Below are 72089 nucleotides of genomic sequence, written 5' to 3' on the forward strand. Positions count from 1 at the left end.
GGATGTTATCTCTTCACCTTGAAGGGGTTTTACCACGTAAATTTGGTGTCTCTTTCATTAGATTTATTTTTGCTTACTTTGCCTATTTTATTGTTAGTATAGCTGCTGCCCGAATTCCATTTGTGCTAGTATTTATTGTCTTCTCTTGGTTCAATAGTGTGGGAAGTTTCGACTTGGGTATTTCTTCCGCTATTACCTTATCGTGCAATTTGGTTATTGCTTGTTTCTTCCCAACAAAGTGGTATCAGATCATTGTGGTTATATTTGGTTATGTTGATTGATAAGTCTATTTGAATGATGGAGGCAAATATGAGCAAGATTGTTTGTTTAAATGGTAGTAATTACCATATTTGGAAAAGCAAGATGAAAGATCTTCTATTTGTCAAGAAATTGCATTTACCTGTGTTTGCTTCTAAGAAACTCGAGTCTATTGAAGATGAGGATTGAGAATTTGAGCACTTACAGGTTTGTGGCTATATTAGGCAATGGTTTGAAGATAATGTTCGAAATCATTATTGTGAATGAGACAAATGCTAAAAGCTTGTGGGAAAAGCTCGAGACACTTTATGTTTCAAAGACTGGCAATAATAAGTTGTTCCTACTGAAACAATTGACGAATATTAGATACAACTAGGGTAGCTCTATTTATGATCATATCAATGATTTTCAGGGTGTCCTTGATCAGTTGTCTAGATATGGGTGTCAAGTTTGATGAAGAAATACAGGGACTTTGGCTTCTTAATACTCTGCCAGACTCTTGAGAAACTCTTCTAGATATTAAATAAAGACGAGTGTTCTAATTGCACTTTAGCATTTACGCAAAATATGGACATATTAGTAGGAAGTACATAAAATATGGACACATCAGTAGGAAGTATAACCTGAATGTTATTTACATCTATGACTTCTTGTATTTATCTTGGTTATGGAAGTGGTAAGTGTTGGCCAGCACTCGTCTCCGTATCATTTAGGGACGGTCACGATGCTGCATGAGTACTGCTGTTTTGTACTCACTGCTACACTTGCTGCATCTTTTACGGATGCAAGTATTGATCAGCCTCCTTGTGAACAGTCGGGGCCCTATCATTCTCATCGGTCATGAAATAGTAGCTCTCATCATCATAGCAATCCGCAACCGGAATCTCCTTCGACGGGTTAGCCCATTTGAAGATAGCCTTGATCCCTTGCCACATCTTACCAAGAACTTGTGAGTTTTCTTGTTTTTGACCTGCTCTGCCTCAACTTTAAGCCGAAGATCATTATGGGCCTTGGCCATATCAGTGTAGGCCTTCTCCAAAGTCTTCACAGAAGTAGCCATTTTCTTGCTCGATTCAACCTGAGTCTTCTAGTCTTCCAAGAACTTCTGCCACTTCTCACCTGCAAGATCACTAGGCCCAGCATTGGTGGACCCCTCGGCACACTGAGTCATCGCATCATAAACAACCTTGAGCTGGGAATTGATCTCTCCAAAAGGTCCCTCCGATTGAGGAGGTAGAACCATCACTTGTGCTCACTTGAACCTTCCTCTTCTTGCCAGAAATCGCACCACCTTCGCCCTTAATTCTGCACGGGTCAAATAAAATCAGGGTCTACCATGTTATCATCAGGATCCCCTTCAACGCCAACTAGCTTGCATAACTCTGTGATCAAGGATGGAAACATCAAATTCGAACTTTTTCGAGGTGCATAAGTGTACTCCCTTCAAATCTCAGATAATGTGGTGATCGATATTCACCTCAATCCCATCCTATGTACAAGCAATGATCAAAGCACGGGGATACGTACAAGTAGAAGTGTTTGAAGACAAGAGAGACCCTCCTCACAAGTATATGTTGCCACACTCTAGCCTCTGCATTGAATTCATAATTAGTGATTCCTGACCTCTTGTTTAACCACGACACATTTACACCCTCTCCACACAAAGTATCTACCAACCAACGACCATTTCCACAATCCTCTTTGGCCTTCAACGGCTCAATAGGGTGATTGGGCAAGTTATATATGGCATTGATTTCTTGGGCTCCAAACCTTACCATTTTCCCTCCTATCATGACTACCGGATCATTGAAGTTCACCTTCTTCAAATTTACGTAGAACTTGCGAACTAAATTCTCATTTGCTTGGTATGGTGGATCGATAAAGAAATTCCATTGAATGGCCCTCAAACGATTATAAAATGCTGGGAAGGCGTTCCACAACCCCGTCTGTAAGCATCCCTCCCTCGGGAAAGAGTTTCTTGTTAAATTGAAGTAGTAAACCTTTATCTTTCAATTATTTTCTTATATTATTTCAATATAAAAAAATTAATGTTTGTTTTTTAAGATAACCACTCTATCAACGTGAGGGGTCACATCCCCCATTTTGTGGAAGTGAGCATGCACTAAGCCCGTCAACCTGTTCGGGTTAATCGGTTAACACTGATAACTGGAAATCGGTAACTGGAATCGGAACCGAAACCGATAGGGACCGGTTAACCGGTTCCGATCAACCGTTTAATAAATACCAGTCCGGTTTCGATTTTTTTGGAACCGGAACCGGTTAAATCAGTAAAACCGGAACCGGACTAGTTAAACCGGTAGAATTAATTATTTTTTTAAATGTAGCCATTGGCTGTGGGTTGGACCGTTGGCCAACGGTCCATTTGCAAAAATGACCATTGCCAAACGGTTCCAAACCCCCATTTTGGCCCCCCCAACCCCCTAATTTTTTTTAACACTTTAACTCATCCTCCACCTCTATATAAACACCTCTTCATTTCCATTTTAATCCACACCAATTCACTCTTCTCTTTCTCTCAATCTCTCAATTATAGTTACTTTGCAACAATTAGCCACTTTAAATTTCTCTCAATTAAATATTATAAAGTCTTATTATAGTTTCAATTATTAATTTTGCAATTATAATATTATTGGTGGAATTGGTGATTTTGCAATAATCCGAAGTAGCTATGGTGGATTTGCAATTCTAGCCGCCTTCACTTTGTTGGAAATTAGTCCGGCAATTTGGTACCTTCGTTCCAACTCTATCTTTATTTTTCGTAATTTAATTTACGCAATTTAATTCTAGGCAATTGATTTTCATTATGATTTATTTGAGTGTAATTTAAATTAATTATATTTAATAATGGCGAAGAGATTTAGACGTGGTGTCGGTAGTAGTGGTACTGTTAGGGGTGAGTTTAATGAGGAAACATTTGTGGAAGAAACACCTAATTTAGGTATTGATGTTAGTGGAAATAATTCACTTTTAGATCATGAGGCAATGCAATAACATTATACCGACACTTTTAATGAAATTGTTGTTGTTGATGATGATGATGATGATGATGATGAAACACAAGCCCCCGAAAATTCCATAAGAGATACAGGTCCTGCACAATCACATACACAAGATAAACCGCCTAGAACTCGTAAGACAACCGCTAAAATTTGAAATTTTATGACTAAGGGATAAAGAAAGCCAAACAGCTAAATGTAACATATGTAAACAAGTATTTGCTTTTAGGCAAGGAACTAGTAAGGATGGTGGAACGGGTACACTAAATAGTCATATGAGAAAGAAACATATGGATGTTTGGGGAAAGCAAATGGGTTCAAATGTGGTGGGTACTCAAATGACGATAGACCTACGAACCAGGTAAAATTTTTAAGTGTGATAAGAAAAAAGAGCGTGTAGAAATAGCTAAAACGGTAACTTATGATTGTTTACCATTTTTCTTTCCTTCGGGTTTGGGGTTTGTTACTTACATTCAACGTTGTTATAATCCGTTATTTGAGGGTATTCCTAGAAGTACTTGTAGAACGGATGTTATAGATTAGTATAAAAAATATAGATTTAATTTGCGCCATGTATTTAATTCTTTAAATTGTAATGTTTCTCTTACCGCTGATTTGGGTTTTAGTCTTAACAAATTAGATATTTTTGCTATTACATGTCATTAGATTGATAATAATTGGGTTATGCAAAAATGAATTATAGCTTTTTTATATGATGAAGAGAAAGGTCGTCACGATGGAAAAATTTTAGCAGATTCAATGTCTACTATTATGAGACTTTTTAACATTTATAGAAAAACACTTTGTATTACTTTAGGTAATGCTTCTAATAATACAAAGACCGTTGATCTTTTAAAAAGGGAATTAAACTCTCCGCTAAAAAATATTTTTCATGTGAGATGTAGTTGTCACATTTTAAACTTAATTGTTAAAGATGGTCTTGTGTGTTTTGAAGATTCTATTCAAAAAGTTAGAGATGCGGTTGCGTTTCTTTTTTGTAATGCTAATAGAGGAAGACTTAGAGATTTTAAGAATTCTTGTGTGGAAAATAACCTTAGACCTAGGAAAATTCAAGTAGAAATTGAGATTGGGTGGACCTACACTTACATTATGCTACAACAAGCATATGAGTATAGAATTCCCATACAACAAATTCGCAACAAATATAATATTAATAATGATGATTGCTTAAATTTTACGGATTGGGAAGATGTTAAGGAATGTGTTGAACTCTTAGAAATTTTTTATAATGAAACTCTTGCTTTTTCTAAACAATTCTATCCCACGGTAACCGAAATTTTAGCCTACTTAGCGGAAATAGCTAGAGTTTTACAAGAATATAAAAATAAATCCGGTTATAAAAAGGCTATTTTTAATATGACAACAAAATTTAAGAAGTGTTTTTTCCCATCCCAACTTTATTTATATTGGGTTCTCTTTTAAATCCTTGTTTAAAAATGTCTTATACTAGAGCATTGATTGGTCAAATTTATACATTTTTAGAAATTGAAGAGGGAGTTGAACCATCTTTAGCTGACGCCGAGCTCGCGATTGATGACGAGTTTGGAAAAAATTTTAGTCATTACTCAAATTTGGAAGAAAATGCTACACCCGTTGCTCCACGCCCTACTACTTCTCAAAGTAGCAAAAAGGGCTTGTCGGGTTTGTCGCATTTAAAAGTTTTACATTCACATCCAACTCCTTCTCATAATGCAAACTTTGATGAATATCGCCTTTATTTGATGCAGCAAAATGTGGATATCAAGGAAATGGATTATTTGGATGTCTTAGCATGGTGAAAGAAATACAAGGCAAGCTTATACAATACTTTCAAGAATGGCTCGAGATATCCTTATGGTTCAAATATCAACCGTGGCTTCGGAGAGTGCATTTAGCTAAGGAAGACAACAAATTAGAGACCATAGACACTGATTATCCGGATTTAGCTTGCAAGTACTAGAGTGCATTCGCGATTGGATTAGATTGGAGCGACGCAACCAAAACTTAGAAGCGGTGGAAGGCGAAGAGGAAGAGATTGAAGATTTGATAGCAAGTGGAGCGGACCAAATAGAAGACTTTGAAGATATCTCCACGGCCGAATATGATATGGGGGAAATTAACCAAATGATTAAAAATTGGTGATTTTATTATTCTACTATTTCTTTACAACTCACGTATTATTTGCAAGTTAAAAAAACTACAACTTGCAAATAAATGTTATCCAAGAATGAATAAAATATATGGCTCATTTAGCTTTCTTCTATTTACTTGTGTTCATATTTTTACTTATATTAAGTTAGGGATATACCTAAAATATACTACAGATATACTTATAATATACATCTACTTAAATTAAAAACTAAAAAGTTATATACTTGAAAAATAACTAAAATATACTAAGAATATACTTATAATATAAATGTTGACACCCAATTTTGACCCTCCTTTCTTCCAATTCACTTTATTGAGCTTCTTAATTAAGAATGGATCAAATTATCTCATTTTCATTATTATTATTATTAACGTTGTTGTTGTTCTTATTATTACTACTACTATTGTTGCTGGTACTACTACTGCTATTATTATTATTATCATCATCATCTAATTAGTATTATTATATAATATATATTAGAAGCAATATTAGAAAGGATGGATTTCCTAAACAAAAGTTGGCTAGTTAATTAACAATTCGGCAAAGTTGATGCTGCTGACCCCATTTTTTCCATATTCATGTTCATCCTAGGTAATTATCAGCCCATTTACCCTTTGAATCAGCTCAAACAATCGGCCCAACAACTATTAGCCCAAAATCGAGCCCAATCAAAATGACCTAACCCATTACCCCAAGCCTAACATATCTCACTCCCAGGACCCTTTTTTATCTCTCTCTATCGTGACTTTCACTCTCTCTGCAATGCTAAAAAGGGGTTTTGGCTTATTCTTCCCTTTTAAAAAAGATTTGACTTTTCATATCATCTTTTCCGAAACTCTTGTATTTTCTCTTTACTGTTATTGCGGACTCATTTGGTTTGAGGTCCGAATCTATTCATAACGAGAGAGTAGATTCGACGCTATGCCCCGTCGCTGCATCGAAAAAGGGTAAAGTTCTTTTCTCCTGTTTTAAAAAATTCAGTATTTTTTTTTGTGTTTATGTATATATTAGTTTAGATTTTATTTAGTCCAGGTTATATGCTAAGTATGCCAATCAAAGTATGTAGGATTTGTTTCGTTCATGGTATGTGTTTTGGTTCAGCCTAGCCTATCTTCAGTTTTTAACATATGTTTAGCTTAGTTTAGTTGCTAATATGATTATGTGGTTTGTCCGTACGATAGTCGACTTAACGAGCGTTATGTGTTGCCCTGTGTTGATCTCAATCCCTTGACAAATGATTTAGCTTAAACATGATGCTTAATTTAAATTTTGAATCTGGTTCATGTGGAAAGATGAAAGGCTATGCAAATAGATTTCATGAACTTGTAGTCAAAATATTGTGTGTAATTAGCATTGTTCATCTTGTTGTTAGAATGCACTAAAACAGTTTAGTAGTGGGTTAAAACTGGTATTACATGTTAAGTTGAGAAACTGTTAGTTCCCCTTACATGACTTTATCGTTTGACATTTTTGACAAGTTCTCGGTTCCTATGAAAAGAGTTTAGGTTGTCATGTGTGGACCTTGGTCAACATCTGTAGTTGGGAGAATTCACCTCTTTCAAACAAAGGAAGCTAATTTGGGATCTATTTTTTAACAACTAAGGGTGAAACTAAGATATGAGCGAATTTGGAAACTTGTTAAATTGTGTGATAGTATCAGTCCACCTCTCTCATCTTGTTCAAACTAGACCTTGAATAGGTTTTATAAAATCAAAAGGATAAATAAATAGACAATCTTTTTTTTTTTTTTTTTTTTTTTTTTTGTGAATGGGTTGTTGAAGTTTGTAGCTAAAGGGAGGTTTATGTAGCTTGAGATATCCGTATGTATGACTTAGTTCTCAGTTGAATGAATCTCATGCCAAGTCTTGTGTATATGTTTGCTTTCACCCTGTGTGTAATCCTGTGTATGGAATAAGATCTTGAGAGTAAATGTTTTGAGAGGTTTAAATGAAATCACTGCCAAGATGTTATGTAAGGACCTGTCATCACCAAAGTATAGATATAGATCTTAGATGTTTAAATGGCTGAGATCCTATCTTTTTTTTTTTATCTCAATATGACTGAAAGTCATTTCAACTCAAGATAGAGGTCTAATTTGGGGTCTGATTGCTTCACACATGCCCTTTTAGCATTGTATGGTGGTTGCCTGAAATAAATAGGCATAAGGTTATATTTTAGCTCAAAGTTGTTGTATGTTTAAATATGGACATTACTAATGCTTTAACCCGACATGCTAGAAACGTTGGAAATGAATCTATAACTTTAGAACCTTTTTTTTCTGTTCATATAGAAAACCATTTTTTGATAGCTATTCAGAATGTTTGGTGAAAAAAAAACCACTTTAAGTCATACCAAAATAGCTTTAGTGAGAGTAATTTAACGTTACGTGATGTAGTTTGTTTTGCTACGGGTAGTTGTCCAATTAGTATAGAATTTCTGTAAGAATCTCCTTCTATGTTGATGATATGTTTTAGCATCATTGTCGTTGTCATGCTTTGCATTCTCGTTTTACCTTCAACTAGTTATGTATTCCAACAGAACCGTTAGATTATATCGCTAATTTTTATTTCTTCCTTTTTTTACATGTACACTTTGCGAGCAAAATGGAGTCTTTGTAAAAGACTCTCACTGTCCAAGCAGGTCTCGCCGTGAGACTTTGACGACATCGACTACTACTGCATTCCATCTCGTGTTTAAACCCATGTCTATATCAAAACTTAACAGCCACAATTCTTGATTTCAGGAGGCCTATACAAATGGCTTCTTACCTCTCTGTTTTAGCCTTTTAATTATTTATTGGCCTTATCTAAACTTGTTGTGTTAAATAGTTTAGTTGATCCACAGTCTGCTCACATAGTATCATATTTAAGGTTTAAAATATAGTTTATATCACCTATTCAATGTAATACATACTCGTTTTAGCTTCTTGTTTTTTTTTCCAAACAAGTTCGAAGGATTTTATTTAAGGTGTTTGGTCCATTTCTTATATTCATTTCTTGAACTCCAAACGTTTTTGAAAACCTTTGGTCCAGGAGATATGAAGCCGTTTTTCAAAGTGCATGCTTTGTTTTTTGCCTAACTTGGCATGCTGGATAACTTTAATGAAATTTAAATGAAGAATTCAACACGGAAGTTGGTTTTCTATACAAAACAAGATTTTAAAGTATTCATCACTTTGCTGTGCACTCTTGATTCCTGAATCCAAGGATAAAATTATTTAAACTCCACATCACATTTTTAATAACGTCAAATGGACTTAAATGTAAAGCTAGTCACTGCTTTTTACTTTTAACTACTAATTCCCTCTTGTTTTATAATTAACCAATTATTTTATACATTATTACACCACTTAGCCCTTTTAATTGATTCTAAGTCCAGCCGGTTAACCGTCTTTTAACGGATCTTAAAGGATGCGTAATACCTTCCCTTTTAGATTAATTGAACTCTTGCCTAGAATCTTTAAGTTTAGTAGACCATAAACGGAGTTAACTTTAGATAATAACTTTAGAAATCTTTAGGTGTCCTAATTCACCATAATAATTAGGTGGCGACTCCTTAACTTTAGTTAACTCCGAAATTATCGAAATGTTATAAACCATTTTGACCCTGGTTAAAATGGGGTATAACAATAAATATACTTAATTTATAAAATATGAATTTATAAACTTAGAAAAAAATTAAGTTATAAGTATACACTAAACATATATATATAAATACTAGTTGCATGAGGCCCGTGCTAAACCCGGGCCCAAACTCATGATATAAAAGAAGAGTAACTTACATAATTGTTTGTAGGCGCCTAACATCATGTAGATATAGTTTAGGTATTTACATTTTGTAGCTACTAATTACCAGCTATAATGTGTTATATTCAATTATGTAACTCGGCTGTATCCAAATATATAGTGAGCGAAAATAGGTTGTATTCAATTCGACTATATTCAATTCACTGTATTCAATTCGGCTATATTTCATTCGGTTGTACTCATTCATAGCTAAAATTTGTGGTATATAAGATAAATACTTTAAAAACACATAAACTAAAAATCTCGCTTGATAATCAAATTTTCAAATAATTGCATTTGTAATATAAAAAAACAAAACTTCATTTTATTCCTTTAACATTTCAGCTTTTATTGTGCTGGAATTATTTACTTCAAACCCTGTTATGTCTATCTTGAATTCATTTATTTTAATAATATATTTTATTTTCAACTGTATTAGAAAAGACCTATATTTTCATCTTCTAAATTCATCTAACGCAACAAAATTTTCAATGATTTCAAGTTTATACTATAATATTTATAAATAATTTTAGAGCCTTTACACAAATTAATCTAATATCATAAGGGTATTTAGAAATAATAATTCAACTGCATTAACAGAGTAAAAGAAAATTAATACTATATCTGCAAATAGTTCTAGCACAAATCAGTATAAACGCATATGAGCTCACTAAAGAAGTAAAATTTTGGATGTTTAAAACAAATAAGGAAAATAAATACGGAGTACTAATTAGTAAGACTTAATAAATGTTCCGCTAGATAATGAAACTGTAGCTCCAGAGTTGCAAAATTTTTACTAAAATATATATTGACAAATAATGTAAAAATATATTCCTTCCGTTCTTTTTTATTGTCTTTTGCTGACTTGACACTTCCCTTAAAAAACTATTTATTCGGGGTTTGTCTTACTAAATTACTCTTATTAATTATGCTTTGAAAATCTAAGTTTTACTGCTAATATTTTATGCTTTTTACTTAATTATAAGAGTAATATAGAAAAATAATAAATTTACCATGATTTGTTAAAATAAACAAGCGACAAAAATTAATAATAAAAAACAATTAAAAAGAAACGGAAGAGTAATCTAGTTAGGGATAAGAAGAAATCCACAATAAGGCTACTACAGTGTAAACAATACATAAATAACAAAAGCCCAAAAGGACGAAGTAGAAAGTGCCTTAACAGAATAAATGAGGGCAACAACCACGTGTAGGAGCTCCATTGGATCAAATTTGATGTGATGACGACAAAATCTTTTAGTTGCCGTTTATATAGAGCAGTAATACTAAGAATATACTTATATATATCAATATACTTAGGTTATATAACTTATATATATGTAAATATACCTATAATGTACTAATAAATACTATAATATATATACACTATAAAAAAAACAAAAACAAAAAAGAGGTTTTGGACATGTTAGAACCGGACCGGTCCGGTTTCGATTTTTTAACCTGTAAACCGAAACCGATGACCGGTTCCGGCTTGTTAACCGGTTACCGGTCCGGTCCGGTTCGAACCGATTAACAGGCTCAGCATGCACTACTATAAAGATAAAATATAACTTCCCTTTTATGAAGGAAAAATTACCTCCTTTTCGGAGATATCCTTCTTTCATGAAAAATATTTCCTTAAAAAGATATAAATTTTCAATTATTTTTTAAATTCAAATTTAAAAATAATAACTGATAACTAATTAACTATTTCTTGTCCTAAAACTACCACGTGTCATTATTCTACGCTGACACTTGTCAAAATCCTAGTGCAAACTATCCTCTTTTTAATAATATACTAGTATTCGTACCCGCGAAATGCGCGGTCATATTAAAGAAAATTAATCGTAAAATTATGAACTTATTTGTTTGATATAAGAATTTTTTTGTCATATCGCATTGACATATTTAAAATCAATAAATTTGTAAAATGATAAATATGACTATTAATATACTAAATTTAACGTCATCAATGATGTATTTATAAATAGGAATTTTATATCAAATAAATAGGGAGACCATATTTACCGAATTCCAAAAAGTCAAATAGTAATAGGATTCTTTTAACTTCAGTTAATATCATCAAAACTGAACATCCAAATAAACTGAAGCATATCACCTAATAAGTGACTGATCGAATTATGAAACTTACTCAAGTTATAAGTTTATATGTTTAAACTGTTTCTGCACAAAGGCAGATCCAGAATTTGAAGCTTATGGGTTCCCAGCTAGCAATGTTTGTTGTTACCAGGTTTTTAGCTCAAATTTCTTATATATTTGAAGGGTTTAACATTATAAATACAAGATTCTGATAAAAGTTATGGGTTCCCCCGAACCCACACTCAATGGTGCAGATCCGCCCCTGTTTCTGCACCAAACGAAAAATTATAAAATTGTTGAAGCCTTTCAAAGGCTTTCGATAAGTATAATCCAAAGATAATCCAAAGGAATCTTAATGCAAAACACAAAAGGAAGAAGAATGATTAAAAAAACACTACTAAAATAGCTTGGTGAAATAAGAGCTCTATTTTTGAATGAAAGGAATAAGAGCTCTATCCAGGACCTCTAATCACCTGCTTCAAGAAATGATTTTGGATTCCCCTTGGTCTCCAACACAGACTAACCACCACTTTCCGTGTATTAGGACACCCGATTCGAGTAGGACTCCAAGTAATAGCGGATAGAATTCTTGTGCAAATAGGACTCTGCAACCTAAGAGTATATTTATATATGTGTATAGCCTGTACATTATTTTAATGAGGAAATAAGAAGCAGTCCCTTCTTCAACATATTACCTGTGTTAATATGGTATCAGACGCCGTCACCATGACCATTTCGTCTTCTTCTACTTCTTCTTCTACTTCTACAGCCATTCAATCTGCTCCTTCCGCCAATTATCCACAACCTGCTTCTCATTCTCTCAATCATGTCCATCACTATATTTCTATAAAATTGACCTCTACAAATTACTTGTTCTGGCGCACACAGCTTCTCCCCTTCCTCCGCGGCCAAAATCTGCAAGGTTTCGTGGATGGGAGCACACCTTCTCCTCCTACTCATGTCGCAACAGAAGGATCTGCATCAGTAAAGCCTTCAAGTACAGCCTTCAAGTACAGCAGGATATTTTGTATAAAACAAGCCATAGGTTTTTGTACCAACTAAATATTTCATAACTCTCGTTTGGCATGCCAATGTTCACTACCTGGCTTGCTTGTAAACCTGCTAAGTACTCCAACTGCATACGCAATATCAGGCCCAGTGCAATCAGTCACATATCTCAAACTTCCAATTAAGCTAGCATATTCCTTTTGATTTTTCACATCATTGTCACTTTGAACAGGAAACAAGTAAACACTTGAATCAAAAGGAGTTATAACATGCTTGCAATCAAGAAAGTTATATTTTTTCAATATTTTCTCAACATAATGTGACTGGTCAAGGAATATTCCATCACATGTTTTAGTATTTTTTATTCCAAGAATTAAATTTGCCTCACCAAGATCTTTCATGTCAAAATGGCTTCTAAGAATATTTTTAGTTTCATCAATAACATTCATGTTAGAGCCAAAGATCAATAAATCATCAACATAGAGGCAAACAATAACATGTGAATTATTCCAAGACTTATGATAGATGCACTTATCACATTCGTTTGTTTTAAAACCATTTTCAATCATGCAGGAATCAAATTTCTCATGTCATTGCTTTGGTGCCTGTTTCAAGCCATATAGGGATTTAGTAAGTTTACACACTTTGCTCTTTTGGCCTGCTTCAATAAAACCTTTGGGTTGTTCCATATAAATTTCCTCATTTAGGTCCCCATTTAAAAAAGCAGTTTTTGCATCCATTTGGTAAATGTGCAAATCAAAAATTGCAGCAATAGCAATTAAAAGCCTTATGGATGTAATTCTAGTTACCGGAGAAAAAGTATCAAAAAATTTTAGGCCTTCTAGTTGTTTAAAACCTTTAGCAACTAGTCTAGCCTTATATTTATCAACAGAGCCATCCGGTTTTAACTTTTTTCTATGGACCCATTTACACCCAATTGTTTTACAACCCGGTGGTAGATCAACTAACTTCCAAGTTTTATTGGAAATAAGTGACTCCATTTCATCATTTACAGCCTCTTTCTAAATAATAGCATCATGTGAAGATAAAGTTTCTTGTAAATTGAGAGGGTCATCTCCAACATTAAAAACATAAAAATCAGGACCAAAATCTTTTTCTACTCTAGCTCTTTTGCTTCTTCTTAACTCAAAATCATCACTTTCTTTATTTTTCAAAACAGAAGTAGAAGAGCTAGGTAGTGACAAAATATTTTCATTAGTCCTATGACCCCCACTATTTTTAGAATCAAATGGAAATTTATTTTTATGAAAAATAGCATCTCCTGATTCTATTATTATATTATCTTCAAGACTAAAAAATCTATAGGCTGTACTATTTGAAGCATAACCAAGAAAAGCACAAGTAGTAACTTTTTTACCTAATTTACTTATTTTGGGATCCATTAGCCTTACATAAGCTAGACAACCCCAAACTCTTAGATATCCCAAATTTGGCTTGTGACCTCTCCACAACTCAAATAGTGTTAATTTAGTCTTTTTATGAGGCACACGATTCAACACATAACAAGCAGTTAAAATAGCTTCACCCCAAAAATTTAAAGGTGCACTAGACTCAATAAGCATGGCATTTGTCAACTCAACTAAAGTTCTATTTTTTCTCTCCGCTACACCATTAGATGCAGGAGAGTAAGGTGGAGTAGTTTCATGAATTATTCCCAATGATCTAACAAAAGAATTAAACTCATTAGACTCATATTCACGGCCTCTATCACTTCTAATTCTTTTTATTTTTCTACCAAACTGATTTTCAACTTCATGGAGATAAATTTTAAAATTTTCAAAAGCATCACTTTTATTTTTCATCAAGAAAACATTTGTATACTTAGAAAAGTCATCTATAAAAGTAATAAAATATCTATTTCCTCCACGAGTTAAAATTCCTCCAAGTTCACAAATATCAGTATGAATTAACTCTAATAATTCAGTTTTTCTTTTAACTTGGAAATGAGGCCTTTTTGTGATTTTGGCTTTACTACAAGCTTCACATTTTTCAAAATCCTTTTTAATCATTGGTATTAATCCTAAACTACTCATGATTCCCACATAACGATTATTAATATGACACAAACGAGCATGCTAAAAATTAGTGGAAGAAAGCATGTAAACAGAATTAGTAACTTTATTCATCTCAACAGTCAACTTGAACATCCCATCACAAGCATACCCCTTTCCCACAAAAATACCTTTTTTCACTATTACATATTGATCAGACTCAATAATTTGTTTGAAGCCTGCTTTGTTAAGAAGAAAACTAGACATCAATTTTTTTCTCATGGAAGGAGTAAAAAGTACATCTTTTAGAGTTAACACCCTTCCTGAGGTAAAGCTCAACTCGACATCTCCCTTTCCAAGCACTTGAGTAGTGTGAGAATCACCAAGCATGATGGTTTTGGGCTCCTCAAATGGAGTATACACTTTGAACCAATCTTTGTCATAGCAGACATGACGGTTTGCACCAGAATCAGCCCACCATCCATCAACATTTTCAACCATATTTATGTCTGTTATCATCGCCACAAGTGGCTCTTCGGTAACGTTCGCCTGAGGTGTAGGACCACGTTTCCGAAACTTGCAAAATCGAGCAATATGCCCACTCTTGCCACAGACAAAGCATGGTCCTCTATTTTGTGCTTGTTGATGTTGTGCTTGGTTGTTACCACAATTATTTTTCTTGGGAGGTCTACCATTATTTTTCTTGAATATTTTCTTCTTAGGCTTCATAGAGGTATTTTTGTTAGCATTAGGAGCAGCATTATTTGAAGTAATTAAATTTACCTTATTTGTGACGGGTTGTAAGTTACTCTCTTCCATTTGCAAAAGTGCATCTTGGCCCCTTGTTTCTTCCTCCATTCGGATTCGCATAATCAACGTCTCAAGAGAGGTTTCCTTTTGTTTGTGGCGCATAGTTTTTTGAAATTCCTTCCATGAAGGTGGAAGTTTATCTATTATGCCATAAACAATAAGGTTATCTCCAATTTTTATATCCTCGGACCTGAGCTCTCCAACGATCATTATAAAATCTTGGGCTTGGTCTACCACTAATTTGTTGTCCACCATTTGGAAACGAAAAAATCTACTAGCAGCATATTTTTTCGCTCCAGCCTCCTCGGTATCATATTTACTCTACAACGCTTTCCAAATTTTCTTTGCAGTAGAGTAAGTTCTATCATAATAAACATAAAAATTATCTGATAGACAATTAAGTAAATAATATCGACACTTGTATGAATCTTCATTGTACTTTTCAGTTTTTTCTTGAAGAGAATAAGTTCTTCATCATTCATGGAAGTGTTGTCTATTTTATTTGGATTCTTCTCAGTTAACACATAAGAAACATTGAGAAGACTTAAGTAGAAGAGTACTTTACCCTTCCATCTCTTAAAGTGAGTACCGTTGAACCGAAATGGCTTGTTTAGATCTCCTACTTTGACATCCGCCGATTTTTCAATTGTAGCCATCTGAATTCTCCTTAAAAATTGTTGGTGATCTTGCAGTGAAATTACAATTACAATTGAAAAATAACAATGAAGCAATAAAGAAATTTTATGGCTGAGGCGCGGATATCTCGCTCTCTTTAAGGAGATTCAAGCCCACTGCAGCAAATTTACCGACCCAGCAGTAATCTTTCTGACTTGTCCCCTCCAGGATACAACAGCCCGAACACGTCGTATAACTCCACGAACTCTGGACAAGATGTTGAGTCCAAAGCTCCACCAAAAGAACACCTTCCTTCAATTAATAAACTCTTTTATTTTTCACTTTCCTCACTTTTCCTCTCTACACCCACAAGTTAAGGATTGAACTTATTTTTTCTTGAATATATTAATTGGTGAATCATAATTCATCCTTTTATAATGGATGAAAATGGAAAAAACATGTTCAACAAAAAATGTGAAAATCATGGTCAACACAAATGTGAAAATCATGATCAACAAAAAATGTGAAAAACATTGTCACATTTTATACTACAAAACAATGTGAAACTAAGACCAAATATGTTCATATGGTGGCTACCATGGTCTTCACATTTTTTTTCACAAAAAATGTGAAAGATATGGTCAACTTTTGTGGCTACCCAAATGAAAATAAAATTGCATGGCAAGGCACAAAACATGTGAGGAATTTGGACAAAATGTGAAAGATATTTGCAATATTAAAATGCTCAAAAACCTAACACAATACTTTTTACTTACTTATCAAATGTAAAAAATATACAAGAAATTATTTAATTTCTTTGAAAATATCTTCCTTCAAAATATTTTCCTTCCTACCAAACACATCCTAATTATGAATTTCGGGGTTGATTATGAAAGAACAGTGTTACACAAGATTTTTCAAAAAATAAAAATAAAACTTACACATGAATCATGCATGTCCGTTGATTGAGCATTTATTGATTGAGCATTTATTTCGAGATAATCAAATCAGAGTAAGCAAGTCCATACTTGGATAGGATAGTACAAGTTCTTGCAGGATTTTGTCGCAAATTAAATTGATGATATTTTTAATACGTGTCTCACACAACGAACATTAATTGTGTGAGGCATTTTTTATGAGGTAAAAAAGTTGATCTAAAAACTATGGACACCAAAGTATAAGATGTAGGTCCATTTTGTCGTACAAAAAGAAATCTCATATAATAAATGCAAATTGTATGAGACACATAGTAAAACTTTTCTAAATTGATCGAGTAATACGGCAAACCTTTATTTATTGATGTTGTCTTCAGTTGCCGACTTCTCAGCCAAAAGCTATACCTACAATTACGAATGTAAAAAAAAAAATAGAATCAAAAGAAAAAGTTGATATTCCCTTTTATTTGGTTTGATTTTAAATTTTAAGAATCAATTGATTTGGTTTTAATTTAAATAAAATACTATAAAAAAAATCCAACAAACCAATTATAAAAATACCTATTTTACAATTATAACTATACACATATACGTATGTCTTTATATTAAATTTATAATCTTGTGGATAATAATCTTTTGTCACCCATGTTTCCGAGTAATTCGTTGCTTTTACATTAATTTAGTTTTTTGCATTTACATTCTAGTTGGATTTATATTTCATCTTGATAAGTCAACGAATTTAATTTATGTTAGACTTAACTCGTCTTTAATTGAATACTTAATTATTTATCACTAGCTAATTCAATTATCATCAAAAATAATTTGGTAAATGATGACTTTTCTTAAAGAGCAGTATTGGCTGATTAGCGTTATTTTGAAATATAATAGTTGAAATATGTGTTTGTCTGGTCACATCGATGAGTCAGTGAAACCCTACGTCGGTAGAACATTATTTTAGTCTAATTGTATTAGTTTTGGTTATTTATGGTGACATTGTAATTACGGTAATATCGAATGTATAGTTCTATCAGAATAGGATTACCTTATTAGACTAGGAGAAGGAGGAGGATCTTACTTGTATATAAGGAGGTCATTATGATGAATACAAAGTAAAAATAACTCTCCCATTATTCTTGTCTCTCTAAATTCTCGTCCCTAACAATGACAGGTGACGGTACAAAAAACCTAAAACAATGACAGGTGACGGTAACGAAACCAACGATAATGGCAAGGGAACCGCCGGTGAAGAAACCAGCGATATTTAATTATTGGCAAGGATGGTGTTCATAGTTGGGGGCAGCTGAGTTCAACTCGATCTTGTTTCAGGGACTCAGCCCTTTCTATATACCCCATATCGTATGCCTCCTTTAGGGTTAAGGGAGTTGAAGAAGTAGATTCAAGAGTTTCTCGATAAAGGCTTCGTTCGTCCTGGTGTTTCATTTGTGAGCGCCGGTGTTGTTTGTGAAGAAAAAAGACGGGCGGAGCGCGAGCATGTGCATTGACTACAGACACTTGAACGAAGTGACAATCAAGAACAAGTATCCTCGATCTCGCATTGATTATGACATATATATAAATTGAAAAAGGAGTAGAACTTTAAGGCTGTCGAAGAGGTGAATCTTGCTTAGTTTGGTTTTATCTAAAAAATTATAAACGTCCGGAAAGTATTAATTTCTTTTTAAAAATAATTCTTTTATTGTAACCACAGAAAAAAATGATTTCTCGAGTTTTATTGGGGTTAGAGAATAGAGGAGAATGATGCTAGAGAATAGAGGAGAATGATGCTATGTATTTTTAGTATTGAATTTATGTTTAAAATTAACAATTGCTGAACGACTAAATGTAAGAAACGCTGCACACATGACATATTTTATTTGAATGATGGTGTCGTCTTAATGACTATTATTTCAACAATCATTTCAATATTTTTGTATATCATTGCTATAAATAGCGGGCATTGCATGAACTAGAACTTGTAACTTAGACAGAAGCAAACCAACAATGGCTCTCTCAAGCTTCTGTTTCTTCTTCTTCTTCTTCTTCTTTGTAGCCCTTGCGAATTTGTTTGCTCTAACGAGCGCTGCAATCCCTGCAAAGCGCTTTTATGCTCCATTTAATCGAACCACCTTTCCTTCTGACTTTGTTTTTGGCGCTTCATCAGCTGCTTACCAGGTACACCTACCGGTACATGGTCTATAAATCGTTGCAATGTGTAAATATTTCATCTTAAAACTTAAACTATTAGAGAGATCACACTTTTTTTTATCTAATTGTATTTTTAACATGTCCCTTATCAGAGGTGAATCAGAATTTGAAGTTTATGAGTTTCTACAACGAGCTCAACTTCAAATACATACATATATATACACACACACATATACATACTAGTTTCTATGAACATGCGAGATGTTCAGGCGATCGACATTAACTATGTTATTCTCCTGCTTCTCCCACAAGTGCATATTTGTTTGTGAGTAAAGTGCCAGCAATATTTCATAATAAATCAATCACTTATACTGTAAAGAATGAATATCATATGTTGCTTCTTTGTTAGTGAAGGTTCCTTGATGTGAGCAGAACTATGTATTTGAATTATGTTGAAAGCGACCCTCCATTTCTACTTTGAGGAGTGGATTGAAGGACTTTCGCTTCTCCTACTGCTCCTAGCCCCGTCCCATAGTCGACCGATCTGCTGCCAACACATTGGCAAGATCGTTTTTGTTCAATATTTTTTTTTGTTTAAGCTATAATTCAATTTTAAAATGGTATAACTACATGTCAACATTATGTTCATACGTCAATATACATATATAGATCATGAACGTAGTTTAGGGTCTTTTTCTTTTTTATTTATTTTATTTTCTTGATTGAAGGTATAAAAAGTTTTATTTTATTTTTAATATATTCTCTACCGCCTCTTATTATTTTAGTTTATCTAAATAAATTATAAATTATTTTTATTCAAATAATTCTTTCAATCGAACTCAAGATGACAAACGACCTTTGCTTGCTCTGATATAATATTAAAGTCTCAAACCATCTCACCTAAAATTTAAGGTATTAAAACAGAGTACACTACTACACTTAGTCTATTTAATACTGAATCTTTATTACCTTAACATGTATTGCTCTCCGTGAAGTATAAGATTAACTTTTTTCTTTTTCTTTGCTTAATGAGTTTTCAGATTGAAGGAGCAGCTCTTACAGGAGGAAGAGGACCTAGTATATGGGATACTTTTACTCGTCGGCACCCAGGTCTCCATCCTGCATTAAGATGAATTACTACTACTATAAAAAATAAAAAGGAACAAAAAGGTTTTCTAAGATTTGATGTTTACATCTGACTTCATTTAAACTTTACTACTGTTATCTTATAAAATTAAAATCATAAAAGCATAAAAGCATAAAGGTCCGATTCCTAAATAAAGCATTACTCGGCGCGTGGTTCAAATCCAATCTCAAGATAATTATAATGAAATGGATCTTGGGTCTAATTCAACTCCAAAAGCTAGCTCATGATAGAGGATTGTCCAAGTTCATTTAAGGAAATCAGACATCTCATTAACCACCGATATGAGACTTCTTTCATTGTTCAACAAAAATACTATTGCCTTACCCTGCACTTATATTCTGCAGGTGGAGAGGGAGAGCTGCATGATTGTTTGATGTTATATAAATTTGTGATAGTAACTAAAAAAACTTTGAAGTGGTAAATTGAACATGAATTAGCAATCACTGCATCTTCAAAGCTTGAAGAAAACGTAATCCACAAAATGAGCTGCCTTCACTGTTTTGAAGATGGGGACAAAGCTAGCTAGAGGTAGTTCTAATATTTTAGAAATCAACGACAACAAGTGATTTTCAACTTTTATTTAATGATTGCCCTATAGAAAGCTAGCTAGAGAAGCTATTTCCGATAATTAGCTTCATAAATAGCTATGCACTCCTGTTTAAAAAGGAGTGATTCATTTCTAAATTGGGAAACAACTTATTTCAATATTCTTATTTTAATTTTTTTTTTTTTAAATGGCCACACAATGTTATGCTTAAAATCTCATGTTTTAAAATTCTTATGAGCAAATAAATATTATGAAATTTAACATATAGGTTTCAAGCGTATTGATTTCTTTCTTAATCATGCACAATCAAATAGATTCACGTAAATTAATATAAAAAAGAGTGTCTTATACTAGTGCATAGTTTGTTAATGTTTGAAATGTATAATTCTTTCTACACTAACTTTGATAATTGTGGCAGTAAAGAATTCCAGGGTCAAATGTCTAAGGACTATTTTAAATATTTTATATTTTTCTTAAATTTTGTGCCTGGTTAAATAATCTCACTTAAATTAAAACGGACTGATTACTATTTCTTTAAAGTATTTTCTAGTTACTTTTATTTAAAACAAAAGATGTGATTGTGTTGCCTTTTATGCTGTTTTTTTGCATGAAAAATTAAGTCTATGAACTTTGTCTGACTTCACTCGGAAGTTAGATGCAACTAGTCATTTACTCTGATATTTTGAATCTCGATTGTCATTCTTTTCAGGATGAAGGAAGTATTAATGTTTTTTACAACAAACTAAAGGGTTAATTGGTCTTGTAACCTTTAATAATTTTTTTACAAAATATCTTTACTTTAATACTTAAAACTTCTAAAAGACACATATAACGACCTTTAATTTGTAGGAATTTTTTTTTATTCCCAAAAATAATTGAAAATTTTCTCTAATTTACTCAAAATGTAAAGGGACAACCGGACAATATTCACTCCTTTCCTCGAAAACCAAATCGGATAGTTAAATTGAAAAAAGCTTCATCGTCGGTTTTATTCACCAACTACCTTGTATATAAATATGCAATTGGAGTTCTTTATGAAGAGAGGGTGTCGGTTATGAATCGGTCGGACTACTTCTAGTTCCTTCGTCAGAATGACATGTTTAGAAATAAAACATTTTCTTTTTTCGTATAAACCAAGTATGCGATTATATATATTTTTATGATCTTAAGCAAAACTTTAAAGGAATTAGTTGCCTAATTTGAAAGAAACTTGCTGCTTCATCCAAATGTAAATCAAAATCGTTTGTCAAGACTTATTTTGGACCATATTAATATTGTTAGTATTTCTTCTAAACATGAAATTTGAGTTTAGATTTCAAAAGTCGGGCACTCGCTAGTTGTACTGTATAGAATGGGCTTCCAAAAATTCAAACTCACTCAATCTCAAGCATTTAAATATTAATTCAGCGGTCCAATTTTTATCAATCAAATCATGACATATAAAAAATATATTTTCTAGCGGTGGGACGATTTATAACGAAGCGTGCGGTACTTGTTTAATTTAATAATGGTGAAATACCCAAAGATCTTCTAAATTTGGAGCATTTTATTTAAATTCCCCAAAAGTATGTCTGATCCTAATTACCCCTATACTTAGTTTTATAATCATTTCTTCGTCAATCATGCATGGTCATAATTATACACATGTACTTAGTTTTATATAATCGAAGTGATTTCAAATGATGTTTGGAGCGTGAGAATATCAAATGACAACCACTTCATATTAATTTGATGTGTAAAAAAATCTAACATACCATTTCCTATTCTATTTAGTCATTCGAACGATTATTTTCTTATTTTCTTCCATATATCTTCTCTATTCCTCCATTAAAATATAGCTACCGGTTTTTTCTTCTTTTATCATTTTTCTTTTAACGGGGTAATGATTATAGAAAAACTAAGTATGAGTTTTGGTTTTTTTTTTTTTTTTTTTGGGGGGGGGGAGCTAATTAGGAACATTTATTATTTGAGAAAGTAACTATTAATATAAAAAAAAAATGTCACATGGGGAAATTAGGAGCAAGTATTATTTAAGAAAAATCTGAATAAAGCTGCCAAATTTAATTTAGAGGGTCTTAAGTATTCTGTCTTTAATAATCTTATCTTGTCATTCTAGTTTCAAAATTGATCTCCTTAAGACCTACTTGTAGAAAACATGCATGCACTTCTCTTTGCATTAAAGCTAGGGAATCTCATTTCAACAAACAAGATGTGTCATAACTCATGAGTGATGGATCTAACCATATGAATATTTTAAGCTAGTAACTTTTTTTTTTTTTACTGTTTCTTTCTTCACATCATACTAACTCATTCAGAGAAAATATTCTCCCAATATACAGAAAAGATCTTTGACCGTTCTACTGGAGATGTCGCTGTTGATTTCTATCATCGGTATAAGGTATATGTCACACAGTATTTTACTTTTTTTTTTCTTTTTTTTTTTAACTGCATATATATGTTTGTTTCACTCATCATCATACCCAGTGCAATCCCACATTGTGGAGTCTGGAAAAGATAGAGTGTACGTAGATCTTACTCCTATCTTTGGAGGTAGGGAGGCTGTTTCCGGATATATGTTTGTTTCACTGACTATTGAAAAATATTGAGCACTATAATAGGAAGACATTCAAATGCTTAAGGAACTGGGATTGAAAGCTTTCAGGTTGTCTATCTCTTGGTCTCGGATTTTACCATGTAAGAATACTTTCCTATGTGAGATACTACTGAAATATATACAGTAAAAATAGTAATTAAGGAATATATTCTCTCCGTCCCAATTTAAATGTTTTACTTTTCTTTTTTATATGACCAAAAAGAATGTCTATTTCTATACTGTATTTAGTAAGTTGACAATTCAATTATCTTACGTGTCAAGTTTAAAACCACAAATTCAAAAGGCATTTTAATACATTATAAACATATTTAATTTAAGACCACAAGTTTCAAAAGTCTCTTTTTATTCTTTAAACTTTGTTTGCAATCAAACTAAGACACTTAAATTGGAATGGAGGGAGTAATTACGTAAGAAGAAAAAAATAAGCAAGCTAATAGTTGATCTGCGATCACATTGTGTGCTGAAAGTTTTCTTTGTTCATTTTAAGATGGGAAGGTAAGCAAAGGAGTGAATCCAGAAGGCATCAAATTCTACAATAATGTCTTCAACGAGCTAATTGCTAATGGTAAATACAGCTCTCTCTCTCTCTCTAATTGTTCTCATCTGATTTATTCCTTTAAAAACACAGTCTTATTTTCTTCATGTTAGGTATAACTCCTTTTGTGACTCTATTCCACTGGGACACACCACAAGCCCTTGAAGACGAATATGGAGGGTTTCTAAGTTCCAAAATAGCGTAAGTAGGATAGTAGACAAAATTAATTACTCCGAAGATATCCCAATCAACATTCAATGATGTATTATATTAATTCAGGAAAGACTATGGTAACTTTGTGGACATTTGCTTCAAAGAATTTGGGGATCGAGTGAAGTACTGGATAACTATGAATGAGCCACTTTCATACAGCATGAATGGATATACAAAAGGAACCTTTGCACCAGGAAGATGTTCTAAATTTGTAGGCAACTGCACTGAGGGTAATTCTGGAACTGAGCCATACATTGTAGCTCACAACTTGCTTCTTGCACATGCAACTGGTGTTAAGGTGTACAGAGAGAAATATCAGGTTAGCTTTCTGATTCTGATTACTACTAGCAGAGGCTTTTATAAGAGAAGTTGTTTTTGAACTTTACCTGATCTAATTTTGATATACACATCATTCAAGAATCACTTCAAATTCACTGATATATTTTAAAATAATTGCAGAAAACTCAGAAAGGCCAGATAGGAATTACTCTAGTCACTCATTGGTTTGTGCCTAAAATCAACACACCTCAAGGACTCAAGGCCCCACTAAGAGCTCTTGACTTTATGCTGGGTTGGTAAGTGCTCTAACTAGATTAAGGAGCCGTTTGGACATGATTTGAAATTATGGGATGAAATTATGATATAAAATCATGTTTAGACATGTAATTTAGATTTTTTAAGTTGTATTTTTTTTATAGATATAAAAACCCCACAAGTTGTGAAAATCATCAAAACTTTCTCAATTCTTATACAATCTTATCAAATGAGCAAGTCATAATTCATAACAAAATTAATACGATCTAAAAGGAATTTTTTAAAATATATAACATCAATTGATCAAACTTAAAAAATGGAAAATTGAACATGAGTTGTAGAAATTACTCTTTAATATATAATCTTCCCGCATGGTTGGTAACAGTAAAATTTGTTATAAATATACTACCAACTTGTAGACCTTTTAATCTTTGATATAAATGATTAGTAAATATATCTGCCAACTTATGGGTCTATTTTTACAAAATATAAACTTATGGGTCATGAACTTTTACATTTAAAAAGTTTGAAATCATGATTTGGAATTCCAAGTCATGCTTTTTTGGGTGATTTGGGATCATGAAGTAAAATCATGAGATAAAATCGCATGTCTAAACGTTGATTTCATCTCCCATGAGATGAAATCACATATTCAAACGCCTACACTCCAAGCAACCAGATATTGACTAACTTGTTATTGATACATTTAATGGTGGGGAGAGAGAATCGCTGTCGAGTGTCGAGAACGATTAAATTGCATTATCATTGAGAATTAATTTCTACACACCGTATCTGTCGTGTTCCATGTTTAGATTCGAGAATCGATTCACATTTTAAATGATTATATGCGTCATATTACAAATACTTTATGGGCCTATGCTAACAACAAGAATGGATATTTCTTTAAATTAGTTTTATAAATGATACTCCACCGTTCACTTTTACTTGTTCACTTTAGCATATCAAGAAAAAATAATTTTTTTTAATTTTACCCTTAACACTAACTACTCATTCCTTAAATTATTTCCTAAGTTCATTGAGTCTATACATCATTAATATGGGTATTATGGTCAAATATGCACTTCATTTGTTTTTTCTCAAGGAGCGTGCAACGTCTATTGTGGACAAGTAAAAGTGAACGGAGAGAGTAGAAGGTATATATAAAATACTCCAGGATAATTTTATAGATTATTGGTATGGCTTCCGTTTGTGATTAAAATGGTGTCAACTATGTATATGGTCGAGGGCGGAGATACCCTTGTTTGGAGAGTCAATTGACATCCCTTCACCGGAAAAATAACACTGTGTAAATAGGTTAACTTTACAAATTTTTAGTATATGTTGTATTCTCTTGACTTCTTTATATGTTTGTAAAGAATGATCTTAGCTTAACTCAACCCCAAAAGTTAGCTAGCGAGGAAAGAATTGTCCAAGACCATATAAGGAGACCAAACGCTCACCCCAAAACTAATATGAAAGAATCAGCAATGTTTACTTACTTATATTTTGAATTCATGATTTAGTGAAAATTCAAGCTTCCCAGCTGCATATGACTAACTTTAAACAAAATATTGAAGTTCATAAACTATGCGATAATTATTGTAATTATCAATGTCATTGCAAATTCTTAGTCTCTCGTTGTTCCTAAGAGAGCTATTAATATCCATTGATATAGGTTTTTGGATCCAATAACATATGGTGACTACCCAGCAAGCATGCGAGCTATAGTAGGACATCGGCTCCCAAAATTCACACCTGAGGAATCAAAGTTAGTGAAAGGGTCAATGGATTTCTTAGGGATGAATTACTATACCACATATTATGCTTCTCCGTTGCTCTCTGTTAATAGAGTTAATCTCAGCTACTCTACGGACAATCATGCTGATCTAACACGTAAGTCAACAAATCCTCCCCTCGCAAAATTTTCAAAATATTCATGTTCGGGAGCATCTTGTTTGTCATGATATTAGCCTTATTCATGTAATTTCTTGCTTGTGATGTATCTTAGCTTATTTCGTTGTTACTGTTCTTTTTTCTGAATGCCTTGTACTGCTTTCCTCATTAGTTGTCATGGTTTCCTTACTACCATGATTCCTTTTCATAACTATTTTGATTTGATGCACTTGAACCGAGGTCTTTTGGAAATAGTCTTTCTACCTCGAGAGTGTTGGGAAGAAATAAGCAATAACCAAATTGCACGACAAGGTAACAATGGAAGAAATACCCAAGTCGAAACTTTTCATACTATTTGAACCAAGAGAAGACAATAAACACTAGCACAAATGGAATCCGGGCAGCAGCTATACCAATAATAAAATCGCAAAGCAAGCAAAAATAAATCGAATGAAAGAGACACCAAATTTACGTAATAAAACCCCTTCAAGGTGAAGAGGAAACATCTATGGGACCTACGGCCCACAAAAGCTCCACTATAAACAACAAGAGTTACATCAATGTTCTCCAAATGGATAAAATAACGAAGCCAAGCATGGAGCAACAATACATAAAAGATAGCATCAAAACTAGCGAAGAAAGGAAAGAAGTCACTCCAAAAAATGAGCTACTGTTCGTACTCGAAACCTGGAGCTACAGACTACAAAATCCGATCTCCACCATTGAAATTGAAAAACCAGATGTTGAGAACCCCTAGTTCAAATTTCAGCATGATCCAACGGTTAACAAATTGGAAAATACAATTTAAAGCGGACTGTTGTAGCAGAAAATTTCTGGACGAAAATCTGTTTTCTCTCTCATTGTTTTCTCTCTCTTAAAATAAGACCTAAATTGATCCTATATATAGAGGAAATTTTGGGCAAAATTGACCTGGTTCAAATTGAATTGGGTTTTATTAATCTAATTCCACATAGGAAGGGAAAATCCAAAAACCTAACAAAGAGTAGGGATAAGGTCTGCATACACTTTATCCTCCTCAGGCCCTACTCGTGAGATTATACTGTATATGTTGTTGTCGTTTTAGTATTCATGTTCAGTTTATAATAGTTATTATTTACTTTTTTTTTGCTTTGTATTCAGCACAAAAGGACGGAAAACCTATTGGCACACCGGTATACTTTCTAATTTCTTCTTTCTTTCCTCGTAATTAAGCATTTTCTTCAAACTCAACTAATATGCTTTTGTCAATACTTGTAGACTGCCTTGGATTGGCTTTTCATTTATCCAAAAGGGATATATGGTCTCATGCTTCACATCAAGGAAAAATATAACAATCCTCCCGTCTACATCACCGAAAATGGTACTTAAATTAGCTCAATTTGAACTTAAATTTTTTGTTCTTGAAAGATTAGCCTAGCCAAGGTTACCAATGTTTGCCATCACTCATAGAAGAGCAATTATTTGAAACTCTTTCAAACAAAATATAAGAAGAAAATCCTTTTATAAATACTTATTTACAGTTATTTTTTAAGAAATTCCTGAATATATTTAGGAGTCAAACTTATGCAGACATTAAATTTTTTGACATAAATTTTCAGGGATGGCAGATGCCAATAATAGCACAATGCCACTTAAAGAATCTCTTAATGACGACATGAGGATAAAGTATTATGAAGGCCATCTATGGTTTCTGTCAAAAGCTATAAAGTAAGCTTTCTCTTTTCTTCTATCACTCCTATTATTTCTTGTAGATTTTGTTTTATTTTCCAGATTTTGTTTTTGGTATTTTAGAATTTAATCTAAATAAGTTGCTTAATAATTTGCAGGGATGGAGCAAACGTAAAAGGACATTTTGTGTGGTCATTCTTAGATGACTATGAATGGGATGCTGGTTTCACAGTCCGATTTGGCCTCACGTTTGTTGACTACAAGAACGGACTAAAACGATACCATAAGAAATCTGCTTACTGGTACAAGAAGTTTCTTTTGTATACCGGCCAATAAATAATCTAACTCTTTCTAGAGGGGCTTAGCTTCTTTGTGGATGTGTGTGTCATTGAATTTCTAGCAGAATTTAGCTATGTAAGCGCTGTTGTACTGTGTTGACAGAAAATCAATGTCCTTTACTTTTGTGTTCTCAGAAATAAGACGGAAGCACCTCCATATTAGTTATGTACTTGCTTGGTAATAGATAAAAGTCTGGATTCTGCTAGCAAACAGGTATAAGACTTCAATTTTCAGTTGAAACAAGCTTATGATCTAAGTTGTCATGTCTCCCTGTCACACAAGAAGTCTATTTATGCACGAAATAATGAGTCAAATGCAGATGATAAATTCATAGACATTTTTGTATATATACATTATCCATTTCAATTTATGTGGAAAGTTGATATTAAGTACAAAAGTTAAGAAACAAATGAAGACTTTTAAGACTTGTGATATTAAATTATCATACTATTTATATAACTATGTCATGAACCAAAATTCCAAGAGTCTATGACCCACAACCCCTTGCCGAGCGAACTATTCTTAGCGACAAATCAAATCATCTAATCCAATGATTTAAACCAAATAAAGAAAATAATCTAACAAAATTTAATATAATAGTTAAATATGTTGCAAATTCCATAGCGAACACATCATTTTGGATTAAATAGATCTAAGCCCACATATGGAGTCCAAAGCATCTTAAAGTCAAAAAGTTACAACTTGACACCTACAATAAAAGAAATCAACAAAAGAATATCCAACCACCATATAACTAAAAGCGGTTGGCTCACTACTAGACGAACCGCAATTCCGGATCACGATTATCCATGTGATCCACTAGTAGTAGGATCTGTGTGCATAACTATGTCATGACTCAAATTTCTTATATATTTGAAGGGTTTCACATTATAAATACAAGATTAGGATAAAAGTTATGGATTCCCCCGAACCCACACCCAATGGTGCGGATCCGCCCCTGTTTCTGCACCAAACCAAAAATTATAAAATTGTTGAAGCCTTTCAAAGGCTTTCGATAAGTATAATCCAAAGGAATCTTAATGCAAAACACAAAAAGAAGAAGAATGATTAAAAAAACACTACTAAAATAGCTTGGTGAAATAAGACCTCTATTTTTGAATGAAAGGAATAAGAGCTCTATCTAGGACCTCTAATCACCTGCTTCAAGAAATGATTTTGGATTCCCCTTGGTCTCCAACACAGACTAACCACCACTTTCCGTGCAATTAGCCAAACGAACCAAAATGGGAAAAGGGCCTGATTTACCCTCTACTTTGGTAAAAGGTTCATATTTACCCCTCGTTATACTATCAGGCCATTTATACCCCTACCGTTACAATAGTTGAAATATTTGCCCCTATTTTTAACGGAGGGGTAAATATGAACCTTTTTCAAAGTAGAGAGGTAAATCAGGCCCTAAAAAATAAAACACCCTAAAGTTTCCAAATAAAACTTACTTCGGGTACCTTTTCAACCCCTAAAATGACTATCCGAACGTCTACATATCCTTGATGTATTGAGCCTACATTATTGTACGCAGAAAAAATATCAGGTTCTATATAAAATATTGACGTTTCGGAGTCTTGACACACCACTAATCATTGGTCAAAGTATGAAAAAAAAACTAAATTTTTTCAACCAAAACTTACTTCGGGTACCTTTTCAACCCCTAAAATGACGATCCGAACGTCTACGAATCCTTGATGTATTGAGCCTACATTATTGTACGCAGAAAAAAATATCAGGTTCTATATAAAATATTGACGTTTCGGAGTCTTGACACACCACTAATCATTGGTCAAAGTATGAATAAAAAACAAAAATTGGCCAACTTTATTTTTTGCAACACTTAGTGTTATTTTCCATACTTTGACTAATAATTAGTCGTGTGTCAAGGCTCCGAAACGTTAATATTTTATATAGTACCTGATATTTTTTTCTGCGTACAATAATGTAGGCTCAATACAGCTAGGATTCGTAGACGTTCGGATCGTCATTTTAGGGGTTGAAAAGGTACCCGAAGTAAGTTTTGGTTGAAAAAATTTAGTTTTTTTTTTCATACTTTGACCAATGATTAGTGGTGTGTCAAGACTCCGAAACGTCAATATTTTATATAGAACCTGATATTTTTTTCTGCGTACAATAATGTAGGCTCAATACATCAAGGATATGTAGACGTTCGGATAGTCATTTTAGGAGTTGAAAAGGTACCCGAAGTAAGTTTTGTTTGGAAACTTTAGGGTGTTTTATTTTTTAGGGCCTGATTTACCCCTCTACTTTGGAAAAGGTTCATATTTACCCCTCCGTTAAAAATAGGGGCAAATATTTCAACTATTGTAACGGTAGGGGTATAAATGGCCTGATAGTATAACGAGGGGTAAATATGAACCTTTTACCAAAGTAGAGGGGTAAATCAGGCCCTTTTCCCAACCAAAATATAAGAAAACATAACCATTCTTCCATATGCACTACCACCGAATATTATAATTAAATTTAAAAACTGCTTTCATGAACTCTATAGTTCTTGAAGTTTATAGCAAAGAAGATCCCACGAGGAATCTTACCCTTAGAAATTTAATAATTGAAATCCAAGTTGCAGAAAATCTTCTAGCAGCTTGTCATGATAAGTTAGAAATTGTTAATTACAGTATCAAGTGGTGTCAGACCCAACTTGATAATACTTCTGCATCTTATTATTCATGAGTCTAGCTTCTGATAAACAAGAAGTAATAAATAGTAACAATTTATCAGCTGTAGCTACCAAGATAGCTAAAGTAGAAAATGATTTACAAAATTGGAATATTCCAAAGGAACCATTCCGATCGATTTATAACACAGGAAAGTTTGATTTTGTAAGAAGTTACAATATTAAAACTTGTGAATCAACCATAGCCATCGATAGTTCTTTAGAAACTATTAAACTATTACAAGTTCAAGATATTAAAAGATATCAAAGAAATTACAATTTCTTGCATATAGGACTTGTCCAAGTTGCTGTCAAACCTTTATACAGGTTAGGTTTAGACACGCCTTTATGCCTCTTATTAAGAGACGATAGATTATTAAACTTTCAAGATTCATTATTAGGAGTATTACAAAGTAACCTTGCTAATGGCCCGGTATACTTTAATTGCTACCCAATTATTCAGTAGATATTAATGATCAGAACGTACTAGATACGTTAACCCTTAATATCAAAACTAGGAATATGAATAGCAAAGTTAATACAAAAGAAATAGCTGTAATATACAGAATATATTACAGACTTATGAAAACAACCTTAGCCCCAAAAGCTAAAGTAGTAAGCCCTAAAGGAGTTACTATGCTCATGGAATCAAGCCAAGAACATAGTAGTACCTTTGTCCCTAAGTTAATAAAATGGGATGACATTTTATCAAAGGATGAATGGCGTTTTAATGCCATAACTCAGCCAAGATCAGAACCCGAGAGTTCTAATATTGAGCAAGTTATTCAATACCCAGATGGATCTATCGATTTAAAATTCCTTAGATCTAACTCGGTTAATGAATCATCTTCAGGTAGCCGAATGTCTTATTCAGGACCTTCAACAAACCAACGAATGTCTTTTTCAAGACCTTCTTCTTCTAAACCCCCGGAGGAAGTAAGGACAAATCATGATAATCTTGTGGATGAAATTAATAGAAAACTTAAAGGAGTAGATTTTACACAAACTATCCCCAAAGTTTATTACCATACACAAGAATCAGAAAATAATACAGATAGTCCAACTGCTAGTGATATGGACTTTCAACAACAAAAAGGAGATGCCTTAGCCATGCTCAAGGAAGATAATTTTATACCAGACTATAAAACTTTAGATCACGAGATGAAAAGTAATAAAAAGAAGTTTGAATGGTATAAAGAAACCCATGATTTCGAATCAAGACTTAACCATAAGATAGAATGATTAGATGATATAAGAAGAATATAAAATTCTTTAAATGGTTTCCAAAAACGGGAAAAGTTCCTAGCAAAAGGGAATCTTTATCCATGATAGTTAATAAATGGTATACTAGGAATAGAGGAACCATAGAATCTTCAATTCCACCATTAGAAGAAATAATTATACCAGTAGGCAAAGAAACCATAACTGCCTCCCCTTTCAAAAGAGAAGGATTGGATTCAAATGCTGATATCAAAGCAAAAGATATCAACAAACTAATCCAACAGAATAATTATACGAATCAACTATTACACACCGTTTCTAACCAAATGGTAAAAACCAATAAACAAACAATTCCAGTAAAAAATACAGATTCTAAATAGGAAAAACATCCAATTATTAAATTACCAGAATTTTCTAAATTCCCAAAATTAAATAAAGAATTTAATCTAGATGATGATATTTTAGACAAGATAAATAAACAATTAAAAATATCTGAGACTAAACTGACCGAAAAACCAAGTTCTAGTAATTCAGATCATTCTAAAGAATTAGAAGAAAGAATTAAAAGACAGTTAGAAGCCTTAGATGAAATAAATAAAAAACCCACATCTGGAAAGATAACTACTTTATCCCAAAATCTTAACGAAGTTCAAAAACTAACAAATACTAGGCATTCTATAAAAAAGAATTATTACAAAAGGCCGTCTTTTCCAGACGTCCAATTTGAAGAAGATATCTATCTAACTGGAGTATCTCACAGTGGATCAAATATAAGCGAATGGAATATAGATGGCTTAGCAGAAAGCCAAATCTATAAAAAATTACATGAAATGGGTATTGCTATTACAACATACAAAGCTAGAAGCGCTGGCGATAGACACGCAGCAACTATGATCGTTTCTGGTTTTACCGAAACATTAAAAAATTGGTGGGATAATTATCTTACTGAAACCAATAGAGCCCAAATACTAGGTGCTGTATCAATAGAAACTGTCTTAAAAACGGAAGGCAACATGCAAACAGCTGTTGACGAAGCAAGAGAAGATGCTTCAGCAACACTAATTTATAGTATTGCTAAACACTTTATTGGAGAACCAAAACTTTTTCAAGATAGGAGTTTATAATTATTAAACAATCTTAAGTGCCCCAAATTAGGTGATTTTAGGTGGTACAAAGATATGTTTTTAGAAAAAGTCATGATAAGAGAAGACTGCAATAATGATTTCTGGAAAGAAAGATTTATTAGTGGTCTACCATCTTTGTTCGCTGAAAAAGTAAGAACAAAAATAAAAGATAGATTTAATGGAAGAATTCCTTATGAGAATTTAACATACGGAGATATAATTAGTTTTATTAATGTGACAGGATTAGATCTTTGCACGGACTTAAAACTGAAGCAATCTCTCAAAAAAGATCAGTATCAATCTCAAAAGGATTTAGGAAGCTTTTGCCAAGACTTTGATTTTGAAAAAGTCTCCGCTCCTTCCAAAAAATCTGGTAAAACAATAAAGAGATCTAGTTCCTTGAAACATAGGAAAAAGAAAGATCCAGAAAAATCCTATAAAAAGAAAAGATTTAAAAAGACACCAAAAAAGAATTTAGGTGACACATGCTGGACATGTGGTAAGAAAGGTCATAGGTCTAATGAATGCAGGGTCAACATTAAAAAGAAAAAGAAGATAAATCTTTTAGATGTTGATGATAAGATAAAACATGAGCTATACTCAATCCTTGAAGAAAATGATAAAGCTTCATCTTCTTCAGATGAGAATAGTGATATTGAACTTGCTACAGACGATAGTTCTACAGAAAGTTCTCAGAAAAAGAATGTGATTGTACAGGAACTATATGTACTTGTGGACAAAGTTCAATAAATGTAATCACCAAGGAATCAAAAGAATTTCTTTTCAATTTAATTAATCATATTAATGATGAAGATGTTAAGAAAGAATATTTAATTAAATTAAAAGATATAGTTCTTAACCAGCCCAGGGAAAAACCCTCAATTGAACCCTTTAACATGAAGAATGTTATGAACAGATTTTCTTCAAAAGAAAGTCAACCTACAGTTCAAGATTTACAAGTTGAATTAATTTCTGTAAAAAACGAGATTAAAAATATTAAGACAATGCTTAATAAAGTCGAAATGGATTACATTACTGATCAAATCATATCTCAAACAAGAAAAGAATCCCTTACAGAAGATATTGAAAGAAATATTTCAGAAGACGATGAAGTCGAAGATCATAATGATACCCTTGAAACAGATAATAATGAAACATCCGGCAAAGTACAGATGATTAAAGCTCAAAGTTGGCATATCTTTGTCACTTTAAGGGTAGGAAACATCGTACTGGAAAGATTAGCCTTAGTAGATTCCGGAGCAGATAAAAACTGCATCATGGAAGGATTAATACCTACTAAGTACTTAGACAAAAGTACTGCTAAGTTATACTCTGCTACAGGAGAAAAGCTAAAAATTAATTATAAGCTTTCAAAAGGCCACATCTGTAATGATGGAATTTGTTTTATAAATGAATTTGTAGTTACTAGAGATATTAATGAATCAATTATCCTAGGAACTCCTTTTATAACTCAAATTAAACCTTATTATGCAGGTCTAGATGCAATCTATACCACTATTTTAGGAAAAGAAATTAAATTTCCTTACCTAACAACCATTTCCCAAGAGGAAAGTGATTCTTTAAAAAACCAAATGATTTTTAAAATTAATTGTTTATCTAATCAAGTTTCATCCTTAAAAGATGAAATCAAGATTACAAAGATAGAACAAACTTTAAAAACCCCGGGAATAATGGGAAAAATTAATAGCTTTCAAAAACAACTTGAAAAAGAAGTTTGTTCTGAATTACCAAATGTTTTTTGGGAAAGAAAGCGGCATATTGTCGAGTTACCATATATTGATGGATTTCATGAACAGGCTATTCCTACAAAGGCAAGGCCTATCCAGATGAATCACGAATTAATGGAAACTTGTAAAAATGAAATCAATGATCTTCTACAAAAGAAGATAATAAGACTTTCTAGATCCCCTTGGAGTTGTTCAGCATTTTATGTAAACAAAAATGCAGAAAAAGAAAGAGAATCTCCCAAGTTAGTTATTAATTATAAACCCTTAAACAAGGTATTACAATGGATTAGGTACCCGATACCTAATAAAAGAGATTTATTAAAAAGAACTTACAAGGCTAATATCTATAGTAAGTTTGATATGAAATCAGGATTTTGGCGTATACAGATTGCTGAAAAGGATAAATATAAAACAACATTCAATGTCCCTTTTGGACAATATGAATGGAACGTAATGCCTTTTGGATTGAAAAATGCCCCATCTGAATTTCAGAATATTATGAATAATATTTTCAATCCTTATAGCAATATGTCTATTGTCTATATAGACGACGTATTAATATTCTCTGAGGACATAGATTCTCATTTTAAACATTTAAACATTTTCTTTAAAATTGTTAAACATAATGGTCTAGTAGTCAGTGCCAAAAAGATTAAGTTGTTTCAAACAACAATTAGATTTTTAGGACATGACCTATACCAAGGTACTTATAAACCTATTTGTAGAGCCATAGAGTTCTCTTCAAAATTTCCAGATGAAATTCCTGACAAAACCCAGTTACAAAGGTTTTTAGGAAGTCTTAATTACGTTGCAGACTTTATTCCTAACATTAGGAAAATCTGTGAACCCCTTTACAAGCGTCTTAGAAAGAACCCAGTTCCATAGAGTCTAGAGCAAACCAAGACAGTCCAAAAAATAAAGATTGTTGTCCAAAAACTCCCGTGTCTAGGTATTCCAAATCCAGATGCTTTTATGATTGTCAAACCGATGCTTCTGATGAAGGATACGGTGGAATTCTTAAACAAAGACTCTCCTCAGTTTCTTCCGAACAATTAGTTCGCTTCACATCAGGGATCTGGAACCCTTCACAAAAGAACTATAGTACTGTTAAAAAAGAAATCTCATCTATAGTACTATGTATTACAAAGTTCCAAGATGATTTGGTAAATAAAGAATTTTTGTTAAGAGTTGATTGTAAATCAGCAAAAGACATTTTACAGAAAGATGTTAAAAATCTTGTTCCAAACAGATTTTTGCCAGATGGCAAGCACTATTATCCAGCTTTGATTTTGAAATTGAATTTATAAAAGGTGATTTAAATTCTTTACCAGATTTTCTTACAAGGGAATTTCTACAGGGAAACCATGAGGCCAGGAGGCCCAAACTCACCCTTCCAGAAAAAACCCAACCAGATAAGGCCCAACCAGCCAAATAGGTATTCGGCCCTAGCTGAATATCCTAACCCATCACTAAGGCCCATGAGGCCTACACTACCTACCACCAGACCAAATTTAACCATACTCGGTTCTATCCCTAAAACAGAACCATCATCCCCTTTTAAAAAGGAACAAAGCTCATCATCCAGCACACCAGAAGTCCAAACAAGTAAGAGTTATAAAATGAAGACCCCAGAGTCCTTCGCCCAAGCAGTTAATCCCAATATTCCTTCAGCAAAAGAAGAAGCACAACAGAAACCTCAAGAAGAGTTTGACATCATCAGAAAGACCGAGATACCAGTCATGGCACTCGACAAACAATATGAAAATTGGAAGGTAGCAGATTTACTAAAACCATGCTACACTAATTTTCAGTATGTTGATACAGATGATCCTATCAAGACCAGGAGATATTTTGAATTCATCCTAACAGATACAGGATCCCTAACTATTGAACATAAATTAAAAGATAAAAATGACCCAGACAGCATTGAATATTCAAAATTCACCATTAATAAGGTTATTAGTCCTTTCCAATGGAACGTGGACCATCTCCACGCTCCCATAATTTTGTCAGAAGAACATAGACCCCAAGTCTATAATTACTACAATTATGAACAGGCATAGTACAACTTTATGTATGTACGACCTAATACCCACACTTGGTTCGTAAAGTATAGCGAACAATTTGCCAGATCCATCATCCCCAGATGGTTTTATGATTGGTGGAAAAATTTTGGAGGCAATGAGCTTACCATGCCCAGAAGCTTCAAAAAACATTATGAAGCCTTTCAAATTGAACAAGGAATCTCTACTCTACCAGAGCATATTAAATTATGTAAATATTATGTTAATAAAATAATATCCTATATTATCAGTTGGTCCTTCGACATCACTGAAGTACAGAGGATTAAACATCTTAGCAAGACTATAAAAATCAAGGGATGGATCCCTAAGGATAAAAAGCAAAAAGCTAAACAACCATCAACCAGCAGCAGAGCAAGATCAACCAAATCCAAGGCAGAATTAAAGAAAAAGCTACTACAAGCTCTGAACAGATTAGACGAAGCAGATCCTTTAGAGATACAAGAACTATTGGACACAACTTCATCATCAACCAGTGACAATGGCGATATGATGGACCCAGAAGGAGTAGCCCAAGCATATCTTGACTATGACTTAAGATAAGTTTGCCTCTACAGAAAAGCAGAAGGCAAAAAGACAGGTGGATGACAAACTTTACAAAAGCAGCTGTCCAACTTTTTAAAAGATATTTACCCCTTCATAAAAGCAAGGGGTAAAAGGTAAGTGGTCGGCAACTTTACAAAAGTAGTCGTCCAACTTTTCAAAAGCAAAAGCAGAAGGCATCTTCAAGATCAGCCATCCACATGTAATCATCTTGAAAATGATATTTACTTTTCGAGGTCTATATAAGACTCTCAAGATGTATCAGTTAAGAAATCAGAAATCACTCCCCGATTCTGAAATAGCCTTTCCCTCTCCCTCTGTAAATTTCCCAATGTTCTCTTTCAATGTTTGAATAAAAGCTTCAAGTTCTTGTAAGTATTTTCCTTTATATTTCCGCATTATTTTACTTAATTATTTTAGCCGTAAAAAGATCCTTGAAATCTACTTTCTCTGTTATCCTTCCTTGTTCTACTATTGTAATCGATACAGAGTTACTATTTATCTTTCTTAGTTCTTAGTAACTTGTTTCTCTAATGTCACAACTGTTTAAACCTTTTCTATCTATGTGGTCTTGGAGACGGGAACACCAATGCCTAGGCCTCTGCGACACTCAAGAAATGATTTTGGATTCCCCTTGGTCTCCAACACAGACTAACCACCACTTTCCGTGCAATTAGCCAAACGAACCAAAATATAAGAAAACATAACCATTCTTCCATATGCACTACCACCGAATATTATAATTAACAGCAAATTAATTCAACTTCCAGAAGAAATGGCTCCCTATGTTTGGTCAACTAAGCAATTAAGGTAGATAATCTTTCCCTTCAATCCAAGAACCGACGATTCTGACTTTCCGGACCAAGCAACCAGGATCTGCCTTAGCAAGTATGTTTGCATTTTAGAAGCAGAGCATGCAGCAAAATCGAGCAACGAATGTTAGAAGAATTTCACATTTTCAACGTATTCAAATGCTAAGAACAAAGATCCTTCAGCATAATATCCTATCAAATGTACCTGCAACGGTTTCAACATGTGAAATATTACCTCATATTCTCTATTATTATATATGAGGAAATAACTCATCATCTGCTAAATCTCAAGTATGGCAGAACTAAATTACCATTCCTGACTTTCAGATGGAAAAGTATCAAATTAGCTTAACCTAAATGGCCCAGCCCCAGACCACTGAATGGATTGGCATATTGAGTAACGCAAACTCTGAATTTTTTGATTATCAATTGAAAAATGGGAATGTTCACCAAATTTTTAAAATTGCATAACAAATAAGTTAAAACATTGCTGACGTCAGTAAGTTTTACCAACCATGATGGATATTTCTTATCATAGACTCATAGCAAGTGCCAAAAGTGGTTAAAATCAAGGAAGAACATATAGTATATCACTATGAGTAATGAATTTACCAAGTTAAAGATGAACATGTATCAAAACCTTCAATAAACTGATGAATAGAGTAAGGTGGAGAAAATGACACTCATAATAGTACTAAAAATTTAGAGAGAGAGAAAAATAGAAGATAGTCAAATGAAGCAATTAACACGTGACTCATGTAAATATCTTGTCCTATTAGAAAGTTTAACATAGTTTAACATTGCAATATAAGATATTATAACAGTATAAGTCATAAATGATTTCCTAGGACAAACATCCTAGTGAAGCCAAACCATTAGTGACTACGATAAGCTCTCACAACCATCAGAAAAAGAAAGTACAATAAGCAGAAACTAAAAAAAAGTGCAAAAAGAAGAAACTAACTACTGTCGATTTTTAAAAAACTCTTATAAGAAACTATTTTAACCCCATTTCTTCGGACAAAAAGCTCAACTTTCAACACATCACGTAAAGGGCACAAAAAAAGAAAAACAAAAAGCAAAAGGTTGATTAGCATCCACATCAGAATTCTACCCCAAATTTTCGTACGTTAGAAATGTTACTACTGAAAATTAAATCATGTAAATTAGCATACCTCAACTAATCATTCCTTCAGTTCTTTGGCGGACTTCCCTATATCTGCATAGCATCAAGATTCCATATCCATAATGATATAAAAGCGGTTCCATCCAAACCACGATCTTGAAGCCTATACCTGCAATTTTGTCTGATTAAGCTGATGCAGTCCTTAGTGTGTATATATATATATTAAATTAATATAATATAGTAATTACATGTGAGCAACAGAGCATTAACCATTGTTGCATTTTGGACAGAAATATTTATTTTCAATTTCTTCAACGTTTTTAGTACACTCCTTGCATGCCAAGCATGATCATCCTCGTTCAAGTTCCAAATTCACCAATTTGCAGCAATCTAGTAGCTACTATCCTGTAAAAGAGAAAAAATGTTGTTCAAAATGAAAAAAAGAAAAAAGAAATTACGTAAATCGGGAATTGAACAGTAACTTTAACTCACTTCCGTGCACTAAACTAAATCCGTAATTTTTTTAAAACAGTACAATTCCTTTGTTTAACTCATCTGTAATAGAGTAAGATTGCTGAGAAGTTGTCTGAGCTATCCGCTCATAGTTAGATTTACGTCCGACAACTAATCTGCGTAAGTCGAAGTCTGTAAGTTGTTAATCATACTATTATTTTTTTAGTAAACACTTTAAGAAACTAAACTGTTGACAAACCTTGATTTAAGGTCAATACATTGCGGGAGAGTAGGATTTATCCATAGTTTTGTTTAATACCAACATTTACGCAATAAGTAGCTACCGATGAACAAAATATTTTATAAATTTTAATTTATAAAAAAGAATGAAATATATTAATACAACATAATTAAAAAAGATTCTTTTAAGCATTACCATATTTTTATTTTTCACCAACGAAGCTGAACTCTTCATGAAAGAGAGGTGTGAAATCATGATATCCATATTCCCTCTTGCCTATCGAAGAAAACATTTACCGAACAGCACAAAAAGACATTACATTTGCCAAAAGAAAAGTAAAAGATAAAATCCATTAAGGAGTTTTGAATTCTCACCAAGATAGTTGAACACTTGCATGAAAGAGAGATGTTAAATCCTGATATCCGTCGTCATTATTCTTCCCTGTTATTTTGAAGAAAACATTTAACTAACAACAGAAAAGACATTACATTTGTTAAAAATAAAAAAATAATGGTATAATCCACAAAGGAGTTAGATACTTAAAGAATTTAACTTGGTTTCTTTATAGAACAGTTCATCATCTGTGAAGTTCCTATAGAGAAATTACAGCAGAAAAGAAGGATTGTTGAAAAAGTAAGTGCATAGAACAAAGAAGAGGTGTGTACCCCGAAGGGCTCGAGGCTTTGAAATTCTGTGTTGTAGCGAAACACAGAATTTCTTGCATACGGCAAATTTAATAAAAAAAAAAAAATTACTTGCATATATTCTTTCTCATCCCCTATGACAAATTTGACTTCAAACTTATAAAACTTCTTCAATTGTACCTTATTTCTTCAACAATAAAATAATAACCAATCAACAAAACAGAAAAAGATAGACCTTTATGACGGAGAAGATCCAGCAAAAAAAGTTGTTTAAAGCTAACACAAATCTTTGTGGTTCTGAAAATACATATCTTTACTGAGTCTGTAAAGTTGAGCATCTTGTGAAATATTGCAAAAGTGGAATAGCAAAAAGGCAAAGTCTTGATTAAATAAGTGATGTTCACTGAGAAAAAAAAAAGGACAAGAGAAGGAATCAAAAAGGGGAATATATAATTTATCACATACCTTCATCCTGCAGTCAGGATAAAAACCCAGAATGGAATAGGAGAAAATCTGAAACTGAATGTGTGCTTTTCTATCTAGTTCAAAAGAAATAATGGCAGAAGTTCTTGCGGTTGAAACTGACAATATATGGGGTTTGCCCCTTGCATTTTTTTTAATTGTTGCGGTTTTTTAACTTTTATTTTGCTGACTAATATGCTTCTTGTAGTTTTTCTTTAACTATTGTGCATTTTCTTTATTCTTTTATTTTTTATTCTTTTGTTTTATATTTTTAATTTTTTATTTTTGTGGCATGACAATTGTCATCATATTCTTGTTTTGCCTCTCCTATTATATATAGATAGAATATAGATACTCTTTCTATTTCAATTTATGTAAATCTACTTCCTTTTTAATTCGTGCTAAAATAAATGATCTCTTTCCTAATTTGAAAACAAATTCACTTTATGAAATAATTTACAGTCACATAAATATTCAAAACTTATTTTGAACCATAAATTTCAAAAGTATTTATTCTTTTTTAAATGTCGTGTTCAGTCAAATGAATTTACAAACGGAGGGAGTAGAAGATATAGATATATAGAAAAAAAAAAAACACAATTTGAATAAATTTAAATGTAAGCTGCCAAGTGGCAAGCAGCTGAACCGTGTCACATCTAAAGTACAACAAGGCCTTGCCCCCACAAAATGCAAATCATTTCTTTCACTTTCCTTTCAAACGCTCAAAAAAAGATTTCAATTTTATTTCCTTACAATTACCCAAACCCCAATTCCTAATTTTCATATTTGTTTGTGTAATTGTGATCAAAACTCGATTTTTATTGTTGGGTTGGAGGAACTTTTTGAAAAGTTTAAAAAGTGTGATCAAAATTCAATTTTGTTTCTTCCTGTATATATAAATACAGATTTTAATTGTTGGGTCGTGGGTATTTTTTGAAAAAATTTGAAGAAATAAGATAAAAGAAAAAAGACGAGTTTTCAAGATTCCCCAAAACCCCAATTTCTAATTGTGGTCAAAATTTGATTTTGTTTCTCTATGTGTATATAACTCTAAATTTTGATTGTTGGGTCAGAGGAATTTTTCAATTAAAAAAAAAAGAAAAAAAAAAGATGAGTTTTCAAGATTCACCAAACCCCAATTTCTAATTGTGATCAAAATTCAATTTTATTTCTGTCTGTGTATATTACTGTATATTTTGAGTGTTGGGTCAGTGTTATTTTTCGAAAAATTTGAAGAAATATCAAGATTCCCACAATTTCCTTTCAAATTCCCAATCTTTAATTGTGATCAAAGTTTGATTTTGTTTCTCTCTTTGTATATAACTGTAGATTTTGATTGTTGGGTCAGGGTTATTTTTTGAAAAATTTGAAGAAAAATGAGTTTTCAAGATCTTGAATCGGGTCGGTCATTGGGTTCTAGAAGGTTCCATACAAATGGGAAGCAGGACCCAACCCAAGCAGTAGTTTCTGGAATCTTCCAGATTAATACTGCTGTTTCTACATTTCAAAGGCTAGTGAATACACTTGGTACCCCTAAAGATACACCTGAACTACGTGAAAAGTTGTAAGTGATCTTAACATTTTATTCAATTTTGATCAAAATTAGGTTGAATCACATAACTAGTGCTTGTTGCTTCATTTGCTTTGTATCTTGCTATTTTACTGTCATATCGGAAATAGCCTCTCTATCCCACAAAGGTAAAGGTCTGCATACACACTACCCTCCCCAGACCTCTCTTTGTGGGATTTCACTGGGTATGTTGTTGTTGTTGTTGTACATAACTAGTGCATGTGAGAGTTTTTGCTCGTAAAAAACTCGATTAAAGGGGGGGTTGCTATAGGTTGACTAACTGAATTTAGTATAGTTATGATGATTTCTCTGATTATTGGAGCTGAAAATGGACATAAAATAGTATAATTAGGTTGACTTGGGACGCGTGTAGGATATTGGGTGCAAATTGTTACTAAATTATAGAAAGTGACATTCTTGGGTTGGGAGTTTTTTTTTGAAAATTTTAAGAATAAGAAAAAAAAAAGAGTTTTCAAGATCTTGAATCGGGTCGGACATTGGGTTCTAGAAGGTTCCATACAAATGGGAAGCAGGACCCGACCCAAGCAGTAGCTTCTGGAATCTTCCAGATTAATACTGCTGTTTCTACATTTCAAAGGCTAGTGAATACGCTTGGTACCCCTAAAGATACACCTGAGCTACGTGAAAAGTTGTAAGTGATCTTGACATTTTATTCAATTTTGATCAAATTATATAGTAGTGTATGTTGTATGTGAGAGTTTTGCAAAGCATATATGATCAATAACTCGGTTAAACGGGGGAGTCGCTATAGGTTGACTTGAAACTGAAAATAGTATCAAAATGCCCTTTGAATCGTGTGTTCTTTAATATGTCAAATAGGATATTGCGGGTAAAGAGTTACGCTTACTAAATATAGAAAGTGACATCTTTTTGGAACAAACTAAAAAGGAAAGTAAGACAAATAAATTGAAACAAAGGGAGTAAAGTAGTGTTTCACTAGGTTGGATTGAGGTTGGATTATAGTGTTTTGGTGTGGAACTGTAAAGGATACCCCTGAGCTACGTGAAAAGTTGTGAGTGATCTTAACATTTTATTCAATTTTGATCAAATTAGGTTGAATCACATACTCCCTCTGTACCATATTAGTTGTTTACATTACTATAAATATTTGTCCCAAAATACTTGTCCATTTACAAAATCAAGATAGAATTAATTAAGTTTTTCATACTTTGCCCTTAGCATTAATTGGTTTTTTTAAGTAACCAATATTGATTAGAGTGCAATTAATTGGAGAGAGATAAGGTTAATGTAGTAAAAATACACTTTTATTTATGAGTTTTTTAAAGGGCGTGTAATGGAGAAAGTGGATAGGTAATATGGGACGGAGGGAGTAACTAGTGTATCTGTGTATGTGAGAGTTTTGCAAAGCATAGCTTGTCGTAAATTCGAGTAAAGGGGGAGTTGCTATAGGTTGACTAACTGAATATAGTGTAATTATGATGATTCCTCTGAATACTGGAGCTGAAAATTGACACAAAATAGTATAATTAAGTTGACTCGCGACTGATTTTAGAAAATAAAGAAGACTTTTGAATCTTGTGATCTTAAACTAAAGATGTGTAATTTACCAAAATGTCCTTTGAATATTGTGGTTTTAAATAAAACATGTAGGATATTGGGTTTAAAGAGTTACTAGATATAGAAAGTGACATTCTTGGGTCGTTTTCTTTTGTCGAAAAAATTGAAGTATAAGATAAAAAAGATGAGTTTTCAAGATCTTGAGTTGGGTTGGTCTTTGGGTTCTAGAAGGTTCCATACAAATGGGAAGCAAGACCCGACCCAAGCAGTAGCTTCTGGAATCTTCCAGATCAATACTGCTGTTTCGACATTTCAAAGGCTAGTGAATACACTTGGTACCCCTAAAGATACACCTGAGCTACGTGAAAAGTTGTAAGTGATCTTAACATTTTATTCAAATTAGGTTGAATTGTCACAACTAGTGCATGTGAGAGTGTTTCAAAGTGTAGCTCATTAAGGGTAAAATGGGAAGTTTAAAGTTAAATTGTTGCCAAACCGTAGACAGTTGTCAATTCTTTTTGGGACTGACTGAAAAGGAAATATATCACATGAACTGGGATTGGGATAGAGGGAGTATAATATGGTGATTTATGTGAATATTGGAGGTCAAAATGGATATAGAAGATTCATAAGTGTTTGACTCCGTGCCCAGTGAAACACCACCACATGAATTGGGATGGAGGGAATAGTAGTTCTCATTTGATCGAACAATTGTTTGGTAGTAATTGTGCTGATTTTGCTCAACTGCAGGCACAAGACAAGGGTACATATTGGCCAGTTAGTCAAAGATACATCTGCAAAACTTAAGCAAATAAGTGAAACAGATCATCATGCCGATGTCAGTGTAAGTTTGAAAAAGCTCGATGTTTCTGGTCATCCACTTTTCTTAATCTTGACGGGTATGCACTTTTAGGTCACATATATTTAAACACGTACTGTTCATTTTATTTCTTTGAGAGTTTCTTATATACTAATAGCATGTTTGGCCAAGCTTTCAAAATCAGCTTATTTTGAAAAGTGCTTTTTTGTCATAAGTGCTTTCTGAAAAAATACTTTGGGAAAGTAGCAATTTGTGTTTGGATAATCAATTTGATAAGCACTTTTGCTAGTATTGGAGCAGTACTTTGTGCTTGGCGAATGTTCCAAAAGTACTTCAGGGAAAAGGCTACTTTTTTTTTTCTTTTGAAAAACAACTTCTGCTACTACTCAAAAGCACTATTTTCCCTAAAAGCTTGACCCAACACCTCAACTTTCTAAAACAAGAACTTTTGGCTCCCCGGAAGCTTGGCCAAACAGGCTAAAAGTTCTCATCCTTTTCTTTTTGTTGAGAGGGACTGTCTGATGTGTTTTCCTCTTCTTATTTCCAACTTTTCTCTCACATTTATGAATTTAAGTTCATACTGTTTTTTCTCAGGCTAGCAAGAAAATAACAGATGCTAAACTTGCTAAAGATTTTCAAGGTGTCTTGAAAGAGTTTCAAAAGGCTCAAAGACTTGCAGCAGAGAGGGAGACGGCATACACACCTTTTATTCCCCAAGCCGTTCTTCCTTCTAGGTAATGCTAGTGGCAGCAGTCATTTTTATGGGAATTATCATTTTGTAAACGAAGTTATCGGCATGTGAACAACAACTACTATGCCTTAGTTCCAAACAAGTTGGGGTCAGTCATATGAGGATAAGCTCAACTCATGTCATCATCATACCAAATAAAAATAAAAATGAAAAATAGGTTAAATATATAAATAATAATAATAATAATAATAATAATAATAATAATAATAAGAAGAAGAAGAATTTCTATTGTTTTACTGCCACACACACACACACACACATATATATATATATATGATAAGGTCAAAATACTCCTAGAAGCATTGGGTCCAAAATCAACGTACTAACAAGACGAAAATCTATTCACAGCTAGTATATATCCACCTATATGGGATTTTCTTCTTCCATTGTGCCTTATCTCTAGCTAAGTCTTCAGTAATTTCAAGAAATTGTAGGTCTTTCGAGACAACTTCTTCCCATGTGATTTTAGGTATACCTCGTCCCCTATTAACACCTCCTAAGTTTTATACCTACAGATGGTGCATTTGTAGGTCGACACAGGGCATTTATGAAGAACTACATAAAAGAAACTTGTAGTGCTATGATGTTTAGTCTAGAGTCCCATTTTTATACAATTACTGAATCATACCCTTCATCTAAATTTGTTTGCCCTGCATTTTTAATATAGATCCTTCATTTATATTATCTCGTGGTAAACAGTTACACAGCCAGTGAGATAGATGTTGCTTCAGATCAGAGTCAGGAACAGCAAGCTCTCCTTGTGGAATCAAGAAGGTGAGTTTATGGTTTATTACTATTTTTTGCAATTGTCTTTAGATTAGGCTCGTTATTATCAAATTCAGATCTGCATTTAGTTAAAGAAACATTGATAGTTGAATTGGTTGCTAAAACTCTCCAGCAAGATAGCCATGAGTTACAGGCATACAGGGAAATGAAATTTACCTTTGAGTTTGGTCTCAAGACAACTGTTGGGTTAGTGCGAATTAGATAGACGATTGTTTGCTGTAGTACAGAGAAATCAGATTACAAATGAAGCTCGGGGCTTAAGAGTGTTGGGAAATGAGCTACCAATGGGTGTAAAGATGTCAAATTTATGTGGTGTTAGTGTTGTCAACACCAATACTAGTACATTTCAATGTCTCAATTTGTTCTGAAAAATTGGGCTTATTTTGACTCTGAATAAGTGAGCTAGTGTAGCTCCTATACTTTTGTGGAAAGACAAGGTAGATGTACATTCATAAAATACCAGCGACTGAATCGTCCGCATCAAATCTGGGAAACGAAATCAGAGCCAACGAATTGTTGAACTGTAATTCACCCTAAATATGAGCACGGGCATGAAAACTTATTTGGTTCCATGAAACAATAAATTGAAAACTTGCATTTCTTGGCCATTGCTGAAGTTGCATTTACATGAGACATCTCTGATGGGATAATAACACTTTTGGTCCCTCACTTATTGTTATGGTCATTGTGATATCTGACGAAGCACATTTAACCTTCAATTAATTGAATTGTGTGTTTTTAGTCCCTTTATGTAAGAAGTCACATTTAACCTTCAATTAATTGAATTGTGTGTTTTTGGTCCCTTTATGTAAGAAGTATGTTGTATTTGAACTACTTTCAGAACTATATTACCACCAAATATGGAGTATTAGTACAAGTTTAACTTAACACTTGGGTAATTAAGTGGTGGAACGACTAATAATTAGGGTAAATTTGTGATATTCACAAGCAAAGGGATCAAAAGTGCACATTTCAATTAGTTGAAGGTAAAATATGCTTAGTTAGATATCACAATGACCAAAATTAGAATTTACTAATAATAAGTATTAAAACTATTTTTGTGATGGCAATATGATCAATGATAAATGGTTTTGCATCCTTAAGACACATATATTCACGTCTGATCTGGTTGTTTCGTGTTCCACGTGCTCCTTGCTGCAGACAGGATGTTTTACATTTAGACAACGAGATTGCGTTCAATGAAGCTATTATCGAGGAAAGAGGTCAAGGAATACAAGACGTACAACAACAGATTGGTGAAGTGAATGAGATTTTCAAGGATCTTGCCGTGCTTGTTCACGAGCAAGGAACTACGATTGGTAACTCACTTGTCCTTGTTTAAACATTCAAATCTCTAGGGGACATTATTTGATGTTTATATGATTCTCTTTTTTCTCAGATGATATTGGCTCCAACATTGAGAATTCTCATGCTGCTACTGCACAGGGGAGATCGCAACTTGCTAAAGCAGCAAAGACGCAAAGATCTAATTCGTCTCTGGTACTTCCAGTACTCTCCTGAACATAAATCTGGCTCAGTTTTATTCTGTTTATGTTGCATGAGAAATCTTATGTTTGTTTCTTGGATATTCGAGAATTTAAATGTGAAGTTGTGGATAATGGGAGCTGTATTTTTGCGTACATTAAAAAATTAAAAGAAAAACTAGTATTTGAAGTTAAGTTGAAAAAGCGTATTTGAAAATTGAAATTGTGTTTGGACGTGCGTTTAACTTGAACAAAAGTAGAAATTTTGTGGTGAGAGAGATTGTTCACTTGAAAAAGTGGTTCATTCAAAAAATCAGTCCAATGTATAACCTAACAAAAATTGAAATTATTTTTTGAAAAAAGAAAAAAAGAAAAAAAAAAATCTATGGACAAACGGCTCCTAGGTGCTCTAGTTACAGCATGGCTTAAAAGAAATGGAAGAGTTAGAATAGTGACACCATTTTCAGGTGTCTGCTGTGTACTTTGTTTCCAAATATGAAGTGCAATTATGAGGCATTTGTAGGTAGAAGTTTTTAAGTTTTTTTACAGAATCTATAATGAAAAGTCAAGTCATGTGATTAGTATATTAGGTTTGGTGCAGTGTGAGGGAAGGAAAGTTATGGCAAGGTTGGATTTTTAATATAAAATATGCAGGTAGTGGAGCAAATTTAAAATTCTCTTGGATGGTTTCAAATCTTTCAACCTATGTGGCTTGGGACTGGCAATGTGAGCATGCTCATGATAGGTGGAGTTATTATTTTCAAATCTTTCATCTTATCTGTATTATGAGGATTTATCATGATTTTTACGTCTTGAAAGACTTACAAATCTTTGGTATCAATGTAGACTTAGTTAAAGATAGGGCCAAATGGAAGAAAAAGATCCATATAGGTGGTATCTCCTAGTTGATATTAGGTTGTAGACTTGTTAGCGAACTTCTATTGTTATTATTTGACTTATTTTTTACCTTTATTTTATTTAGTATGACGATGATATGAAATGAGCTTAAATGAAGAAATTGGGATTCGTATAGCCGATCTCAACTTGTTTGGGGCTGAGGCGTAGTTGTTATTGTTGTTGGGTTCAAATCTTTCAGCCTCCTTATTAAATGTAGATAGAAAATATAGTTACTTATATTCGCTCCCTGCGTCTTTATATACTATGCATAAATATTTCCATCTTACAGTCCTCGCAGCGCACATCATCCTCTGAAGATAATTTATTTCTTAACGGATTTGTCTTTTTTGCAGACTTGCTTGCTTCTGGTGATATTTGGAATCATACTTCTAATTGTGATCATAGTACTTGCAGCATGACAGAAGATTTTGATATGGAGGAAAGGATCCTAAACTCTTCACGAGTGGAAGTGACCTTTGTGATTCAAGTGATAAGAGTATACTTTGAATGCTTTAGTCATGCTAGAGAAGTTGTGTGAATGTGAAATGAAGTTTTGTATGCTTGGGGGAGGGGGCTGGTGGATATGTGAGGGGTTGTTTTCTATATTTGTAAATTTTGTGCTTGGGGTTGCAATTGTGTGTTGCTGCTATGTAATGGCTGGTTTGTTAATAAAATTTGATTCTTATTTGGAGGGACCATATCTTCAATCTGCATTTTGGTCCTTTTTTATAGCATTAGTTGTTTGTACCTCACAAAGGTAGGTGTAAGATCTGTGTACATCCTATCCTCCTCAGACCTCACTTGTGGGATTACACTGGGTATGTTGGTGGTGTTGTTGTTGTTATAGCATTAGTTGGAAGACCCCTTTTTTATGGAAACTTATCAAATCATATTTGTCACCCAAGAGACAACCTAACTACAGGTACATTAATAGATGTTACAACAATATGTATATAACTTTTTGTTGATATTAAAACTACAAGGTGCTACATTGTCCCTGCCTTATCCACAAGCCACAACGGAAACCAAGGCATACGATCAATTCCCGATCAAACGATCATTGTCACTGTGCTACGCCTGAGAACTTGGATAGGTACGTCCTCTAGTCATGGGTGATGACCTCGACATAGTTGTCCCACGACTTATCCACTGTATAACCTCTGATCGAGTACAAAAGGATAAGGTTTTAAGTCTAACGGACTATTCAACCAAATCTCGATATGGATAGGTTGTATATTCACTCAATTAGCTCAACATTCATAATCCCAGCATTACTAATACATCATATTTAATACTATTCTTAGAAAAGGATGACAAATCTTCCTCAAAACAGCATTTGGGATCTACTTCAAACCATGCTTGTGAATCAATTCAATAGCTCTTGAAGGCTTTGGTGGTGACTAGATCAACGGGTTATTGCTTTAAGACCCAACTATTCTTACACACTTTGTATTCTAGTTTTTCATAGTAAGACTTTCTTTTGTTATAAAAAGAAAAAGTAAAACATTGTATTATGATTGTGGAATCGGACTACTAATAAAATCTCTTGGCCACACTTTCTCTTTTTTATTTTCGTGTTCCCCATTTTATTTGTTTGATTTACTGTTACTTGTGTCGTTGACGCCCCTTCCCTTGTAGATTTTACCCTTCACTTCGGCCAATATCAAAAAATCATCATCATTGAATAGTTATTACTAACTGGAATTAAATATGTCTAAATAAGGTAGATCTTCATATAGGTAGTGGCAAGAACCAGTTTGAACATGTGACATAAGCATTGCCAAGAATTTGAGCTGAAAGGCCGTGTATTATCACTAGTACATAAGCGATGTATTGAAACAACAGGGATCCGTGGCGCAATGGTAGCGCGTCTGACTCCAGATCAGAAGGTTGCGTGTTCGATTCACGTCGGGTTCAATCTCCCCGATTCTATATGGTTCCCATTTCTTTTTTTTTGGTTCTTGTCTTTTCTTACAACTCTCTATTTACTCTCATTTTTTTTTTCCGATTCTATATGGTCCCATTTCTATTTCTTTTTTTTGGTTCTTGTCTTTTCTTACACTCTCTATTTACTCTCATTTTTTTTTTCCGATTCTATATGGTCCCATTTCTTTTTTTTGGTTCTTGTCTTTTCTTACACTCTCTATTTACTCTCATTTTTTTTTTCCGATTCTATATGGTCCCATTTCTTTTTTTCGGTTCTTGTCTTTTCTTACACTCTCTATTTACTCTATTTTTTTCCTTTTCTTTTTTAGGGTTAAAGTAATATTACTATTTTATTAGAAAACTTCAAATTATATTAAAAAATATTCACACTACAACTCATGTTCAATTTTCCTTTTTATTGACCAAAGTTCGATTAATTGATATTAGAAAGCCTTTCTAGTAACGTATTAATTTGTTATGAACTATGATTTACTCATTTAATAAGATTGTATAAGAATAGAGAAAATTTTGATGGTTTTCAAAACTTGTGAGGTGTTTATGTGTATGAGAAAAATACAACTTAAGAAATCCAAACCACATATCAAAACAATCACTGATTTCATAACATGATTTCAAATTATGTCCAAACATCTCCTTCGCCCCGTCTTCTTTGGGTCCTCCCAGATACATGGCTTACATACCCGGCTCAACATTCTTGGAAATAATAGAATTGAGGGTTCAGAGGATAATTGGCCATTCAATCTTGGTTTCGAGAGCATTCGCCCAGTTTTTGGCGGCTTTCACTTTCAACCCGATTCACCGCATGCGTGCCCTTTACGCCCAGTCATTCCGAAGAACACTTGCCCCCAGCGCAACGACGTCTTGAGCGAGTGAGAGCCTTGATCCAAGGCCAGAAATGATTGAGCGATGACAACCAGGAGGTGAGCCTGAAAGCAACTGTTCTTTGAAGAAAGCATAATAACTCACTAATCTAGCTTCATGGCATCGAAAATGTATGAGGACTCACCATCAAGCTACTTTGTGGGGTAGGGGACCAGACTGGTGACTGCTGCAGTTGTTGCCCTAAGGAGCCGTTTGGACATGATTTCATTTCATGAGATGAAATCACGAGATGAAATCATGTTTGGACATGCAATTTAGATTTTTTAAGTTGCAGTTTTTTTATAAACATAAAAATCCACAAGTTGTGAAAACCATCAAAATTTTCCCAATTCTTATACAATCTTACCAAATGAGTAAATCATAGTTTATAATAAAATTAATACGCTACTAGAAGGCCTTTCTAAAAAATATAACATCAATTTATCAAACTTTAGTTCATTAAAAGGAAAATTTAACATGAATAGTAATGTTACTACTCTTTAATCTAATCCTCCGACATGGTACCAACAATATATCTACCAACTTATGCTTGGTAAACATGATTAGGTATCTATCTACCAATTTATGGGTCCTTTTTTACAAAATATAAACGTGTGGGTCAAATTTTATATTTATATTTTTTGAAATCATAATTTCAAATCTCAAATCATGTCTTTTTGGATAATTTAAAATTTCATCTCATGAGATAAAATTATAAATGAAATCACATGTCCAAACGCCTACTAAATAAAGTAACTGAAAGTTACAGTACATACTTAACTGAGTATTATAATGACCAAATAAAAATTTACACTTTTCCCCCGTGAATTGCGGTCCAAACAAAAAAGCACGGGGGTAAATTGGTCATTACAAAATTAATCAAATCGTCCATTTTTCCTCCACCGGTCCATTTTATCCTCTTTCTCTCTCTAAAAATTCACTCATTCGCACACACTCCTATCCCTTTCTCTCTCTAAAAAAATTAGGGTTTTTTTTTTTCTTTCCGACCTCCGTTAATGGCTAACATTTCCAAACCCTAATTTAACCCCCCTTTCCGTACAAATTGCACATATTCAATTCATATATATACATGTAGTGTACTTATTGCACATATCAATTTCATATGTATATGTGGTGTATTTATTGTCGGCGTTTGATTTGATCCGACCCGACCCGAATAGTTATCGTTGAATGGAGTCGAATAAGGATGCTGCCGGTGAGGGAGCTGCGGCTCAGACGTCGGCTCCGGCGCCGGCGCCGATGGGGAGTGCGAATGCGCCGCCGCCGTTTTTAGTGAAGACGTATGATATGGTGGATGATGAGAGTAGTGATAAGATAGTGTCGTGGAGTTCGACGAATAATAGCTTTGTGGTTTGGGATCCACCGGAGTTTGCTAGGGACTTACTTCCCAAGTATTTTAAGCATAATAACTTCTCCAGCTTTGTCAGGCAGTTGAATACTTATGTATGTATCCCTTTTCCCTTTTTTTACACCTTTATTTTGGATGGTTGTTACATTTCGTTTTGTTAATGTATTCGTATTGTATTGCATTATGGCTGTATTGTATTGTGATGAATTGTAGTATCGTTTTTCGTTGTTACATAAGGAAAAGTACTCTATGGGGGTAGAGCAAAATAGCATGAGGTTTTTGAGATGTGAGTGCAACTTCTTGTGGTGGGGGGATCGGGATAAGTTGTGGGTGGTAGGTGTGGTTTTTGGGGTGGGGGGAGTGGGAGTGGATGATGAGAGTAGTGATAAGATTGTGTCGTGGAGTTCGATGTATAATAGCTTTGTGGTTTGGGATCCACCGGAGTTTGCTAGGGATCTTCTACCCAAGTATTTTAAGCATAATAACTTCTCCAGCTTTGTGAGGCAGTTGAATACTTATGTATGTATCCCTTTTTCCCTTTTTTACACCTTTGTTTTGGATGGTTGTTACATATCGTTTCCCCCTTACGGGGTTGACCCTTCGGAATTTCTTGGTTATCAAAAAAAGTTGTGCTTATTGTATCATCAAGTAGATAATCAATCAGGACACATGTATATTTCTTTACCACAATAAAACTGATTATGGGGCTGTCGATATCTGCATCATGTTCGGACAGTTGGTAACTTATGTTGTTATCACTGCCCTTCCAAAGTGAATAGGGGTCTAATATTGTAGCTGCAGGTTGATGCTCTGGCCTGTCTTTGTTTTCTTATGAATATCATGTGGATTGTTCTTGTGCCCTATTTCCTCAATTATCCATTTGAGGACATCTTTGAGTGATGTGTCTTGCAATATATGTTTTTAATATAGCTTGTGCAATCCAACTTCATGGATTAATTGAGCTTCAATCGTTTACTCTTAACATCAATATAGGATTTAGTTCCCTAAGATAGTGAAAATTATTTTTGCTGATAAACAAAAAGAAAATGAAAAATTATTACATGAAAGTTGTATTTATTGTGTCCCCATGACTTTGGACTTTCGAGTGGTAAGAGTGCAACATGTGTTGTGGATTAGGCACACGTCAAGGGTTGAATCCTGTCGCATACGAATGCCTGGTATTTAAGTAGATAACAGTAGAAGGGCAGGCCCATTATCCACATAGTTCCCCTTACGGGGTTGACCCTTCGGAATTTCTTGGTTATCAAAAAAAGTTGTGCTTATTGTATCATCAAGTAGATAATCAATCAGGACACATGTATATTTCTTTACCGCAATAAAACTGATTATGGGGCTGTCGATATCTGCATCATGTTCGGACAGTTGGTAACTTATGTTGTTATCACTGCCCTTCCAAAGTGAATAGGGGTCTAATATTATAGCTGCAGGTTGATGCTCTGTGATGTCTAAATATCTTTCTCCCTAGTGCACCTCAAGGCTAAAGTTTATTGATTAATAAGGTTCCTGACCTTGTTTCCAGTTCTTTCTACATGGAAAAAGTGGTTGTGTTGCCTTTTAGGATACCTGTGTAGAGAGTTTTTTTTTTTGGGGGGGGGGGGGGGGGAGAGTTTAGGGAGGATGAGTTTGTCTAGCATATACATGGAACCTTTGTTCTATAGCAGGAATCCTCTTTCAATAGGCCGATGTGAGTGATCAAAAGTATTAGGACTTTTTGTTCTTGAATGAGCTAAATAGACAATTTCGGAAACACACTGGGTATGCTGTTGTATTCAGATGTTTTCTATATCATAGAACAAAAAAGGTTTTCGTCCTAATACTTTTGTGTCTCACTAGACTGCTTGGTTCACCTCTAACTATTACTACGTAAATATGAGATTTCATTAGATTGTATGGTGAGTGGTGTAGGTTAAGACTTTTTGCAGTTAGACTTCAAGCTTCTATAGTTGCCCTTTCATCCATGTTTCTCTTCTTAATCTTTCAATGCTCTTGTTCTTACCCTTAGCATTCATATCTTAGATGTTTCTGTCCTGCGATGGAGGTATTTTAGCTGGGATGAACATTTATGGGGGGAGGAAATGAATTCTTATTGGTGCAGAGTGAAGCTAGAGATTTTGTAGTTTATTTGCTCATTCCTGTTGTCACGAAAGAGAGAGCCTTAGCATATTAGCATGGACTTCTTGATGAGAATGTGAAATCTTAAATCGCTCAATCATTTCTCTTAACTTCCGTTTCTCTCAAATTCTTCTTTTGGAATTTTACAGTTAGTTGGAGGAACCTATCATGAAGCATCTAAACTGATGCTATCACATGCAAATCTCTTCGGGAAAGGAAGTCTGAGCAAATTTAAATAAAATTTGTGTGGTTAATCTTTCGATCTCCAACTTCTGTGTTGAGTAAATGATACAAAGAGGGAGAAAACATAATAGGGCTCTTTAATTGAAAATGTGTGACTTTTGGGTTGAAAAATTTATTCAAGGAGACTTGTTACTCTGTTTTTTGTGGTGCTGATCATCATCATCTGGATAGAAAGGTCTTTCTTGTCCAGCTCTCCTGCACATGCTTGTTTGGAAGATGCTGTTTTAGTTGTTTGGATGATTTTAATTTGTTGTTATTCCTTATGTGCCCTATAAACACTCCATTTTTACCCGCTTCTTTTCAAGTTACGTTATTTTTATGTTTAAATTTGACTTATGCAAAAACGAAAGGAACTATTTTCAAATATGATGGAAAATAAATAAAATTGTGGAAAGACATTCTAATTTAGTTTGGGTACAATTTTTAGTACTTCCAAAACTTCATTGGAGATGAAGCAAAGAAAAAGTTAGTGTCTATATTTGTATAAAAATATATTAAAAAAAGATTCTATAAAAAAGGATTTGAAAGAGGATTATCTTGAAAAATACTCCATTTTAGTGGCGGTCATGTTCTCGGCCGGGGTCGGGGGCTAGGGGTGGGGGGTTAAGGGTGCTAAGGGAGCTTCTAGGTTGAGAGTAGGGTCTTGGAACATTGGGACTTTAACGGGAAAGTCCATAGAGCTAGTTAAGATTCTTAAGAGGAGGATGGTTAATATTGCTTGCGTCCAAGAGACTAAATGGGTAGGACCTAAAGCTAAGGATGTGGACAGGTATAAGCTTTGGTTCTCGGGTAAGTCGGGAGATAGGAATGGGGTAGGCATCTTGGTTGATAGTGAGCTAAAGGATCAGGTGGTAGAGGTTAGAAGGGTCAATGACAGGATGATGACAATTAAGTTGGTCGTTGGAGGTTGCACCTTGAACATTATTAGTGCTTACGCGCCGCAAGCGGGCTTGGACGAGGAGGTAAAGAGGCGTTTTTGGCAGGATTTGGATGAAGTGGTGGGAGGTATATCGCCTACTGAGAAGTTATTCGTAAGAGGAGATTTCAATGGACACATTGGGTCTGTTTCGAGGGGTTATGATGATGTGCATGGGGGTTTTGGCTTCGAAGACAGGAACGGAGGAGGAGTCTCACTTTTAGATTTCGTTAAGGCTTTTGGTTTGGTGGTAGCCAACTCGAGTTTCCCTAAGAAGGAGGAGCACTTGGTAACCTTTCGTAGCTTGGTGGCAGCGACGCAGATATACTTTTTGCTCCTTAGAAAGGATGATAAATGTCTTTGTAAAGAATGCAAGGTCATTCCGAGCGAGAATCTTATGACCTAACATAAGCTATTGGTGATGGATTTGGAGATTAAGAGGAAGAAAAAGAAGAAGGTCGCCGATGATCGGCCGAGGATCAGGTGGGGGAGTTTGACTATGTCTAGTGCCCAAGAATTAGGGGAGAAGCTGTTGGCTTTAGGGGCGTGGGAGAGCAAGGGAGATGCGAGCAGTATGTGGGATAGGACGGCCAGTTGCATTAGAGAAGCAGCTAGAGAGGTTCTGAGTCTCAAGAGGTCGCCATGCTGTGCACCAGGGGATTGGTGGTGGAATGGGGAAGTCCAAGGTAAAGTGGAAGCAAAGAAGCAGGCGTATGCGAAGCTGGTAGACAGCAAGGATGACGAAGAGAAGCGGATGAACAACGAAAAGTATAAGATGGCGAGAAAGGAGGCGAAGTTGGCAGTGTTGGCAGCGAAAACAGCGGCGTTTGAACGCCTTTATGCAGAACTAGAGGACAGAAGCGGGGATAAGAAGTTGTTCAGGCTTGCCAAGGCGAGAGAGAGGAAGGCACGCGACCTGGATCAAGTGAAGTGCATCAAAGATGAGGATGATAAAGTGTTGGTGGAGGAAGCTCTCATTAGACGGAGATGGCAGTCATACTTCCATAAACTCTTGAACGAAGAAGTGGACAGAGAGATTGTGTCGAGGGATTTGGAGTACTCTGAGAGGCATCGCGATTGTGGGTATTGTAGGAGTATAAGGGTCGACGAGGTTAAGGGTGCTGTTCGTAGGATATGCAGGGGAAGAGCGACCGGACCTGACGAGATTCCTGGGGAATTTTGGAAGAGTGCAGGTAGGGCAGGCTTGGAGTGGCTGACTGGGTTGTTTAATGTCATATTTAAGACGGCGAAGATGCCTGAAGAATGGAGGTGGAGCACAATGATTCCTTTGTACAATAACAAGGGCGACATTCAAAGCTGCAACAACTATAGAGGTATCAAGCTGCTAAGTCACACTATGAAAGTGTGGGAAAGGGTGATAGAGATGAGGGTGAGGAGAGGCGTGTCTATTTCAGAGAATCAGTTCGGATTCATGCCGGGGCGATCTACTACTGAAGCCATCCATATTGTTAGGAGATTGGTGGAGCAGTATAGGGAGCGGAAAAGGGACTTGCACATGGTATTCATCGACCTAGAGAAAGCTTACGATAAAGTGCCAAAAGAGGTTTTGTGGAGATGCTTGGAGGCTAAAGGTGTACTTGTGGCGTACATTAGAGTGATCAAGGACATGTATCATGGAGCCAAGACCAGGGCAAGGACTATAAGAAGAGACTCGGAGCGCTTCCCAGTTCTGATGGGTTTGCATCAGGGATCAGCCTTTAGTCCATTTTTATTTGCCTTGGTGATGGATGGATTGACGCGACGAATTCAAGGTGAGGTGCCATGGTGTAGGTTGTTCGCAGATGACATAGTCTTGATTGATGAGACTTGTAGCGGAGTTAACTCTAAGCTAGAGGATTGGAGACAGACGTTAGAGTCTAAAGGATTCAAGTTGAGTAGGACCAAGACAGAGTACTTGGAGTGCAGGTTCAGTGGCGTACCTCAGGAGGTTGACGTGGAAATAAAGCTTGGTACCCAGGTCATTCAAAAGAAAGGAAGTTTCAAGTATCTTGAGTCTATTTTACAAGGAAATGGGGATATTGACGATGATGTCACACATCGTATTGGTGTATGATGCTTGAAATGGAGGCTCGCTTCCGGAGTGCTGTGTGACAAGAAAGTGCCACCAAAACTTAAGGGCAAGTTCTATAAAGTGGTGGTTAGACCGACTCTGTTGTACGGGGCAGAGTGTTGGCCAGTCAAGAACTCTCACGTTCAGAAGATGAAAGTCGCGGAAATGAGAATGCTGCGGTGGATGTGTGGGCACACTAGGAGAGATAGGATCAGGAATGAGGACATTCGGGACAAGTTAGGAGTGGCATCGGTGGAGGGCAAGATGCGAGAAGCGAGACTGAGATGGTTTGGGCATGTGAAGAGGAGAGACATTGATGCCCTAGTGTGGAGGTGTGAAAGGTATGGGCGGTTTTAGGAGAGGTAGAGGAAGACCAAAGAAATATTGGGAGAGGTGATTAGGCAAGACATGGCGCAGTTTCAGATTACCGAGGACATGACCTTAGATAGGAGGTTGTGGAGGGCTCAGATTAGGATAGAAGGCTAGTAGGTAGTCTCGCTTTTCTGTCGCACTAGTAGGCGTAGTTTTGCTCTACTTTTTATTGCCCTTTGATCCCTGCTTTTATGTGTTGGGTCTTGTCTTTTCATGCTGTTATCATGACTTCTTTACTCTTGTTATTTCTCATTTTCGCATTGCTTTGATTTGCTTGTCGGTATCTGACTTTTTTCTCTTGCTTTCTTTTGAGCCGAGGGTCTTTCGGAAACAGCCTCCCTACCTTTCAAGGTGGGGGTAAGGTCTGCGTACACTTAACCCTCCCCAGACCCCACACTGTGGGATTCAACCAGGTATGTTGTTGTTGTTGTTTCTTTTTCTCTTTCTTCCTTTCATTCTTTTCTTTTAGTCACCTTTCCCATCTCTTTACCGCGATTCCTTGTTTTTACCAATTGTATTTATTATTTCCCCCTTTCTTTTTTTGTTCAAGGACCCCTCAGATCTTCCATCGTGTCCTTTTTTTTTTTTGGTTGTGTTAGTGAAATCTTTCTTCATGTCCTTATCACCTTTTTGGCCTAGTTAAAACTTTTTTTCACTCTTCTCAAAAACCTCTCCTATCTCGCATACATCACTGTAACCTTTTTGTCTTCTAAGACTTGTTTTTTACCCACCATTTCTAATCATCTTTTTGTCCTCCCGAGACATTTTACCCCCTCTCAAGAAATACTCCTTTCACTGTCACGTCTTTGTTACATTTTTGTCTCCTCAATGCTTTCTCCTCTTCTCAATAAATCTTCCTTTCACCATTGCATCTTTATCATCTTTTTGTCACCTTTTCCCGGGACTTACTTCTTTCTCTTCTCAAGAATTCTTCGTTCGGTCACATATTTATCACATTTATATCACAATAAGCGGAGAATGAAATAGTTTAGGTTAAGAGTTTGAGTATTGGTTATTTCTTTAACATTTGTTCTTCAATGAATTAAGAAAAACCATTGAAGAAGAAGAGCTTCTACCACAACTCCTATAGTCATTCCAAAGAGATGGAAAACGAGTCTTAGGAAGACAAAAATGTGACAAAAAGAAGAGATTAAGCTTAGGAGGTTCATTTGATCCAAAGGGAAAGTGTCAATCAGCCATTGATCCAAATGTGAAACACAGTTATCTATCTGATCTATAATTATTTTATGAGTTAAGCCATCCATAGAAAAGAAATTACTATACAAAAAAAAAAAAGAGAACAAAATTCTGATATATTACAACCCACTTTAAAATGGGAGAAAACAAATGAAAAACTGAAATGAGGATGAACCAAATATTATTTCACATACGTAATGAATTATCATAGGTCTGTCACGAGTTGAACTGGAGAGTACGTTTGGCATATGTCATCAGTCATCAGTCATCACTGGTTAATAATCATAAATATATATAGTGTTTTTTTGGAGATGATCACATAGTATCACAAATAGACAAAAAAAAAAATCATGGAAAACATCTAAACACGAACTGGACCATAGTTTGTTGTAAATTCCTAGTCAGACCAAATGAGGGTTGAGGCGCGGTGAAGCTGGATTTCACTGGTTTTCAACTCCCAGAATTTTGAATTTGGATCTCTCGTTTTTCTTTGAGGTTATGGACAAAAGCTCTTTGTAGAACTAGGGTGCGGCTATAGAACTCTGAGTGTTAACCTCTTTTGGTGCGATTATGGGAGTTGTGGTAGATTTCAGTGCAAGCAGCTCTTCCTCTTCCATGGTTGTTCTTAGCTAATTGCAAGAAGAGCAAAGGTTATTTGAAGCTATTTCATTCCCTCTCTTCTTGTGATATAAAGGTGATATAGATGAGAGGTGAAATGAAGAATACTTGAGAAGAAAAAAGAGTCCTGGGAAGTGGGAACAATAAAAAAAGTCACAGAGGTGACAAAAAGGTGATAGAGATGTGATGATGAAAAGAAGAGTTATTGATAAGAGGAAGCTTTCCGAGGACAAAAAGGTGACGAGAGATGGGAGATTTTCTAAAAAATAGTGAAAAGGAAGTCTTGAAAAGATTATAAGGTGATAAGAGATGTGATGGAAGATGAGATGTGTTTTTGGGGAGAGCGAAAAAAGTCTTGGAAGGAGAAAAAGGTGGTAAAAATGTGATTGGAAGTTATGAAAGGTTCTTGGGAAGCCAAAGAAAGAGTGGAAAGGACACGGGTTATTGGTAGAAATAAAGGTTCACGGTGAAGAGACGGAAAAAGTGACAAGAGGTAGAGATAGGGAAGGAAGAACGAAATGGAAATGAGAAGAAGGGAAGAGTGATTTTTTATGAATTTGCCACTTCATTGGTTTGTTTGAAAATAATCCCTTTGAATCTATTTTCTTGACAATATGTATGCTGTTATGAAATATAGAGTATGGATGTCCACTACACAAATATAATGCCTCTTCCATTATCTCTCACCATCTTAATGATTCTTCCATTATCTCTCACCATCTTAATGGTTCTTCCATTATCTCCCACTATTTTGATGGTTCTTCCATTATCTTCCACCATCTTAATGGTTCTTCCATTATCTCATATATTAAATGAGATGTTTATTGTTAACCTTTTGCATGCCTATATGTAGCACTATAAATAGAGGCATAAGTTTTCATATTGTATGAAACATTTTGAAGAAATAAGAACTTTCTTCTCTCTTGTTCTACATATATTTCTTGTTTTAGTTTATTGTTTTATAACACGTTATCAGCACGAGACTCTACCGTCTCAAGGAATTTTTGAAGGTTAAGGTAATAATTTTATTCTCTCTATTTTATGGCTAACCTTACAAAACTCGAGTTCGTTGCCCTTGATGTTTCGGGCAAGAACTACCTATCATGGGTGCTAGATGCTGAAATCCATCTTGATGCTATGGGTCTTGGAGACACCATTAAAGAAAATAATAAAGCATCCAACCAAGAAAATGTCAAGGCTATGATATTCTTGCGTCATCATCTTGATGAGGACCTGAAAATTGAATATCTTACTATTAAGAATCCACTCGTTTTATGGAAAAACTTGAAAGAAAGGTATGACCACCTGAAGATGGTCTTCCTCCCAAAAGCACGACATGAATGGATCAATCTAAGGCTACAAGATTTCAAATCAGTTATGAAGTATAATTCTGAGATGTTCAGAATTACTTCTATATTGACACTATGTGGAGAAAAGATTAGTGATTCTGATAAGCTGTGGAAGACGTTCTCCACTTTTCATGCCTCGAATGTGCTCCTGCAGCAGCAATATCGAGAGAAAGGTTTCACAAAGTATTGTGATTTGATTGCTCATCTTCTTGTGGCCGAACAAAAGAATGATTTGCTGATGAAAAATCACGAGAATCGACCTATTGGCGCTGCACCACTCCCCGAAGTGAATGAGGTGTATGCCCACTACTCCAAGCGTGGAAAAGGTCGTGGTTCCGGTCGTGGTCGTGGTAATAGTCGTGGTCGTTATAATGGTCAAAGAAGAAATTATTTTCCTGGTGTTAATCACTCTTCAAAGAAAAATCACCACCAAAAGGGGAAAAAGAAGGATGATAGGCATGAAGTGCCAGAAGCATGTGGTTCAGAAAACAAATGCTATCGATGTGGTGGAAGTGGACACTGGTCACGTACCTGTCGTACGGCAAAGCACTCGGTTGAGCTTTATCAGGCATCAATTAAAAGAAAAGAGAAAAATCCCGAAGCTAATTTTATCTCTGAAAATCAAATTGACATCACACACTTAGATTTAGCAGATTTCTTTGAGCACCCTGAACGAAAGATAGATCACTTGATTGGTGATGGTTTTGTGGTTAGAGATGATTGAGTTGTTTATTTTAATTTTTACTAGTCGTAATAGTTGATGAATAAAAGACCATGTGACAGTAGTTGTTTACATGAGTACTATTTTTAATTAGTCTAGATTTAGTAAGTTTGTTATAGTCAGTTATTAATAAAATTTTAAAATCTGGTTTGTCTTGATTAAATAATATTTTAATATTGGTATTAGTATCCTCTGCTTAATATTGGAGTTAGTAAACTTCTGGTTTACGACGGAGTGTGCCTCAATTACACTAATTTTTGTCCAATATAAGCCAGAAGACAAAGCAAGAAACTTTTCTACAACAAACTTTTCTACAACAACTTTCTGGCCAGAGACATCCTTGGTGATACCAAGATATTCAAGATTCATCTCATCCATTGTTTTAATATGGTATCCATTTTGACGGATATCTTTACAACTTAATAAGTTTCTTCTAGACTTAGGAGAGAACATGGCATTGCTTATAATGAGTTTTGTTCCCTTAGGTAAAATTATGGTGGCTCTTCAGGTATTAACATTTGCCTTACCCATAAGTAAATGAGTAAAATATTTCTTGTCTTTGAATATCGTGTGTGTAGTAGCAGAATCAATCAAACAAATGTCTTCATAATTGGATTTTATGATTAGTAAGTAGAGGATAATAATACCAATATTAAAATATCTCATTGAGCCTTTATAATTAGTAAGCAGAGGATACTAATACCAATATTAAAATATTATTTAATCAAGACAAACCAGATTTTAAAATTTTATTAATAACTGACTATAACAAACTTACTAAATCTAGACTAATTAAAAATAGTACTCATGTAAACAACTATTGTCACATGGTCTTTTATTCATCAACTATTATGACTAGTAAAAATTAAAATAAACAACTCAATCATCTCTAACCACAAAACCATCACCAATCAAGTGATCTATCTTTCGTTCAGGGTGCTCAAAGAAATCTACTACATCCAAGTGTGTGATGTCAATTTGATTTTCAGAGATAAAATTAGCTTCGGGATTTTTCTCTTTTCTTTTAATTGATGCCTGATAAAGCTCAACCAAGTGCTTTGCCGTACGTGACCAGTGTCCACTTTCACCACATCGATAGCATTTGTTTTCTGAGCCACGTGCTTCTGGCACTTCATGCCTATCATCCTTCTTTTTCCCCTTTTGGTGGTGATTTTTCTTTGAAGAGTGATTAACACCAGGAAAATAATTTCTTCTTTGACCATTATAACGACCACGACTATTATCACGACCACAACTATTATCATGACCACGACCGGGGCCACGACCTTTTCCACGCCTGGAGTAGTGGGCATACACCTCATTCACTTCGGGGAGTGGTGCAGCGCCAGTAGGTCGATTCTCGTGATTTTTCATCAGCAAATCATTATTTTGTTCGGCCACAAGAAGATGAGCAATCAAATCACAATACTTTGTGAAACCTTTCTCTCGATATTGCTGCTGCAGGAGCACATTCGAGGCATGAAAAGTGGAGAACGTCTTCCACAGCTTATCAGAATCACTAATCTTTTCTCCACATAGTGTCAATATAGAAGTAATTCTGAACATCTCAGAGTTATACTTCATAACTGATTTGAAATCTTGTAGCCTTAGATTGATCCATTCATGTCGTGCTTTTGGGAGGAAGACCATCTTCAGGTGGTCATACCTTTCTTTCAAGTTTTTCCATAAAACGAGTGGATTCTTAATAGTAAGATATTCAATTTTCAGGTCCTCATCAAGATGATGACGCAAGAATATCATAGCCTTGGCATTTTCTTGGTTGGATGCTTTATTATTTTCTTTAATGGTGTCTCCAAGACCCATAGCATCAAGATGGATTTCAGCATCTAGCACCCATGATTGCATTTTTTTTGTTTTCAATACATTTTTAGAAGGACGTACTAAGGTTTTTAGTCAAATGAAGTTGGAAATATCTTTCAGGTTTTGATTTTCCTTTGCAAAAGATCTAAGCTTAAGGAAGATATTTCGCTCTTTTTTGCATAAGATGAAGTGAAACAAAATGGTAATTCCATATTGTTAATTCTCAATCGTTTTAGCCTCGAATGCTAGTGCTTTGGCTCAGTGGTAAAGGTAGTAAAGCGCGGGATGTGGATAGGCGCACGTCACGTCTTTGAAACATAATAGTGGGCTGCTGTTACTGGATCTCTATCTGTTCTGGTTGTAGAAGACCATCTTTATTGTCTCTCTGCTGCATTTGTGTATACATCTGTGCCTTCTTCTGTAATATTAATGTGCTATGGTTGAGTATCAGTTGGACGTGGAGACACATCCATTATTTTGCCTTTTCTTCATGTTTTGTATTCCAGGGGTGAATATTCTCATGTGTTTTATTAGGAAGTTGTGTGTGTATGTAGGGTCACATATTTTTTTTTGATTAAGCACCGGGTGTCCGGGGGTGCACAGGCCCTCGGCAAGGAGTTTCCCGCAAGTGCACCACGGGTAATTCAGGGTTTTACCCCAGTCCGATGGCCCTCAGAAATTGTTTGCACCCAGTGGGTTTCGAACTTGAGACCTTGAAAGGGAGCACCCCAAGGCTCAAGCCAATTACCACCAGGCCACATATATGTACTTATGTGTAAATCGGAGTAGGTAAATGAGGTTGAGCCCCTATTGCAGTTCTTAAACTTTTGTATAGCCTAGATTGAGTGCTCCTCCGTCTCTTTTTTACTTTCTCTCTTCTCTTCTTTTCGAGGTAATCTGCACCATCTGAGCGCTGTTCTGACATCAGTAATACTTTGCATGGGTTTTGCTAACCATGAGGTACATGAGGAGCAGTTACAATGCATTGGACATGATTTCACTTTTTGATTGTTGTTAAATCCGTATCAGAATGATTTCTTTTTCTTGAGCTCTGGGAGGAGCTGCGTTAGGATCATTTGAGACCTATTTGTATTCTTGGTGGTGGGGTGGTTTCTGAAACAGTTCTCATTAGTTTTTCTGATAAAGTACCTAATTTTTGTACTGATTTTCAAGTCATGCTAATTTTCCACCGAAAAGCTTATGGAAACGTAGTTATTCCGTTGAGTGTGGGTGGAGATTTGAATTGTTTATTGATTTCTTTTTGTTTGCGAAGGAAACCTGACGAGTGATCTTGATGACAAACCAAGCAATTTGGTAAACTCTTTTGTTGATTAATTACCTTTAATTTGAAATATTGGCCCAATGATCTTTGTGCTGCTTATCGAACTCCTACTCATGCCTTTTAACTACTCTCTTTTTGGGGTTTTTGTGGACATACAGGGTTTTAGAAAGGTTGATCCAGACCGCTGGGAATTTGCTAACGAGGGATTCTTAAGAGGTCAGAAGCACCTGCTTAAAAGTATAAGTCGGCGTAAACCTGCTCATGGACATGCTCAACAACAGCAGCAGCAGCCACATGGACAGAGTGCGTCTGTTGGGGCTTGTGTCGAGGTTGGAAAATTTGGGCTTGAAGAGGAGGTTGAGAGGCTGAAAAGGGACAAGAACGTGCTTATGCAAGAGCTGGTTAGGCTCAGACAACAACAGCAAACCACCGACAATCAGTTGCAAGGGATGGTGCAGCGCCTTCAGGGTATGGAGCAGCGACAACAACAAATGATGTCTTTCCTGGCAAAAGCTGTTAACAGCCCTGGATTCTTGGCACAGTTTGTACAGCAGCAAAATGAGAGTAATAGGCGCGTAGCTGAAGGCAACAAGAAAAGGAGGATTAAGCAGGACACTGAATCACAGGATCACTCCGTTACCGCTGCGGATGGACAGATTGTGAAGTACCAACCTGTGATGAATGAGGCAGCAAAGGCAATGCTGAGGGAGCTTTCAAAACTAGATTCTTCTCCTAGATTAGAGAACTTCAGCAACAGTCCTGAAAGTTTCCTGATTGGTGACGGTTCACCACAATCTAATGAATCTTCCGCTCATCTTTCAGGAGTCACTCTTCAGGAAGTCGCACCAACTTCTGGCCAGCCCTTGCTGAATACAGCTTCAGCAATTGCTGGTCAAAGTTCGTCACCTGCCATTTCTGAGATCCAGTCATCTTGTCTTGGTGCATCTTCTGAAATCGCCAATAATCAATTCCCAGACTTAAGCTCGTTGGTAGGAGCTCAAGATTTGCCTCCTGGTTCACTTTCTGCATCAGATATAATTATGCCTGAGCTATCACAGTTGCAGGAAATTTTGCCCGAAAACAATATAGATATTATTGGATCTGAGATGGAGCATGATTCTTTCATGGATACCTCAGTTGGAGTGAATGGAAAAATGCCACTTGACATTGGTAGTTTCTCTCCTGATCCTCATATCGAGTGGCAGACTGGTTTGCTGGACGATATACAAGAGCTTCCTAGTGTCGGTGACCCCTTTTGGGAGAAGTTCCTACAAAGCCCTTCCCCTGGAGAGACAGACGAGATGGACCCCGCTGCGATGGATGATATTTCCAAGACAAGTGAAACCAAGCCACAAGAAAATGGATGGGACAAAACTCAGAACATGGAACAGCTTACTGAACAAATGGGTTTACTAACATCAAACAAAAAGTTATGATCTGATCGCTCAATGAAATGTATACGAGGTATATTTGTTAATTATGGTAGTTTCTTGACTTTAGTGGGGGTCACATTTGGGGACCTTTTAGCTTCTAGTTTCCCCTCAGTTATGTCTGGTTCATCTTCTTTTCTCTCTTGTTCCTGACATGAAACCGAATGTATCTACAGTTTTTGTTGAATCATGTTTCTTCCCCCCTCCCTTCTATACATATACACATACGTATAAGATGTCAATTTTTGTGTATGCACCTGTTGTTTCTACGCATAAGCTCTATGGTCTTTACTCGTTATCAAATTGATATAAGCAGATATTGAATATTGCAAATCGACTTTAAAGCAGAAGCAAACCTCAACTTGTAGTTGATGACTTTGTAGTAACATTTTATGTTCATCAGTGTACTTTGGTACAAATTTTTACTAGAGGTAGACTCAATCACAAGTCAACTTTAAGAATATTGTTTGGACTATAAGGTCACTTGTTATTCTTGATTTAGTTATCGATTCTTTACTCTATTTTTTTAATGATCGAGAAATCCGTCTATACCTACCCCTAGGAGATAATGGGCATGACATGCTTAGTTAGTAGGGTTCGGAGTTAAAAGTCACATGTCCCTCAACCTTTTCCACTTTAAAGGTTTGGCTAATTCTTAAGAGTAAGGTGATAAATAGTTAGAAACTACGTTTGTATTACAAGTCCAATTTTGACAATTAAAAATATGTTAAAAGTTGCTTGAAAATATCACGGTGAAGAGGAAAGTATCAAATTAATAGTTTCATCCAAAATGAGGTAGGAGAAAGTAATATATTCGACGGTTGGCAATTACTTAAAAACTCCTCGTCATATTTCAATTTTCTAATCCCAACATGATGAAAAAGAGGGCAAACGAGTAAATGGTGTTTTTCATATTTTGTAATCACTTATTAGCTCTGCATATATTTATTTATTTTAATTGCATGCTAAGTCTCAAAGTTATTTAAGATAGTTAAATATTTCAGCAAATTCAACATTCTACCACTACTCTATGCACAATATCACCATTGCCATTACCACCAACCATTTCCATCACACTATTATCATTACCACCGGCAAAAATTGTCAGCCACCATGATCCACCACCTTAACCATCTACCACCTCCTCTACCACCAGTTATCGCCACCAACGACTTCTATCACCAATCACCTTCATTGCTGGAGGAAAATATTTTATTCATGAACTCAATAAATCTCTGAACGGTCTTTTCAATCTCCACAATATGTAAGTGTGGTTTGCCATTGTTTTCATGTATATAATAACACCTAGTATTTGATTTTAAATTATGCCAACTTTTATAGTATGGAAAAAATACATTTGAAGTAAAGGAGTGAAAGAAACAATGACGAAAAGCATATATTTCCATGTCATTACCAGAAACTTGAGGTGACACAGTGGATTGATGGATCCCAAAAAATAAGAAAGACTTGAGGCAGTCTTTTAACTGACGTAAATTAATTTTAAAAATTGATTACAAGTTAAATGGAAATGCCCAAATAAAGCAGGTTGTGAAGCGTTTAGAGAAAATTTCATAAATATCTACAATTTAGAGCGTAGTTACGAAAAGTAGCTACAATTTACGTATTTACAAAATGTAGCTACATTTGTTATATCAGGCAGAAGAGTTGTATCAGCCGGGTATCAATTCAGCTGTATCAACGCATATTATATCAGCTGAAAATTGCGCGAAAGAATTGTATCAGAGTTGTTAGCTATGTTCCGTAAATACAATAGCTATGTTTCGTAATTTTTTGAAACTAAAGTTACATTTTGTCAATACAGTCTAAATGTTTGCCATTCCCAAATTTTTACCATATTGGACCAGCATAGAAGGAAAAATTACGTGTTATAGCTACTTTTAGTACATAATTAGTGATATTAACTACCTTTTATTTTAATTACTAATAATAATTAAATGCTTTTTTGAATTTAACTAATATAACTACACAGTAACTTTCAGTTACCGGTGCACAAATACATCTAGAATTTAGCACCCCTAATCCCATATCCCCTTTTAATGGTAACAATATTAATCACTTAATATACATTACCATTCTCTCTCCTTTTTCGTAAATTTTTGACTTTCTCTATTCTCACTCACTACCCATTTCAGATTTTTCATTTCTCAAATCCCTAAAAAATTCTCTCTCTCCTACTATCAACCACCACCACGACGGGTGGCGGCCGACCCTCTCAAATTTTTTTAGTTTCCATGATTTCAAGCTTTGTGGACAAATTAAACATAAGAAGACAATTAACCTTTCCATTTTCTTTTTTATGTGAATGATGTTCCAACTAGAATGATCATTCATTATGGTTGTGGGTTTATCTCCCATTGTGGGCAAGTTGTAGCTATAAATGCCAAGACTTTTGGGTTGTGGATCAGTGCCCATAAATTTGGACCGAGTTGCATTTGATCTGTGGCTAGAGTTTTTTTGATGGTCTAGGATTTTTTAGGGTTTTGAGAAGATGAAAAATATATGTATTTGTGTATGTTCTATGATATATCTACCAATTGTTGTGGTTGGTGGTGTATTTATGTAAGCTTTTCTATATTTTTGTGTATTTTGTTCAAATTAATTCCATCAGTTCATCTAATTTCAAATACATGAGTGACGAAAATACATTGTAAGTTTTCTATATATTTGTGTATTTTGTTCAAATTAATCCATCAAATACATGTGTGAGGCAAATTGTTACTCACACAAATACATGAGATTTAATATAAAAATACATGGGGTTTGATTGGTAACTTCAAATACATTGGTTATGCTATCAAATACATGTGTAAATCAAAACGAAATCAACATTGAAAAATTCAAATACATTACCGCTAAAATACATGCGTGATGCAAATTGTTACTCACACAAATACATGAGATTTAATATAAAATACATGGGGTTTGATTGGAAACTTCAAATACATTGGTTATGCTATCAAATACATGGGTAAATCAAGAACGAAATCAATATTGAAAACTTCAAATATATTGGCTGTTGAATATTTTCAAATTTTGATTTTTTGATTTTTTATGTTTGAATGTTGAAGATTGGATGGAAGAATAGAAAATGGTTATGAAAAGGTAATCTAAAATCTGATTTTGTGGAAGGGTATGGTAAAAAAAACCAATTAATAGCTAATTAATTGATCCCACAGTTATGGCCTTAAATCAAGGGATATGTTTTATTTTTTACTGTGTTTACAATGTATTTATAAGCATCAAATACATCCGAAAAAATACCTTAATTTGGAAAAACATAGCTACAAATGGTAATTTTTAAAAGGTAGCTATAGATGATAGGAAACTACCAAAAGATAGTCATTTTATTAATTTTACCTATACATTCACAACAACTAAATTGGGCCTGTGTCAATTGGGCCACTATTTGTATCTTCAGTCTTATTATGCGGGTTGACATCACGTGCCACTTAAATAATTGAATTCGCAAAAAAATTTCACACATTCGGGGAAAACAATATATCAAGGTATTTTTAAAAAGTTTGAGAAAATTATGATCAAAGAAAAAAAAAATTGGCACCCCAAATAGTAGCACCTTCACATAAATAATTCGAAAAGATAAAAGTACTACTATTTTTCTATCTTAAATTTGGGCCAAGGCTTCACACGGACCTCTTACAACTAGTACACAATGGGGAAAAAAACACTCTATGTCTATTTGGAGAAAATATTTACTCGAAAGGGCCCCTATTTCTAATATTACTCGACTGACTCTTTTATACATTATTATATACTTTTATATGAGGTTTATAGATTGTCTGCAGTAAGTATATAAGTATATCGTGTTTATAAAAACTGTTGCAAAAAACAATAAAAAATTGGGATGTAAATTAGAAATAAAGCTACATGGATGTATTATTTTATGCTGGATTGTATACTATTGAAATTATTATAGGAAAATTTACATGGCGTAGCTAACTCTAAGAGTTATTTATGGTTAATAACTACTATTTAAGTTAACTACATTTCGTAGCTATATGCAGTTGTATATATGTATTTGAATGTATATGGTTTATGTACTGCAAAAGTTTAATACATTGTATGTGTATATATATATATATATATATATATATATATATATATATATATATATATATATATATATGGCTGAATACATAGTTTGATTGTATTATATCTGTATGTTTGCCAAATGAATTGGATTTTTGATTTTATGTGTTTGATTTTCATATATATATATATATGACTGGGCAATGTATTCAAATACATTCATATACACTCAAATACACACAGGGATACCTAAAACCAGGGGCGGACCCAATGTGTTGGGCGGGGGGCACGTCAAAAAAAAATCCTATATATATATATATATACCTTGAAAAACTATGATATATTTTAAAAGGACCCCTCAAACATAATTGCAAAA

General features: G+C 34.4%; 2 protein-coding genes, 1 long non-coding RNA gene and 1 other non-coding gene across 7 annotated transcripts; 3 read left to right on the forward strand and 1 right to left on the reverse strand.

Moving 5' to 3' along the window:
* Positions 1–18660: 18660 nt before the first annotated feature.
* LOC132609698 (vicianin hydrolase-like) lies at positions 18661–28537 on the forward strand. Its single transcript, XM_060323805.1, has 13 exons — positions 18661–18864; positions 19878–19947; positions 22871–22929; positions 23150–23225; positions 23633–23710; positions 23794–23881; positions 23960–24212; positions 24353–24468; positions 26103–26320; positions 27461–27492; positions 27578–27680; positions 27919–28027; positions 28147–28537. The coding sequence occupies exons 1-13, from the start codon at positions 18694–18696 to the stop codon at positions 28322–28324; spliced, it is 1551 nt and encodes a 516-aa protein (XP_060179788.1). The 5' UTR covers positions 18661–18693; the 3' UTR covers positions 28325–28537.
* An 11397-nt stretch (positions 28538–39934) lies between these two features.
* Positions 39935–41852, reverse strand: LOC132612370 (uncharacterized). The gene is made up of 4 exons (XR_009571743.1): positions 41472–41852; positions 40737–40803; positions 40558–40638; positions 39935–40073 (listed from the first exon to the last, which is right to left on the reverse strand). It is a non-coding gene; the product is annotated as an uncharacterized LOC132612370 (long non-coding RNA).
* Positions 41853–42120: 268 nt separating this feature from the next.
* LOC132609699 (syntaxin-22-like) lies at positions 42121–50013 on the forward strand. Of its 4 annotated transcripts, none has more exons than XR_009570920.1 (8): positions 42121–43032; positions 45328–45421; positions 45992–46131; positions 46848–46922; positions 48096–48253; positions 48334–48434; positions 49073–49163; positions 49669–50013. XR_009570920.1 is itself a non-coding variant. In XM_060323808.1 (8 exons), exons 2-8 carry the CDS (start codon positions 42845–42847, stop codon positions 49732–49734), a joined length of 822 nt encoding a protein of 273 aa, XP_060179791.1. In that variant the 5' UTR covers positions 42125–42426; positions 42839–42844; the 3' UTR covers positions 49735–50013. The 4 variants fall into 4 exon arrangements, 2 of the variants coding, with proteins under 2 accessions (XP_060179791.1, XP_060179790.1); XR_009570921.1 differs by having other exon boundaries at positions 49073–49144; XM_060323808.1 differs by lacking the exon at positions 49073–49163 and having other exon boundaries at positions 42125–42426; positions 42839–43032.
* Positions 50014–51160: 1147 nt separating this feature from the next.
* Positions 51161–51232, forward strand: TRNAW-CCA (transfer RNA tryptophan (anticodon CCA)). Its single transcript has one exon. It is a non-coding gene; the product is annotated as a tRNA-Trp (tRNA).
* The last annotated feature ends 20857 nt before the right edge of the window (positions 51233–72089 follow it).

The sequence above is a fragment of the Lycium barbarum genome, chromosome 9, assembly GCF_019175385.1.
Source record: "Lycium barbarum isolate Lr01 chromosome 9, ASM1917538v2, whole genome shotgun sequence".
Lineage (NCBI taxonomy): Eukaryota > Viridiplantae > Streptophyta > Magnoliopsida > Solanales > Solanaceae > Lycium > Lycium barbarum.

Bases quoted from the DNA above. Each gene is read 5' to 3' on its own strand.
- LOC132609698 (XM_060323805.1), top strand. From the start codon at position 18,694: ATGGCTCTCTCAAGCTTCTGTTTCTTCTTCTTCTTCTTCTTCTTTGTA. The intron at 23,226-23,632 runs GTAAGAATACTT...GTTCATTTTAAG, and splicing joins TTGGTCTCGGATTTTACCAT to ATGGGAAGGTAAGCAAAGGA. The intron at 27,681-27,918 runs GTACTTAAATTA...ATAAATTTTCAG, and splicing joins CGTCTACATCACCGAAAATG to GGATGGCAGATGCCAATAAT.
- LOC132609699 (XM_060323808.1), top strand. From the start codon at position 42,845: ATGAGTTTTCAAGATCTTGAATCGGGTCGGTCATTGGGTTCTAGAAGG. The intron at 43,033-45,327 runs GTAAGTGATCTT...GCTCAACTGCAG, and splicing joins CCTGAACTACGTGAAAAGTT to GCACAAGACAAGGGTACATA. The intron at 48,435-49,668 runs GTACTTCCAGTA...TCTTTTTTGCAG, and splicing joins AAAGATCTAATTCGTCTCTG to ACTTGCTTGCTTCTGGTGAT.